Raw genomic sequence first — 70,215 nt, 5'->3', positions numbered from 1 at the left:
ATAATTTTAGAGCAAAGTACTGAGACTCATTGCATACATTCCATGTCTTCTCAGGCCATGACTACATTTTGGTTTGACATCCATTTGTTGCCTATTCCATCACTATTGATTAGGGACCTGCTACTACTTTTTCACAACAACCTTACCAAGGAAAATATTGCAATAGTAACAGTGCTAGGCTTTGTTCTTTCCTTCTCCTCTTCCTGCAGAACTGAATCATCTGTACTTGTCGTGGTTTAAGCCCAGCCAGGAACGAAGAACCACAGAGCTGCCAGCTCACTCCCCCCGTGATGGGATGGGGGAGAGGATCAGGGCAAGCTCTGATTTGTACGTACACTCCTGGTGACTCACTGTGTGTGCTTTTTTGACACCACGTCATGCCAGATTACCCAAGATAGCTTCATCTGATGGTACCTGCACTTCATCTTAACTAAAAGACAGTATCATTTCCATGTTTGGGCTTTTGCCTTTTCGTCTCCAGCTCTCCCTACTACTTGTTCTTTGCCTTGGATAGTTATTGAATGACTAGCCTTTTAATAACCCTTGTAATATTGTATTATCTGATTAATTATTAACAAAAATGGAGGGAGAGAGGCTCAGATTTTTTGCAGGATATGCCTATAAAAATGATTGTGATGCTTCCACTAACGAAGAGTTCTCTACTGAGAAAATATTCCAAAATTTTCCCTGGAGATATAATATGTTCAAATTAACCAAACTTGTAGTTTCCCTCAGACTTATGAACTAGTGAACAGCTGTCTGAAGTGCTCACCTTCTTCACAAAGTTCTCTTTGGACTGAAGGACACCTACATCCTACTGGAGCACTTTTCCAGTCACCTCTGTCTCCCTAAGGTGCCACTTTCAAACTTTTCAGAGGTGAGCAGCCCCCATGAAGCAGAGTCCATAACTTGATGAGCATCACTTTGCACAGGAGTCCAGTGTGGACAGTAGCAGCTCTGACTTAAAACTACATCCTTAAGGGAAGGTCAAGTCCATTTTAATTTAATACTGAAGGGCTAAATCTCAGTCTGTCTTGAGATCTGCTGTGAAATTGAATTTGCCTGGGTACAGAAGGTGGGTTTCTCCATCTCATCTAAGTTTATGCAAAATCCACAGATCTCGGACTGTTTTTCCCTACCTTTGGCTATGGGATCTCATGGGCTATTGGCAGGCTCTTTCAGGAAGTTGAGCTATTCTTGGGATTTCCTCTTTCACTGCAGAGAAACTTCAGTTCTGGATCATTGCAACTGTTCAGTCCCCAAAGCAACTCACGTACAGAGTGTGCCAGACCTTTCAGATGATGGCTCTGGTGAAGGTGGGGAACTGCCATGCTACATTTACATATGAGAAGGAAGATGACTGGATGCTGTGAGGAGTGGATGCTTTCAGGGGATGGGTTGGTGGACAGATGCCTGGCAGTTGCTGCCAAGCACTAGTGGAATTTTTTTATTTTTTGAAGTTAGGAGATAATTGATTTGCAGTGTTTGGCTTCTCTAAGGCTCCCACCCGGAAAATTCCTTTGCTTTTACCCCGTTAGTCCAGGTGCTGGAAATAATACTACATTTTATTGTTCTTATGTATTTTATTCTCCATAGGAATACAACAAAGTCTCCATATTCTCTCTATTACTTCACTCATTGATAATGTCTGATAACAGATAATGTCATTGATAATCATCCACCGACCACTTGTGTCTGGACTTCAAGGATAACAAGAACATGAAGATGTGAGCGCCATCTCTACCTGCCATGGTCCCAGTCTGTCCCTTCATGTAGAAGTTTCTCTCTTCACAAAGCTATGCAGACTTCAGGTAACCCAACACAACCAAACTGGAAAATTGACAAGGGTCAACAAACCCAGCCAACCCAGAGGACAGGAATAGAGTAGACTTGGTCAAAGCAGGTGCCACCAAATCCAGCTGCACCAGCTCTGTGACAGAGATGAGTAAGAGTGTCTGTGCCTAGAGGGTGTTAATGGTCCTGAGCATCCTCAGGTGGGGCCTCACCACCCTCTCTGCCCATCAGCTCAGGAGACCCATTTAATCTCAACCTGGTCTCCTGTTTTTCCTAGAGCTATGCTGGAGGGATGCTGGTCTGGAGCTCAGCTATGTCTTTGCCTGCCCATGGTCCCTATCGATCTGGATGCAGACCTGCAAGTGGGCTTCCCTGCTTGACCATGGATATGTCCCATCTCTGTGGACCTCTCTGGTGCTCACCGAGCTGTGTTTGTCCCTGGCTGCTGTCATCAGGCCTTATTCTGACCAGTGTATTGATTTCCATCTTGACCCAGGGTCTTCCTCACCATCATGGTCTTCCCTGAACACCAGGGCTGTTAACTGAACCTGGCTGCAGTCTCTGATCCTGACCTGCTTGCCTCTCTCAGGATGGGTCCCTGCTGTCAGCATCACTGCACTTGGCTCCCTGTTCCTTAGGGAACAGCTGGCCCTTGCTGCTCTCTGACATCATCTTCCTCGAAACGTTCAGCTTCTCTCTGTGCATAGACTCCTCTTCCCTGCCAGGTGGATTGGTAGATCTTGCAGCAATTAAGATTTTCAGGTATGTTATATAAAATCCCAGTTTCTCTGAAGTTACTTTGGGCTTTGCCTTTAGCTCTAATGAAGGTGGGATTGCAGTCTCCAAATAACCTAACCCGAGTTTAATCCCAAAGTAGTAATCCCTGCTGTTTCACAGCAAGCCTCAGACAGGTAGAATTCAGTGCGGGGGTTGAGTGACTTGATGCAGGAGGCAGTGTTGAGCTGCTGAAAACAGGAGAACATAAAAGGGCTACTTTCCAGAGCCAGCTTGGAGTGGCAGGTTTCCAGACCACTTTGTATGCTGTATATTTGGAGTTTGGAGAAAGAAAAAAAGAATATTCTCTCTTTTTCAGAGCTTCCTGAGAACATGTAAAACATCACATGCATCATGTATTTCAGCTGAACATCATCAGCATCCACAGACTGTCACGGTCTTACGGTCTCCACTTAACCATAGCTTGTTTCATCCCAAAGCAACCAACCTGCTGAGGGATGTGCCCTGTTAGGGAAGTGCCTTTACTTAAGGTACTTAAGAAAGCACACATGAACTGTCCCACAACCTCTGCACCGAGTGTGGGACTTGGCTGCAAGCCTCAGCTGGTAGAGAAAGGACTTCACACTGCGTGGTACATATGGAGAGATTCAAGTATCACTGTTTTCTTCATTAGAATGATCTTAAGGATAAGATGAGGGTGAGGAAAAACAAAGAAATTTGGAAATGGGGAGTGGGCATGCCTTGTAGAGGGAAAGATAGAATGGGGGCTTGACAGTGCCAACAAATCAGGGAGAAGTTGGTGAGCATTTAGCAGGCAACAAAAGAGAGCTGCCCTCATGGCAGGGGTGAAGTGAGCTTTGTACACAATGTCTGAAAGACAGGAGTCATCCTGCTCCTCATCCTGGGCATTGGCTAAGCGTTCCCTCCTGTCCCACCACATCTCTATCCCCTCTGTCTATTCACTTGCACAACAAACTGTTGTCATTTTCTATAGCCAAGTCCTTTCTTTCTCCCATGGTGTCTGCCTTTCTTGCCTGTATCACTACTGCAGACTTATTACCATTTGTCTCTTCTGTCTATGTTCCTATTGCATCTGTCTGCTCCTCTGGGTCCCCAGCTGTCCTTATCTGATAGGAACCAGAGGAGAAGGTACTGAAATGCATCCTGTGCTCCTCAGCCTTCATCCCTTGCAAATTTAATGTCTGATTTCTCCTCTAACCAAGTCACTTCTATGCTGGGGCCAACTTGAGAGAACAAAGCCCACTCCAGAATGTTATTTAAAGCACCACTGGAAGACGCTGAGATATTCTACTGATGTGTGGTGCAAAGTCCCAGCCAGAGCAACTTGACTGCGGAGAAGAATTAAAATATTGTGCTCATAAGCCAGGAGACTAACTCCCCTTGCAGCTTCCTGAGAGGAGGGAGTGCATAACAGGGAGGAAGATGTAGTTATAAAATGAGATTCTCTGATCCTTAGGGGACTGTTAAAACCAGTCAATATTTATGAAGCTTTTAGTCTGACTCAGGCAATTTGTTCCCCCTTCTATGTGCTTGTCTTTGGGGCTCAGCTGTTGCTTGGCCTGTTACTGATATAAAATTAGATGCTGTGGTTCAACTGTATCCTTGTTTAGAGAAAGGAAAGGGAAAGGTCCAAGGCAATGTGTAGAGCAGCTCAGCTGCTGCCTCACTGCAAGCAAACAAGGGTCACACAGAGGGAAGCATCACCAGCTCACATTCGATGGGCATCGTACTAAAGAGAACCAGTTCCTTGAGGTTAAGGCTGTGGAGGATAAGAAGTGAAGCTGTGCTGCCTGCCTGGCTTTCACTTCCACTCCAGGGTTTGCCAGGAAACCATCCAGCTTCTCAGAGAGCAAACCAGCTCCAAAGTGTTGCCCTGGAGTGAGGCCCTGAAAGAGTAAATCAGGAATCTAAAGGTGTTTGATGTGGGAGGAGGCAGCCTATGGAGAAAATAGGGAGCAGAGGCGGTCATGCCACAATTCTCACTTCTGCCTCTTAATCCTGAGCTGAAGCACCTCCTCTAGACTCAGCCTCCCTACTGACTGGGGTGGCTTGGCTGAGGTTTCTGGTGAGGAGAGGAAGGCAATATAGAAACCTCTTCTGCTTTGAAATGTGCCATGACCTGCTGGTCTCAAAGGCACTTCCAGTGATGCTCCTGAATGGTAAATATTGGTGTGCTTGTGTAGGACTAATCTGACCTCCACTCCAGTATGGTGTCCTGAAGAGGCATGATCTGGAATGACCTGGTTATACCACCCGATTTACCCTGAGCTTGACCCCGCTCTGTTCTGACATGCCTTCTGCAAGCCCCGAGTTCACCCTGGATGATGAACGTATCTTGTGCATGTATTACTTTGGGTAAAGACAAGGCTGGGTAATTTCCTGCTAAAAATACCTGTAAGAGCATTTTTAAGGTTGTGGAGGTCAACTCTATCTGCTAACAGTGCCAACTTTCACTGTAATTCCCCTTTCCCTGTCTTTCTGCTCTCAGTTACCATCTGGTGTTCTGGTTTATTGAGAAATGTTGCCCGTTTTTTTGGAAAACTGTCACTGCAAGTCACCCAAGGGAGGGCTTGGAGCATACACAGATCTGTAGTGTTTTGGTGAAACTTGTGCAGATAACCATAAACTTTGCCTTTTTGAGAGCCTGTCTTCTTACTTAGCTTTCCATTTGCACCCTTATCTACTGAGACTCTGTGAGAGTTCTGCACATGCAAAAGGGTGTTTTGCTGAATGAACACCAATGTTTTATGGCTGTAGACTTGCACATACAAAGTGACTTGAAATGAGGGCTCCAACTGAGGCTGTAGGACATATCCATGCCTTACCACCCTGCATCTTGGGAAACAAAGCTGGGGCGAGTGATAACACAGGCATTTTTTATTTTTATTTTTTAGTATTTTTTAATCCAGAAAAGGAGGGGCAGGTGCAATTATATTAGGTGATTTTTTTTTTAGGTAGACCTAGACATTTTTCTGAGTGCAATATAGCAAAGTCATTGCTAGGCAAGAACTGCCCTGACTTCAGCCCCCACCAAATTCCCTCTTACAACATCAGTGTGTTGAGGTTTCATCCAGGTGGTAGTGGCTGTGAATATCTGAGAATGACTGAGGTGCTTCATCACTGGATGCCACATTTGTTATGCTTCTTATGCCTCGATTGTGAGGGCTTGCAGGCAGCTCCCTGCAGTGCACTAAGTGAATAACTTGTTATTTTGGTGGGTTTTGTTCTTCTGACCTAAGAGCAAGGAAAGATACATTTAGCTATTTTCTTCTTCCCTCATCTACTATGTAACACTTTAAATAATACTTTCCTCTAAGTGAGATTTTTAGAAGGCATATCTCACTTCAGATTGCACGTTTATTCTCCAACTTGACAGTCAACAAAACCCCTTGCTGTTGTGGCATGACTCATGATTTTCCTAGTGCTCCCCGTTATGTTACATGTAAGCGCAAGTTAAGTTTCCTCTGTGATCATTCTTGGCAATCACCCCATTCATGACCCCTGGTGAGCTTTATAATACCTTAATCCTTGCAGGCTTGTGCTCTCCTTGTTCTTCAGAGAGCCTGAATTCCCACAGGCACCATTCAGCTACCTACGGAAATTACACACCTGCTTCTTGGTGCTCTTTGCCAATGCTGTAATGTTTGCTTCCTCTCATCCACCCCTTCTGGCACAGGACTTCAAACCTCTCTTGAAGTGTCTTAGCTTAGAAATGCAGGGAGGTTGATGTCTGAAGTGTTATTTTTTCCCCCTGTCTGTTTTTTCCCCTGCATCACTACATCACCTGCTTCCCTCCCTGGGAGGCCCTGCAGCATCCTTGCCCTGGACTGGGAGGAGATCCTATTTGAGCCCCCAAACCTTGATTTTTATTTATCACAGGGGAAAAACAATGCACTCACATCCTTCAGGCTTCCTGCAGATTGAATGGAGTCCTACACTGGGTTTTATAGTTTTATACAGGAATTCTACTTTGGAGAGAAAAACAAGAGCCCATGTCCCCAGAAAGGTCAGTTCCCTGGCATCAGTCACCACTGACACACTGGTTTTGGACATGGGCTTGTGCAGCACCTGATTGCAGGAGAGTCCTAGAACCATTTTTCCCCATCCCTTTGCATTAGCCATTAACAGATGCACAAGTTCCTGCCTGCAGAATCATTATCCTCTGTGTCTATTCGGACAGCAGCCTCATCAATTGGAAGTGAGCTTTGCCGTCATTAAGGAAACTTTAAAAAAGACTGTTCAGTCAGAAGTGAACATCTTGATGAGGCTTAATTTATTTCACAGTTGTTGTTATCCTGTTGACCTAAAATGACAGCAGGAGACTTGGAGAGGTGCCCAGTTTATTTAAGAAGCAAGCACAAAACTGTCTCTCTCTGCCTGGAGAAAGATCTTAGCAGCATAAAGCAATTCTAGCTGCTAGTCCCAATGCTCTGCCTGGCAGCTCTTGCCCATCAAAATTCACTGTGGCTTTTCTGAGGGCCAGTCCAGATTGTGTTGTTTCTTTCCTGTTTTTAAGTGTTCCAGCCTCTCCTTTGTGCATCCTCTCATGAGTGTTCCCAGTGCTGTGAAAGCTGGGAAAGCGCTGTGTGGTGTACCAGCATAAAAATGCAGTTTACTCCAGTGTTTAGGGGCATATCAGATGCCTGGATGCAGGTAGGCAAAGTGCCCAGTCCTGGAGCTCCCCGGTGTTTAATACATGTGATGGCACAGCTCAGCTGCAGTGCCATGTTTGAGCCGCAGCTGTCTGGTGGAGCACACTCCTCACAGATGTGCCTGGTACATGTGGTCTGCCATGGAGAGGGGCAGCTGGAAAGCACAGAGCCAAACTGGACACACAGTGCAAGGACAAGGGTTCAGGGTTGCAGGCTGCAGCCAGAAGAAGCCCACCAAGATACAAGGAGAAAAATCACAATGGGAGATGGTGTGATCTTTAGCCTTGGAGATTTTCAAAACTCACCTGGGGAAGGCACTGAACAACGTCATCAGATTTTGAAGCCAGCCCTGCTTTGAGCAGGAGGTTGGACTAGTGCCCTGCAAAAATCTCTTCTGAATGAAATTACTCCATGAGAGAAGAGTTGAAGTTAGATCGAATTCTGTTTTTGTCATGGGAAACGATATGGACTTTTCTTCCAACAGAAGGTTCTATGAGAACAAGTACCTGCTTTTATAAAAGATTGAAGCGTCATTGACTTGTTATCTTCAGTAAAAGGAAGTGGTTAGTCTTCCCAGCTTTACTGGGATTCACTGCAACATGTACTACTTTTCAAGCTAGGTGCTGTACAGGAGAAGCTGATGACAGTATCTCAGAACAAACATCTTTTGTGCTTTTTTCCTAGAAGCTGCAGCTTGTAGACACAAGTGAGAGTTGGGAGGGTGATTTGAGATCAGCCACACTGGGGAGCCCTTTGGGGAAGGCTAAGATGTGACGCTGCTGCAGTGCTAGCATTACATCAGTAACTCATTCCCTGGTTCCTGTTTAATTCCTTCTCATCCTCAGTCCTGCTATGGTCATTTTTGGATCCTCTATAATCAAGTGATTCATGCCATCTTCCAATTTCAGAGACTTCATCTGAGTGCATCTCTCAAAAATCAAGCCAAGAGAGAAATCCGATGTCAGGAAGGCAAAGAAAATACTTTGGTGTTGTCATAGGTTTTGTTTCCGTATTTTCTTTTGGTCCTAGAAGAGCTCACCATCCACTGGCTATCATTGAGCTCCAGCAGATCTCGCAACACAAACAAATATAGCTACAGGAAGGCATGAAGAGCCCATAATTTGTGTATTAGAAACCTGAAATCAGGTTTCTAATCTGAAATCAGGAACTGCTCTGCTGTGGCTTTGGGTATTGGGCACCAGATCTCACTTTAGTGCAGTCAAGTTAAACACATCCAGGAAGACAGTGTGCTCGGAACAGCAGCCAAAGTCACATCAGTCCAACATGGAATCTCTTGAATGCAGTGCAGATTTATGACTAATTAATGTTGCTGGTTTTGGCCCTAGACAGACAACTTAATATGATACAAATTCATTACTGAAGACTAGAGCAAAGAGCTGTGTGTATGGACTAAAGTGCACAACCATTGGGATGGACAGCTTTAAAGCTTTGTTCATAAATGCAGGGTCATAAAGCGGCTCCGCTGCATTAAAGCTGCTGTGTAAATGTGAATGCTTCAGAATTTCAGCTTCTGCTGCTCTGACTTGAATACTTTACAATGAGAGAAGTACAGGAGAAAACCATACTCCGGGCTTGGAAAGCTGTGACCTGTGTCAGATCAGAACATTCAGTGCCACTTCTCCTGTATAGTCCTTGTTGCTTGGCCTTTTCTTTTGTCCTCACTTTTGTCCAATAAAAAAATCTTACTAAGTGATCAAAAAGCTTGATTAGTAAAAGGTGAAGGATGTCCAGAGTAATATACTGAGTTCAGAAAAACTCTAATTTAGGAGAAACTAGAAATTAATTTTAGACCCCTCATCAGCTCAGAGCTGGCTGAAACCATGAGGATTATTTGCAAGAAGTCCAGTTGTACTGCTTGTGTGGATGGCAGAGGGATTAGAGAGAAGAGCTGGGCAGAGCTGGGACTGTGACAGGAGATAATCTGTGTGAGCTGCCCCTTGGAGGGGCAAGACCCTGTGACTAATCCCCATCTGTATGATCATATGGAGAACCTGTGGAGTGGGGCTCAGCTGTGTGCTGCTCACCTCTCTGTAAGCAGGAGGCCCATCAGCTCTCAGCACGTGCCAGCACACAGGAGAGATGTACTAGGTGTGTGTATGTGAGAAGGGATCACAAATATACACAACTCCGTGGCTTTTTCTGCGTAGAAGGCTGAGAAGTTAAAGGGAAGGTGAAGGCAGTCAGATTGAAGACAGTCTATGCATACCCATATTGGGGTGGGTGAAGTATCATTCGAAAGGGGCAGAATTAAGGACAGACACTTCCTGAGTTTCAGGAAACAGGACTAGAAAATTCTGGAGTAGCACAAGGCTAACCCTCTGGAACCTATTTTATTTTGCTCATTTTCTTTAATGTCTTTACTCTTTAACAAAATTGAAGTATTATTCCCTTTAATGTTTTTTTTCTGACATCTGACATCCTATTCTGTCTCTCTCTCAGCTCCCATCCCAGTCACCCATGGTGCAGAGCTTCGCAGAGCCTGTTGGAGAGGGGGAGCAGGAAAGGGGCTCAGCCTCTGTATCCCCCTACTCACCCGTGGCACAGGAGCCATGGGCCATTGGAATAGACGCTGGAGGCAGTTCATTTTGAATGTGGCAATATTAACTTCACCTTCTGCTTGCGTAGTCCTCAGTAACATGCATTTATAATCAAACATAACAGCTGACATGAGTGACTGGTTGTGCTGAGCACAGCCCAGAGAAGCTCAGACATCCCTAAATCCCAAATCCCCTCCGTCTTATCTTTTCCCCTTTGCCCACGGGACATCATGTCGTGCTGTTTCTTTGCTGCCAGCAAACCAAGGTGGGCAGCAGCTGTGAGTCCTCCGTCTCCGCTGAGAGCTGGCCCCTACCCGTGTGTGGCAGAGCACTGCTGGGCTTCGAAGGCCTCTCGCAGGGCTCCGGGACCAGGAATCTCTCGCCGGCACTGCCCTCCTCGAGCGGTGCCCGTTCCAACAGAGTCACCGCCCCCGTCCCTGAGGGACAAGGTGCAGGGGCCGTGACACCGCTGAGCTGTGGCTCTGAGGCTCCACCGAGACGCTTCTGCTTTTCCCAGGCCGGCGGAACAGCGCGAGCACGGGGGTGGGATGGTTTGGGGATGAAGGGGCAGAGGCAGCCGGACCCGGTACGGGAGAGCGCCGGGGACCGGAGCTGTCCGAGCGGTCTGACAGCCGCGCCGGCGGTAGGAGAGGATCTCCGGCCATCGCCTCAAAGCAGCCAAACCGCCCCCACAAACAATAAAACAGTAAAAAAAAAAGAAACAACCTCAAAAACCCAAACGTATAAATAAGTGCCCTCGGAGGCTGCCCGTCCCGCTGAGCTGCTGCCCGAGCCCCGCCAGGGAAGGGGAGGGGGAAGCAGCCCGGGACGCCCCCGTCCGCCTCCCCGGAAGGGGGGCGAGGGGCGGCGAGGCGGCCCCGCTCCGCCCCGCCCGGCGCTTTCTGTCCGCTCTCCCGCGCCGTACGGCCCGGCCGCGCCGGCTCCATCCGCTCCCAACTTTGTGGTGCGGGGCGCGGGCGGCACCGCCGCGCTGCCCTCAGCGGGGCCGCCCTCAGCGGGGCGCGGGCCCGGCCATGGCCGGCATCGGCATCGACCACTCCAAGCTGCCCGGAGTCAAGGAAGGTGCGGCTCACCCCGGCGCGGGGCGGAGGGGGCGCTGGACGGGACGGGGTGGTGTAGGGGAAATGGGAGCGAGGCAGGGGAGAAACTGTTGGTTTGGGGTGGGTTTTTAAACATTATTATTTTACAGTTTTCAGGCGCCGCGGCGGTTCGCGGCTCTGGCGTGGAGCCGGGTCAGCGGGAGGGGACGGGGCGCTCCGTGCTCCCGCCGCGGCACCGGGGTTCCCGGGGCTGGCGGTGTCCCGGTGCGGGGTGTCCGGCGGCCGTGCGGGTGGCGAGAGGGGACGAGAGGTGGAGGCCGGCGGCGAAGCGGCAGCGGTCGCTGGACAGAGCCGTGGCCGCCCTGCTGGCCCCGCTCCCGGCTCCCCTCCCCGAGCGAGCGGCGGGGGGCGGGCTGGCAGCGCCGCTTCTCCCCGGGAGAAGGCGAGGAGCGGCGCTGGGGGAGGGCGCAGCCCTTTGTCTGCGCCGGGGCCGAGGCCGCCGCCGGCGCCTCCGCCGCGCTCCCCCCGCCGCGCCCGGGCAGCCGGGCTGGGGGCGCCGGCCGGGGCTGCGCTCCCACGGGGGATGAGGCAGCCGGAGCCTCCTGTGGGGGATGGACGAACAGGGCGGGCTGTCTGTCTGTCCCTCACAGCTACGGCTCGGCCGCGTTCGGAGGCTCCGCTCGGGGCATTAGAAAAACGGAAGCAGAACTGTGAATAGCCACAGATTTGGCGATTTGAGGGGGACTGGTGATGTTGAGGCCCCGGCTATAAACACTTAAGCCTGCCGGTTTTTATGAAGACTGGCCTGCACTGAGCTTGGGAGCGCCAAGCAGCCGCTCCCGCCCTGCAGACCCCCCTGTGCCCCCCTCGCTTTCGGGGGTCCCGCTGGCTTGGCCTGTGCTCAGAGCACGGATTCACCTTCTGTTGGGCCGGGCTGGCCTCGGCTTCCCTGTTAGCGCAGTGTCTGCCTCACACGTGTGCCTTTGAGCTCAGTTAAATGTGCCCTGGAGCTGCTTTGGGTTTAGAAAGCTTTGTAGGAGATAGTTTGTTCTTTCTGACAGTGATTTGTGATATAAACCAGTAGAAGCTCTGTCATAATCAAGTTAGTTTAGATTTACTCTCTAGTAATAGAGAGTACTGTTTTCCTGCCTAAAAGAAACCAAACTTCCTTGAACTTGTTTCCCTTGCCACTGGTCACTTTTTTTCCCAAATTTCAATTCTTACAAAATAGCTGTTGTGAATTTGATGATTTAGCCGGCCAAGAGTAGAAAACATATGTCTGTGCAGGCAGCTGGGGGTTCCTTTTGACCTCCTGTCATCCTTTAATGCTTCACTTTGTGCTACTGGAACAAAAGCTGAAGCTGACATTTTAGGGGTTAATGTTCGTCCTATTAAGTCATTAGCAAAACTGTTACTGGCCATTTTAGTGTGGTCAAGATCTCATCCTTAGAGTCTGTCTTCACATGGTTACTCAAGAAAATGAATCCAATTAACCTTTCCAGTGGGTTGATTAAAGTGAATTAAATCCCTGTGTAGATGCTCATATTCAGAATTTAAGTAGCCTGGATTTGATTTGCCTTTATTAATTTTTGAATTGCACTAACTGGACTGAGCTGAGGTAGTTTACATGCTGAATGAAAGTACATTTACAGCGTTGCACTGTAACTCAACCAGTCCATGGGAAATTTGCACCTACAGTATAGTGTGGATTAAGCTGCAAGAGTGTCCTGTTACTATGATCTGTTGTTACTTGATAGCAATGGGATTAAAGGAGTGTCCCAGAGCAACGTGCAAAGTAGATGAGGTTTGAGCCATGTTCTGCAAAGCCTCAGGCATGTGTCACGCTTTTAGTTTAATGGCATCACTTGTTTTTGTTTTGGGAAGTGTTGAAGCTGAGCTATGCTTTGGATTAGGTCTTTTCGTGCTCTGTGTCAATGCCAGCCAAGGAAAGAAATGCATCGCCTGCCATACCGAGGGAAATATTTGTTGTTCCTGATAGAGAAATCACTGTTGATCCTTCTGGAAAAAGCATTCCCTTTCTTTGTCTGGGGTAAAGGTCGGCTTAGTCATTCATTAACAATGAAGAACATCGTTTTGGTTTGAGTACTTTGTTCTTCACCAGCTCTACTTAGGGAGAGGAGGTGTTGTGTCCGGGTTCTCCCGTCTGCAGGTAGCCAGGACTGCTGAGAGACAGTGTCATCCTCCTCTGGAGTGATCTCAGAAGCTCTTCTAAAAGTGGGATCGATTCAGTCCAACGATGGCAGTGAAAATCTGTTAACAGTAGCTAGGTGCTGCAGGAAGTCTTGCTTCTTGTGTTTACTTTCCTTTTTTATCTCTAAAAGCATTTATATCAGCTGAAGGCCTGATATGGATGGCATTTTGCTGGTGAAAACCACTTCAGCTGGTCCAGTTTATTTTGTGGACAGGGGTTTACTGGTGTAAAATATACCCTCAAAACACCCTTTTCCTAGTATAAACTAGACCTTGCTGCTGCAGCCTGGTGTTACAGACCCATTTTTCCATGAGTAGTAGAGTGGATCTGACCTCTGTGGTCAGTAAACCTCTTGTAAGTTATTTGTTGAAGGTTTTGGTGTTAGTTGCAGTCTGTGGCCTGTGCTTCTCTGCCTGCATTTCTGTTCATCTCCCAAGTGTCTATGACATATCTGTTTTTCACAAAGCAGCCTTTGCTGTTTGCTCTTTTGACCTGCCTCAGGAGATTGCTCAGCTTTGTGTGTGTAGATCTTTTTTTACTACAGGTCTCATTTGTGAGCCTTTTGGTGATAAAAACATCCTAGAAACATTATTTTAATTAGCTACTTATAAAGCAAATAAAACTGTCTTGGGCTCTGCTTGATCTCTGACTGCCTCTCATCTCTTGTGACCTGATGCATTACTAGGAGCTATGTTTGGGAAGGGCTCCACCCTTCTTGGCTGCCTGCTGTAAGTGAGCCCTTGGACTTGAGAGGCATTCCTGGCCCCATGCAGGCAGGCAGAGCTGCACAGGAGGTGTTTCTGGGGAGGTGTTTTGGAGCTGTGCAGACTTCACCCCTCTCTGGAGGATGTACCTGTGGTCCTGTCTGCTGTTGCCTTTCCAAGGGTCTTTGTGAAGGGAATACCTGTCTGCTCAGGCTGAGGCTCAGTCCCTCATCCATTGCAGTCTCCAAGAGCCATTGGCAGCAGCAGAAAAACCCCAGGTTTGGGCATTCTCCCAGGGGCTCATATTCATGCCAGTTTGAATCCTCTGTGAGGAGAGAAAAGGGAGAGGTGGGGCAGGCCGAGAGCCTAAACTCTGCCCCAGCAACGTGCAGCTCTGGAGAACTGTGGAAATTTGCAGTGGGTAAAGTGTTTTTATTGAATTTTATTTTTAGTAGTACTGTAAAGAAATACAAGGGTGGTATGTCTGGGCTGGTGATAGAACTGACCCTTCCATGCTGCTGTCTGAAGCTGCAGCCTTGACAAAGGCTGATTGTGGCACCTGTGCTTGGAGTGACACAACAATGTTCACACTGTGGTTTCTACTCTTTGTTGAGCACCTGATTTGACTTTTGGGAGCTCCTGAGCTGTACATGCAAATGCTGCTGGTGGTAGTCTGCTGCCTGAGAGGCCGGTATCCCAAACATGGTAATAAAAGATACAGCTCTGACTGTGACCTTGGGGAAACAGGAAGAGCTTGAATATTTTCTGTCTTGGCAAGGCGTTCTCTGGGGCAGGCAGTCTGGCTGGCTCTCTTTTGCCTTAGCATAAACTGAATAAAAGTTTGCTGTTAGCATCAGTCTTCCTCTTCCTCCCAGCTACAGACCTTTCTGCTGACCTCTGCAGCTTAACGTGACCTGTGCTGAGACTCCTGCAATAAAAACCTTCTAGTTACTGACCCTCCAAGTGACTGGGGAGGGGGATCAGCTCTGAGGTGCAATGTGTCAGGCTCTCATGGAACAGACTGAGGTTATTGGCTTATATTGAGGCCTTTGGTGCCTGTCTGTGCTCAGCAGCATGACAGTGGACAAGAGAAATCTGATGTCTGTCAAAGGTGGAAGAGGATCGAGGAAGTGTGAGTGGCTGGCGCAGTGTCTGATGAGGAAAGATTCTGCTTAGGGGTTTTTCAGGGGAATGGTTTTGAGGGATGAGCTGTCAGCTGCATTCATCTGAAGGAGGCATTGGCCTTTAACTGGATTAGTATAATCAGGGCAACAATTTTGAGAGCAGCTGAGGGTCAACTGGGTCATTGTGAAGCCACCTGCCCCATGCCCTTTGGCTCCAGCTGGGATTTTTCCTTGCAGTGTCATGATTTTCTGCTTTGTGACTTCCTTTTTTAAGGGCTCTGAAAAATTCAGGCAAGATGGATGGCTTGAGGGGAGGTGGAGAGTGATGGGACATAGACACAGGTCACTGGTTCACATCCAGCTCTCCTGGGTAATAGGAGATCTGTTTTCTCAGCGTGCATGAATTCAGTAGCTGAGGCTGTGGTACTCATTTCACTTCTGGTTAAAGCTGGGTGAAAGTTTTATTATGCATTCAGTGGTTCTGGGTCTGCAGTGCTTGGCAGAGATGGGCAGGATTAGCATATTTCATGCTCTTGGTTCTGAAAGGCAACTGAGCAAGCAGGTCTGCCTCTTCCCATCCCTAAATCCTTACCACTTGTCCTCTGCAAGCTGCTGTGGAGGTGGAACTGAGGCAAAAAGATTGCTCCAAAAGCACTCTTTGGCAGAGAGAAGCTCCAAGACTCCTGTTGATGCTTTTTGCAGAGATGTTTCCTTAGCTCCTGACAGGTTTTTGGACGGGGATAAGAGGGGACACAGCCTATTTTTGCACCAGTTCCTGGGGGTACAGGGATGCAGTGGGGGGTTTTATCCCATTTATGATACAACTAGGACATCGTGACATCGTCCGCCACCCATTGCTGGTCTCTGAGTAATGATTACAGGTGAGCGGGTGTGTTTACGATCACCACGGGCCTCTGCTTAATCTTTCATTTCCTGTGGCCATGGAAAATGTCAGAGGGTGCCAGGCAGGAGTTGGAGATGGCTGCTGCAAGGAGCAGGAAAGGCCAGTTCTGCTCTCTCTGGCAGAAGAAAAACCCCTCTTGGAAAAACAATGGAATATGCCTTGGAGCTGTGTGAAACTTCTGTTTTGCTGGAGTAAGCTTTCTTTTTCTTGCTCAGAGTCATCCAGTTCACATGAATGTGCTGATTTATAGGACAAAGCGACGGATTCCCTGCCTGCTTCCTTCTCCCCTTTCCAGAGTGTCCCCAGCTGGTTGGCTTCTTGCTCCTTCACTGCTGGTTTGAAGGCTGAAGGACTGAGGGAAGGAGGTTGGTCTGTTGGTGAAACTGCCTTAAAACTTGAGAAGCTTTAGGTCCATTTCTGGCGTGGCAGTCGCTGCTGGCTTGACCTTCAGCTGTTCTCCAAGAAGGTGATAATGACAGCTGCTGTTCTGCTGCTGGTTGGTTGCATTGCAGGGAGCAAAAGGCAAGTTTGGTGGACATTCCCACCAGGAAAGCTGCTGTGTCCGTGGAGGCTGACATGTGTCAGTGATGCTCTCTGTTCACCTTACAGCGCTGGCTTTTCCACAGAACATGTATAGGACTTTGGGAAGGTCCCTTGACACTTCATTTATACTTCTTTTTTAAGAAGTAGAAATTGGAGCCTTCCTGCTGTTTTCTTTCTCAGTACTTGAAAAGATATCACACAGCTTGCTCAGTGAGTGTTGTGTGGCCTTGACACTGCACGGCTGCTGGGAGAGACTTTTAGCAGGGCTGGAAAGAGAACAGGAGAGTGCAGCATCAGGTTGTCTGTGTAAGGGGTGCAAGGCAGTGCTGTTGTGAACCTTGCATTGAGCAAAGGGGATCAGTTAGGCCTGGGCCCTCATAAAATTTACCATGTAACCCCAGGCACCCTGTGAATTAAGCTTGCCAGAAGTGTTACTCTCCTTGGAGAGCAAGGTGTAGGTGAAAGCCTGCTCAGAGCCTAGCACAGCCCATCTGCACCTGCCCAATTATTTTGTGTCAGGCTCCAGAAACTCAACTGATGATTATTTTAATTGCATGCCAACCCATGATGCCACTGCCACAATGCTCTGTCGGCCAAACTAAAATAGTGAGATCTTTTTGTCTTCAGCCTGGGTTGGTAGAGGTTTGGTCTGCGTGCTCTTGGTAGCTCTGCCCTGCAGTAGGTGCTCTTCAGGACAGAAAGTCAAAGTGGGTTTGTAGGTGACTCACTTTTTTTCACTTCTCTTTTCAAAGGAGGTGTAACAAGCCATGTGTGGTAAAACTGAGTTTCCTTTGTGCATTTTTGTTCATTCTTTCCTGAACCCTTTTGCTGAACCAGAATTTGGTAGCTAGAGGAGTCAGCTCTAAGGGGAAATGTTATGTGGGCTCGGTATGTGGTGTTCAGTAAGTGATGACAAAGGGGAAAAGGACATAAGTGAGGAAATATTTGAAAACACTGAGACACAGACATACCATAAGGATACTGACAGGAGTGACATGAGAAGTAACGGGGCAAAGGGAGGAGGGAAGTTTATGCAAACAGGAATATTTCCTGGCAGTGAGAAGGCAGGGGTTTTAATTCCTTTCTGCGTTATATGTGTAGCATTGGCTCTTTACATCCAGACAAAACAAGAGGCTGTAGTCTGCTCTGGCTGGAAATGCTCCTCGCAGAGGGACTGTTGCCACTGATTTGGCACATGGGTTAGGGTAATGCTGGTCTGGCTTAGGGCATCCTGCCCTGGTGTGGATGGAAAGCTTCTCCACCTCTGCATAGCACAATGACTTTGCACTGCAAAAGCAGCTTATCATATCTATCTGTTCTGGATATGGCAAGAATTACTTGTAGCATTCTGGTGCAAAGAAATGGCCTCTCCCTGTGTTCTGGTGTTAGTTTTATTATTGGGGTGCTGGCTGGTGGGCTGGGAAGGATTTATGTCCTAAATTCACCAGCACCTCCTGGAGCCTTTGGCAGTGCTGCTGGGGGCTGGAGTGAGGTGGTAGAGCACAGCATGGAGAAGGCCTGGGAATTTTCCAAGCCACCAGGGTGTTGGCTGTTTTCATGGCAGGCAGAGCGCTCTGCCATTCACAGGGCTGTGCTCTCCTGCAGGCCATCTGGTTGGCGCCAGGTTTCCGAAGGAAGTTGATGCTGGGAAGAGGCTGGGTTCTCCTGACCTTAACTGCAGAACTGGAAGGACTGGGTCCTTGGCTGGGGCTGCACAGCCCTGCCTGGATTCTGCACATCCCTGATAAAAGGAAAAAGCAGGTTTGTCTCCAGCTCAGTTACCTGGTATTCCAGGCAGTTGCTGTTGGCATTGCCCACAGCATCAGCTCTGGCTGTGTATCAGGTGAACTTACTTGGTCCTGATTAAAGTGTTCTTTTTTTACTTTTTCTCTTTTAAAGAAGCTGTGAATATGCAATATCACCTGAAGGTGATAGTTTCCAAAACAAAGAACTTTACTTTTACTGACCTGGAGCTCATTTTACGCTCTTGGAGAGGAGAAAAGGCTGCCATCCTGCTTCTTCCTCATGCTTTGCAATGCCTGTGAACTGTGGGCTCAGATGCCACAAAACAGTTTGCTTCAGGATGATGCAGGGAGCTCTGCCTCATTGTCCATCTGGCCTCAGAAGCCAGGGACTTCTTCTTGCCCTTGTATGCCAGTGTTTTAAATCTGCACTTATGGCAGTGTGCCAGCACAAGGCCGTGACAGGAAAGGGAACATGTATTGTTAGTGCTGCAACTTTACTGATTTGTGACTTGTAGATGGATGTGGAGTTTTGACTGATCTGGTGCCAGCTTTGGTACTTTGTGTTCCCCAGAGCTGACTAATAAACCTGGAGAACTTAAACACAGGAAGCAAGGGGGGAGAGGGGAGACTACCCGTGAGGAGCTGGTGGAGCCATGAAAAAGGGTTTTGAAATAAATCAACAACCTCACTTGGTTAGGTGAAGGAAGGTTGTTCTTGCAGAGCAGCTTTACAGCAGCTGAACGGGTGGCAGACAGGAGTCTTTCCTTGCATCCTAGCAGCCACCTTTCTAGGGAAAAGAAGCTGATGGGAATCTGTGCAAGAATTGGAGCTGATTGCAGGATCAGTTCAGATACCTTCAGCTTCGAATGCAGCAGCTGACAGGGTTTCCATCAAGGCTGGGAGGCTGCCCAGAGGCCCATCCTGCTGGAGCTTTGCTTTTCTTGGTATCTGATCTGGAGGAATAAAACCTGGCTGGTTTGAATGTGCACTGATACTGTGGTGTGTCCTTTCAGCTGCAGCTCTGGTTTAGCTACAAGCCATGGAGCAGTCTCAGGGTTGGCTCTAGTCACCCAAAGGCTGAAGAGAAAGTGGCATCTCTGGTGAGAGTCTTTGTTCTGCTTGTTTTCTCCAGAGGTTCTTGTTTCTCTGTATGACTGCAGGTCACTGTCGTGTAAAAACTGCACTGTGGGGTTTAGAGAGGAACTTGAACCTTTTTTTGGCACTCAGCACCTTCTGTGTGGGTGTGAGGTTTCCAGCAGTCAGCCTTTTGTAAGCAGTCACCAAACTGAGTCAGGGCATGAAGTTGTACCAGAGGGGCATTGAAACCTCCCTTTTTGCATCCTGTGTCCCTTGTGTTTTGCTATGTTATCTCTTGGGATTAAGCTGGAGGAGAAGCCTGGGAGAGCTGACACTTTGCGTTATCTCTGCTCTCCGCTGCCTGCCTGCCTCTTTGGAGCTGCCCTGTGAGGTTATTCACCACAGCCTGAGGGCTGAGAAATGCTGGTGAAATACCTGCAATCCAGGGTACCATGGCTCCCGAAGGCCACCCTGAACCACAAAGTGGGCCTGCCGACTCTCTGCAGAGAAACTGCTGAACTGAACTAGGGGTTAGCTGTGCATTCATCAGAGAGCAGAAGTTTTGCATATCTGGGAAACCTAGTGTGTGTATTTACCAGAGAACAGAAATTTTGCTTGTCTGGGAAACTCAGTGTGTCCTTCTGAAAATTTTGTGTAGTGTAAAATTGGCTAAAATGCTGAAATAAAAGCTGAATTAATCAGATAAAACAACAGACTACAGTGATCACCATTGGAGATTGGTGTGGGGTAAGGAAGTGTACATGCAGTGCAAATCTCTTGAGATGCAAGCTCCATGCCCCAGCAGTTTTCTGAGTGGGTGGCTGTTTTGAGTTGCACATGAAAAAAGACTGTTTCTTTTTCCCCCTGCTTACACCAACTTAAATGAGTGGTGTTGGGTTTAAAGCTAGAGCTGCCATGACATTCCGTCTGCAAAAGAAACCAAAAAGCCTTCCAGAAAAGGAATATCTTGGGATCCATGGGACACAGCTGAAGGTGTGTCTTACAGCTACAGTGGTGCTCATGGGGCCTCTATGGGCCCGGGATTTTGACCTCTCCTGGTGAAGGCAACTCCTGCCCTGTGATGTGTGTGGTAGTTTGCCTTTGGGCAAAGTGAGGGTAAAGCACAGCTGTTGGAGTCAAGTGTTGTTTGTTTTGCTGTGGTCCATGGCTGGGAGGTAGTGGTTAAAACTGACTTTTAGGAAAACTTCTGCCTTCCTTTATTGTTGGTTGTTCCTTTTGCACAGTATTAGCTGAGTCAACTGAAGCTGTGTCAAGTGCTGGAGAGGATGAACTACACAAGCAGCTTTTGTTCTCACAGATGATTGAGATTATCTTCCATACGCACACCCGGTTACATCTCAGATGTTGTGAGTGAAGTGTTTGGCTGCCTGAGGTCTACTATTTGACTGTGGTGTCAAACCAGCCAAGCCATACCCTGGCAAGTATATCTACCTGGAAGTTTTTGTACTTGTCCACCTGGATGTTAACTGGTAGATTCACAATGCAATGGTTGAGCTCACTGGTGATCTTTTGGGTGTAGGCAGTCCTGGACAGGTAGATGGACATTGGGGCAATCAAGAAATTTCTACAGAGTTGAGTGTTCTGAGCCTGGCAGGTAATGACTTGCAGACATTAACACATATCGTCTTATCTATCTGCTCTCTGCTTTAAAGCGTTAATATATTGTGTATGTTGAGCCCTTGCAATAGAAAGCAGCAGCTGTGACAGCAATGTTGGCTGTAGGACTTGGGGGTATTGGACAGTTCTTGTGACTCAGGGTATTCTGTGTGGGGACCCAACTGGACATGGCTGAAAAGGGTGATTTTTTCAAAGCATGGGTGTCATTACTTCTTAAGGCTCAATGCCATTTTTAGGTACTTCTGAAAGTCTTGGCACAGAGTGGCTGGAAAGCTGCCCAGTGGAAAAGGACCTGGGGGTGCTGGTCGGCAGCTGGCTGAGTATGAGCCAGTGTGTGCCCAGGTGGCCAAGAAGGCCAGTGCCATCCTGGCCTGGATCAGCAGTAGTGTGGCCAGTGACTGTCACCCTGTACTGGGCACTGGTGTGGCCACATCTTGAATCCTGTGCTCAGTTCTGGGCCCCTCACTACAAGACAGACACTGAGGTGCTGGAGTGAGTCCAGAGAAGGGCAGTGGAGCTGGGGAAGGGTGTGGAGCATAAGTCCTATGAGGAGCTAGGGATGTTTAGCCTGGAGAAAAGGAGGCTCAAGTGAGACTTTATTGCTCTCTACAAGTCCCTGACAGGAGGCTACAGCCAGGTGGCCATTGGTCTCTTCTTCCAAGTACCAAGTGATGGGACAAGAGGAATTGGCCTAAGTTTTGTCAGGGGAGGTTTATATTGGATGTTACAAAAAACATCTTTAGCATAAGGATGACCAGTGGTTGGAAGAGGAAAGTATTTGGGTCACTGTTCTAGGAGGTATTAGAAAGATGTGTACATGGGATATGCTTTAGTGGTGGGCTTGGCAGTGCCAGGCCAGTGGTTGTACTTACGACTTAATGTTTTTCTCAACCTAAGTTATTCTGTGGTTCTGTGATTGAAATGCTCCAACTCAGCATTTTCTTCTGGAAGTCAAAGAGATGGTCTTTAACATTCTCGACCTATGGGTTGTATTTTAAGCTTTGGGAATAAGGAGAGTTGCTCTTATTTAGAAATATTGCAGATGAAACTAGGAAGGTTGGAATTATCCAGTGATGAAGAACATGGCAGCCTTCTGTATAAAAGCAGAAGGATAAATCTTAACAAATTTTGTGGCTGGGGCTTGCTCAAAGGATAACCTTTTTGAGGTGCCTTGTGCTATTTTTTCACTATCTTGAGTATCTCCAGCTTCCTGTTTACACTGCAAGCACATCACCTTCTGCTTTGAGGTGTTCAGCAGATGCTCTCTCAGCTTTAGGACTGGTCTGTGGTACAGTGTGCAGGCTTCTTTACAGAAGTGAGATTGCCAAACTAGTAGCCTTTGGAGAAGGCACTTTGTGAGTGTTGATGATTTCTATTCCAAGGCAGGTTAAAAAATACAATCAAGTTCTGGGGATTTGATTCCAAAATACATACAGTCTTCCTTTTTAAAGCATAGTTAGGCAGGTGAGAGCTTAATGTGGGAGAATGGTGCAGACAGAGCACAAAAATCTCATGGCTTTGACCTCAAGGCATTTTGCTTAGAGCAGAGAGGGTAACCTCCTTCTCAAATCCCAAGACGTTCTTAGCTTCCAGGCCAAGACTGCTAGTAAAAAAACCATGGTGGTTTGGTGATTTAGTTATTTACTTATTTATAATTATTATTATTTTGCATGTTTGCACCTTTGAGAATTAGGCTGAGACCCCTCAGTTTGCTTCCCCATGGAGTCACCCAGTCTCCTTGTGCTGCCTCATAGCTCCCAGCTATGTGTGATGCTCTGGTGCTGTGGCTGAGAAGCAGAAATTGTTCCCTTTCTCAGGCTGCCCAGACCTGCCCTCTGTCTGGGATCCACCTTCTCCTTGCATGATTTTCTGATGTCCTCGGCATGATGGGGCCTGGTGAGCAAGGTCCTAGAATGTCATCTGTATAACTGCAGCAGCCAGACATGTTCTAGCCAGCCTCTGTCAGCACCCACGTATGGTAGCAGGAGCTCAGGTATCTCCTGGTGCAATGGGAGAGGCAGGGCAGAAACGGGAATTGCTGAGGCTGAGCCATGTATCTCACAGAGCAGCTTTGCAGGGGCTGGGAAGGAAACATCCCAGTTGCCTGTTTTATCTGGAAGCTGCCCTCAGGGTATCCTCTCACCTTCAGCTGGATGGCTGCTTGGTCAGGTTGGCTTTGTTTCAAGGAAATAATTTTCGGATTTTGGAGCTCTACCTGGGTTGGAGTGGCCTGACCAGTCCCTGCTAGTAAGAGTATCTAAGAGATCCCAACTTGCTTTATAATCTGCAGGAATTTTCATAACTCAGCATCCTCCTGAGACTGCTGGCTTGTAAAAGGTTGCATTTGCTGATTGCCACTTAATTTATCAGCTCTGTATGCCCTAAAAAAATGATTTTTAGCTGATGATACTGCTTTTTCATGTTACTTGTGTCTTTCCTCTCCCTCCTGTCCTTCAGATTAGAATTCAAGAACTGCAGATGCTCTAAACTAAGCATGACTCACACCTAGTTTATTTTGTGAATTACCCAGCACACAATGCTGACAGGAAGATGCTGGGAGTGGAGGGGGTGGGGAGCAAGAGATGGTTTTTAAGACCCGAAAGGAAATGCTTGGAACACGCCTCTGTGGTCCCTGGGTCATTGAACTGGCCCATGTCCTGGACACGTTATATGGGCCACGTGGACCAAGGGGGCCCTTGGGACCTGCAGTGAATGTCAAAACATGATCTAAGACTTCAGGCAGAAGTGAGGGGGATGTTTTGCTGTGAACCTTGCTTGAAAAGCCAGTGGGGGCTGACCTTGTGAGACAGTGCATATTCCACACCACCCATTCCTGGGTGTTACCTACCTCTGTCACACATCTGAGTATCACTAACAACATCTAAGGCTGCCTTTGCTCCTCTGTTGTGGTTACATCAGTGTGTTTGAAGCAGTTTGAGGTGTTAGAAATGCTGACCTGTGGAGCTGAGGTAATGCTGGAGAAAGTTAGTGAGATGGGTGGCAGAATATAAAATGGAAGAGGTTATTTAATGAAATTTTGCTGAGCTGTTGTACCTCGGGACTTTCTTATCTCAGTCATAAAGCAGCCATGCTTCCAAGAGCCTCAGGTGCACCAATGCACAGAAAGGCATATTTCCAGTGAGAACTACCAGAGGAGAAGACCTGTGCTTGGAGATTACAGAAAGGCTCTTGAGGATTCCTCAAAACAAGTGAGCTCCCTCTTCCATGAATGAATTTTGGATCCCACCACTGTTAAAGATGATGCTCCTGCCCTCATCCGCCCCAGCTGGCGCCTCTGCTGGCTATAGAAGCCACTGGGATTCCTGGGCAGGCACTTATTTTATTGACAGCTGTGCCAGAGTGTATTCCAAGTCTGCTCCCTGCTGTGCCAAGGCAGATTGGCTTAATAAGACTATGGTAAACCTGTCGTGACTGTTTCATGATTCACTGGATTTGCCAATTGTAGCTGCTCTGATTGTACCCCTGCTGCTTGTTTGACTGCCTGGTGGCTCCCAGCCAGGACCCAGGGATGGGAAGTCAAGTTAATTTGCAACAGTGAAGGTAATGTTAATCTTACCTTTCATTTTTTAGGTATACAGTTAGGGAGCAAGGAAATGGATTTCTTTCCCCTTAAATGTGAAGCCTCTCAGAGAGTAGAAATTGAGTCTGTTGTCGTTGAGGCCATCCTATTTCTCAGCACAAACCCAGAGTATATAATACCTAGTAATGATTGTGCTGTACCCTGCTGAGACTGGGCAGGGAAGGAGAAGTAGTGCTGATGAAACTTCATTTCAGACCATGTCTGGCTGGTCCACATCTCCAGTTATTTCATGGTTGCCTCATTGTTGGGTGTGAGTCTTCAAGGATTGGTTTCCTTGGCCTCACTTGCAGCTGCTGTCATGCTTGGCTCGGTGCCGTGGGTATTGGGTCTAGTTGTGAAGGAATGCTCTGCACTGCCTTCAGCCCCAAATCTGCTAGGAAGGTGCAGGTGTCCCCATCCTTTGCCACCTGGCTGTCTGACAGTGCTTCATTGTGTTCGTAATGGGATGTTCTCATCTTCCTTAGCACGTTGTTCTCAGGCTGATGGGACTTGAGAATAATGTGCTCAGATGAGTTGGAGGCAGCTAGCCCAGCCAAGTTTCTGACAGTGACGAAAGGTCTTCTTGTGCTGCCTGCCCTGCCAGCAGCCACAGCAGCACAAAGAGAGGGCTGTGTGCTTGAGCTGTCTGTTTGGGTTTGTAACTGGAGTGTGTGTGCAGCCAAATGGCTTCTTCAGCAATGCTCAAATAATTCCAAATGTGTGAACAAACCCAAGGCTTGCTGCTGCCCTACCAGTCTGCTCCAGTCATGCTGTGTTCTCTGTGAGATGGGAGCACCAGGGAACCCAGACACTGAGGAGCTTCCAGTGTGCGTATCACTGGTAACTGTCCAGCTTCCCTCTCTCTGTACCTGGATCTTGGTGAGTTAATATCTGGTTTAAGACCCAGCCCCTTTTTTCATGTCTAAGCCCTGCAACCTGGTGGCTCATGGCAGTGTCCCCACTTGCTTTGTCACTGATGTGTGGAGGTGGCACAGGCAGCGGCAGGGCACAGCGTCAGGTCGGGGTGCTGTGTGGCCATGTTAGGGTTGGCACTGGACCTAGGTGGCTTTGGGTCAGGAGCTGGGAATTGCGCCGAGGAAGGTGGTACCCTCGCCTATATGTGCTTCCTGGACCAGGCACTGAGCTTCAAAACAACCTAAACAGGAACCTTTGTCCCTGCTTTATGTCTGTGATGTCCAGCAGCTTTCAGCTGTAGCCTGTAAGAACTGAGAATCTGAGGAGTTTGGTTTGCTTGTTTGTTTGTAGACCCATGGACTACTTCAGCACTTCTCTGGAAGAGCAGCTAGAAGAAGCAGGCCTGTCTATGCAACACAAGTGTATGTGGACTTTGCCTTTTTGAGTCCATGCTTTCTTTACAAAGTCTTCAGTGGCCCTTCAATCCAAAAGGATTAAACAATCATTGCTGCATTGTAGGAATAAAGCTCAGTGATAGAGATGAGACTTTCCTGGGGTTGGTGCAAGACTGTCAAAAGACAAGGAGCAGTGTCCTGCCATGCCCTCCTACTTTCTTGCCCATGTGCCAAGCGTGTTTCTGTAACATGTATTTTTCCAAACAGAGGAGTGTGTCTGGGTGTGGGTAGAATGGAGTAAAAAAAACAAAGCTGAAGTCCTCCTGTGCACGTGTGCCTCTCTGGGGAGGATGGAGCAAAGGTCTGCCAGCACCATCAGCACCATGACTGACTGACAAGATAGTGCTCTTGAATACCACAGGGATCAGAGCAGTGTATGAGCCTGTGCAGAATCGGTTTGGGAAGGGCTTGGATTTACTTGTATAAGCATTTCTTGTAGCAGTGGTCTTTATGCAGAAAAACTGTGTAGCTCTGAAACGTTCATCCTTGCTCCTGTGCTGCCTGCCTTGTCTTGCTAGTACAGCTGTTCAGGCAGCTGTGCTGTGGACTTGTTCAGAGACCTACTGCAGTTAAAAATAACACTTTCCTCCCATTCTCTTTTTTTTTTTTTTTTAAACAGTCAAGAGCAAGTGTTGCTTCTTGAATACGTGGCAGTAATAACTGCCCTAGATTTGGGCAGACTGGCTCTGTGCTGAGGTATCTTTGATTAGCTCTTAACTCATGGTAGAGTTCAAACCTGTGAGTTGGATGTGCCCTTCCAGCAGGCCAGCTGATACTTCTTGTGAATAGAAGATGGTTGTTCCACAATCGTTCTAGGAAACTGAAGCAGTATTAAGGATCGCAGAATTAGTCTCTGTGGGCAAGATTCCCTTGCCCTATCCTGTAAAAAGCATGTGTTGGTGACCACCAAGCACCCTGGGTTTGTCACCTGTGAATAGCACTGCTGGCTGTGACTCAGCTGTGGCTTTTCAAGATCTGTGGCTCAAGGCAACGTTTCTTTCTTTGTACAGAAATGGCCACTGGAAGCGGTTCAATGCTATTTAGTTTCATATTATCTTTCCTTTTTTAAAAGAAGTTGCAATGAAAAAAAGTAACAACAAAACCCTAATTACACCATCCAGATCTGTACATGCTTAAAGTGAGCCACTATGGGATCGTATAACTGCGACCTTTGTCCTCATCTCCACCGTGCTGTGTGTCACTGTCCTTCCCTGAAGTGTTGCTCTGGCTGTTAGGAGCTTTTGTCATCTTAAAACACCCTTCAATGCAGAAAGACTCAACCAGAAATTCCACTGAATGTGGTAAAGCATTATCTGATCTCTTAGTACAGACAACTAGAAACTCTTCCAGATATTTTGTGAGGATACCTGGGTGTGGAGTAATGTCTTGATGCTTCTCTCGTGGAGCATGTGCATCTGTGAGGAAAGGGAGGGCTTGTGGGATCGCGGCTCAGGAAAAGGCAGTTCCTTTCTCATTTCCTTTGTGGTGATGGAAATGTTTTATCTTTTCTGACTCTGAACCCTTTCACAAACAGAATCCTCGTAAATTCCCCTTGTACTTTTGATGCATTCTGGGGGTTTTGGAGTTATTTCCAGTTTATCTTTTAGGCTGCCTGTGCATTGCTAAAGAGAATCCTTGGTCTTCCCCAGAGGTCTTGCCAGTGGAGCACAGCAGGAGGGATTTGTACTTCCCTCTGCGGCTTCAGGAGCACCTTGTAGTTCTCTGCTTTGTGACGTGTGTTTCAAGTGGGAGATGTTCCCCTCTATGGGTCCCTTTAGCTTCTTAACTTGTCACATTGAGGGAAAAATGAGTGACAGACCTCTCTAGTGTAAATTTTTTGTTGCCGCTGCCTTAAACTCCCCTTGAAGCAGGCAGAACCCCAGGTCTGGCAGATGTGTGAAAAGGGGCTCCATCTGCAGTCTGGGGGCACAGGTTACTGTCTTTGGTTTACAGAGATGCTGATGTGAACCTGCAAGCAAAAGGCTGAGCCTGATGCTGTGTCCCTGTCCCAGTATGTATGTGGCTTGGGTTTTGTTTCCCTACTGCCTATCATAACAAATTAAAAATACACACTGGTGTTTTTCTTCAGTGTAGGTAGAGCATTCCTTTGAAAGTTCAAGTGGGAAAGTGATAGGCATTGGCAAAAATCTGCTGCTTTCAAACTGATGCCAAAGGGGTTCGTCGGTTTCCCCTTTCACTCTTCTCAAGGTCATTTTCAGCATCTTTTGAAGAAGCTGTACTTATCCCTGCCTGTAGTGCTATGGTTGATCCCATATCTGGGTTGTAGGTGCAAATCCAGCATCTGTACTTCAAACAGTCCGTGAAGCTTACAAGAAACAACTGAAAATGATGCCTGAGCTGGTAGAAATACCTTGCGGTGAGAGCCATGGAGCTCAGTCTGCTCAGCTCTGGAGAGGTGCCAGTGTGCACGTACCCTTTGTGCCATGAAAATACTATTCTCAGACTCTTTAACCCGGCACAGAAAGTCACAGTAAACAAAAATGCTTGCCCTTGGTTTTAGCTGAGTGCAGTCAGTGTGGGCATTGGTATGAATATATATTCTATTTGAATGGAATGCAGAGGTTTGTACAGAAGGTCTGATCCAGTGGTAGCATGGGCAGTTCTGTTCTTGAAGTGGAGGTCCAGGAGAGAGTGGAGAAGGCATTTTATGCCAACAAGGACAAAGAAAGAAACACACACAAGAATACACATGATGGCAGGAGTGGGGAAAAACACAAGTCCAGACCTTGGCTGGTAGACAGTGTGTCAAAAGTCCATGTATCTGTATGCTCCCCTGACTCCCATAGCTCTTGTGATGCTTTTTTGTTTGATTTTGGTTTTTTCTGATGCTAATTCTCTTTACTTTGTTTCCCTGTTCAGTATGTCGAGACTTCGCTATTCTGGAAGATCATACCTTGGCCCATAATTTGCAGGAACAAGAGAGTAAGTAGCAATGATCTTTAGTGCAAACTGAAGCAAGCTTGTCCCAACAGATATCTGCCTTTATTTGATTTTGCTAAGAAAAATGCTTCCTGCTTTTATTTAATTTTTTTGTTTTAATGTAATACAGTTTATTATTGCTGTCTTCACTGTCTTGTAACACTACACTTTGCTCTGCTCCAGCTCACGTTGTACCCTAGAGATAGTTGCATTTCATATTTCAATTTTGTGCTCTCCTTAAGAGTTGAGTTTGTTTATGCCATTTATGATATAATTGCATGTAGGAATGCACTTGGGTTTTGTTGCTGTGCAAGGTTTTTAGAAATGACTAGCAATTTTGGAAGCTTCAAGTTTTATAGTCTGACCTGAAGTACAACCAGAAGAGGTCTGTTTGTTTACTTGTTTCAGAATTGCCAGTGTCTGCCTTTTGAAAGAAGCCTTCATTTTCAGACATTTTGAGGTAGGGCAGCTGTACACTAGAAGGGCTTATAAAGGAGAAAAAAGGTACAGCCAGGATCTTCAAAGTGACTGGTGCTTTTTTTCTTTTCTTTTTTTTTTTTAATTTTTTTTTAATGTGCTTATCTATTACTTTGGGTATGTTTACATTGCAGCTTCAGGTGTGGTGGCCTCTCTAATCAGCTTCTCACCGATTTGGTGTCTGCCAGTACCAGGTGCTTAATGCCATGCCAGCTGCTCCACCAAGGGTGCAGCTGCTTGTGCCCTTGGTGCTGGAACCTGAGACCACTGAGTTAAAGATGGCTCTGGGCTGTAGCTCACCTAGCCATTTTTTCTGACAGGCAGTATCCATGTATGGTAAAGGACTCACTGGAGCACTAAGTTGCTCTGTTGCTAAATGTAAAGGTAGTGAGATTTTTGGAACTGATTCTGCTGAGAGTGAGAGGAGTTTTGTTCTGTAGAGGTTCTTGAGAACAAATAAGGGAAGTATCCATAAGGAGTGGTTTAGGTTTAGTTCATCCTCACTGGCCTCTGGTGGTCTCTCCCAGACCCACTTTATTCATCTAGGGTAATTTTCCATGGTCAGCAAATGAAATTCAAAGCCTAAAATTTAGGCTCTGTACCCTATAAACCTGGATGTGTTAAGATATGCAGAACTTGTTTTGGTAACAGACACGTATACAGCCCCCTCAGTGCTGAAAAGAGGCAATCTCAAGCTGCTAGCATAATTTCAGTTCAGGACTTTCCCACCTTTAGATAGATTGCTTGGTGTTTCCCTGCCAAGATCTGTCTTCCTTTCTGGGCTGGAATCTCCCTCCCACTTGGTTTGTCTTTTTCACACAGTGAAGTTCTGCAGCCTGATTTGAGGGTTCTTGTCTGTGTTTATTTCCAGTTGAGCATCACTTGGCCACAAACGTTCAGCGTAATCGTCTGGTGCAACATGACTTGCAGATGGCCAAGCAACTGCAGGAAGAGGAGGATAAGAAAGCCCGTGCTCAAATCCAGAAACACCAAAAAGACTTGTGAGTTTGTGCTGGAGCTCTTGGAATGGGAGTGCTAGTCCCATTAGGTCAGAGCTGCTTTAAGTTGACAGTGTGTGGGGTTCATCAGCCTTTTGCTTTTATTTCTTTTTTATTTTGGCTGTCCATTGCTGAAAAAGTATTGACACCAGGCTCTGGCACAGAGGAATGAGAACAAGGTGGGAGCAGGTGACTCTGGAGCCCATCTTGCCTTTAGATACTGTTGCCTGTCCATGAGAAGGAGCCTTCCCATTGTACTGCTTGTTGTCAAAATGGAGTGATTTGGCCACTTGTGTTGACCTTGTCCCTGGCTGAAGTTTGAGGGCGAAGGAACTGTGCCACAGAAATACCCAGTGCTACAGGGGATTCTCTCTCGTGTGGAAATTGCAGATAGTGGTGTGTTTGCCCTGTGCCTAAAGAATGCTTTTGAGGAGCTGGGTGTGATGCTTTTTGGTGTTCTGCTGCGCTGACCACTGAAAGCCTCTGCTTGTGCTTGCAGCTATTCAGTGTGAAATGACCTGGGAAGGGGAATTGCTGCCCCAGGGTGGCTTAATGGGGATGGGTGTTGGGGGACAGGCCTTCTCTCGCAGTCACTGACTTCTGCAGCAACTGGGAGGGTTTTTAATGAGTGATCCAGTTTGCTCTGCAAGTTTGCTCAGTCCCCACACACCACATCTTAACCCTGTGGTCTGTGGTTTGGCTCTCTGTGTGCCACGGCTCTCAGCTGTGGAGCTGGTGTAGAAGTGAAACATGGCAGCACAGGGCAAAACAAACTGTGCTTTCCAATCCAGAGTGGACTTGCAGAGCATGAGATGTAGCAGGTGGTTTGTATGACAGGGCTCAGCCAGCTCCCACTCGTGAGAGGTGGTGGCTGGATGGGGGTCCCTGCAAATACAGGGTCTGCAAAGCAGGATGCATCTCCCAGCAGCTGTGCTACCTCCTGGCTTTTGTTGGGCTCTGGGATGCCACCCACCAGGTGCAGTTGTGGTGGATCACAGAGCCTGGGTGGCTCATCTGACAGCGATGGAGCAGAAGAGCTCTGTGTTGCAGATGTGGGAGATACAGGACTGGCTTCAAAGCAGCGGCTCATGAAAGCTTTGAAGCTGTGACAGATCAGCCACTCTTTTCAATGTTCCCAGCACACTGGGACAGACCTTATGTACATATGTATCTCTCAAGTCTCTGCTTTTTTTCAATAGTATTGTCTTTATTACCAATTAGAGATGGGAGTGGGTAAATGACAACATAAAAATTGATTTTGTATGGCATACATGATTTCTCTTTGTTACTTGCTGGGAGCTGCAAACAATTTTCTTGTAGGACTCTGTAAAATGGGATTTACGAACTTTGTGAGCCAAAGCACAGGCAGAACTGCTGATGTAAAACGTTGTGTCAGCAGCAGTTTGGCTTCTGAGAGCAGGAGCTCTTCTGCAAGAATAGTAAAAAGAAGTTGGAGGCATCCTTTTGTAATTGGATCGTTTTCTTCCATAATTCTTTGTGTATTCCCATTGTCTCTTCCTTGTCCAAGAGTAGCATGTTCTGGCAACAAAATAATCCCTGCTGTTGTTGCTTTCTGTGTCATCTAGGACAATTTGACACTGCAAGGTGATGGGAGGAGTAAAAGGGCAGAACTAAGGGGTCTTGAGAAACAGGAAACATAAAAAAGCTCTTCAAATTTATTGGCTTTTTTCTCTCTTTCAAATCCTAAATTCTCTCAGAAAGACTTTGTGAAGATAAATGAGAGAATAGAAACATTTCTTTTTAAGAATTCAGGGAAGCATCAAACCTTATTTTCATGCTTCTTTAAAGCATCTCTTGCATCTAGCTGAGAAGCCTGCACACTGCTAACCATAGTAGCAAGATTACTAAAATAAAATAGTGTGAAAATATGTTCTTTCCCTGTTTTGCTCCCAGTGTTGTGATGGTTCTATTGCACTGATGTGAACAGTTCCTTTGAATAGTTCATTTAAACATTCCCTTTTTTTTCCTCATCTGGCAACAACTAGTAGCTACAGTCACTGTGAATGGGAGGGAGCTTTCTGATCACACAGACTTTTGGTTTTTTTCTCTTTTTTTATAAACTGATGTAGAGTTTTCCCAACACTCTTAACACTCCTCCTGGCTGCCCAGGAGTGACGGACGTGAGTGGAATGTTTAGGAATGGTGATGTTTATGTTGCTCTGACTGATTTCTGGGATCTGATGGGCACTTGAACTCACACTAAAGAAACTGAAGGACAAGGAAGAGCTGTCAAAGCTCTTGAACCTATTTTCTTATGCTCACACAAGTTAATACATTAGTTTGTGTTGACTAACTAATCAAGTCTCAGTATTTAATTACTGCTGGGCAATAAACCAAATCTAATCCTCTGTGGCTGTTCAGTTCTTAGGAATTGATGTGGTGTATTCCAAGATGTGTCATAAGAAAGAAGAAAATGCTTCTGCTTTCGCATTGCTTCTGGTGTTCCTTGCTGCTAAAGGAGAGGCAATGACCTTGTTGCCTTAGCTGTGAAAGATGATTAGTTGTTTTTCTGTCCTGTTTGTCTGCAATAGGATGTATTTTAAGCATTTAGCAAGTCAGTTTGTGCTGATGAACTTGGCACCTTAGCTCTGCTCACAGTGCCAGAGGAACTGGAGACGTGCAATGCCTTGATGCGTCTGACCTTTCTGACTTGTTTTCTACCTGGTTTCATGTCCTCAGAGCCTGGCGTTGTGAAGGATCCACTACCAGGCTCACTGACAGCCTGCTCCCTAGGATTGGCTTATTCAGCTATTGTTTTGCTGGGAGCTGTGGTTCTCTGCTGGTGCCAGGTTTGCCAAGGCCCTTTTAAAAAGCAGGTTCAAGAACTAGATGTGCTGCTGTGTGAACTCCTGTGGCTTTGAACAGATCTCTCCCCAGCATCAAATGAAACACACACCAGCACATGCAAAAATTGCCAGGTTTTATTACCTGGATGAAAGAATCTGATGTCATAAGATGTTTGACCTATTGATAACTCCAGCCTGATTGCAGGTCTGCTTCCAAGGAGCCGTTGACAGAAATAATCTTCTTTTCCTTCCTGCTGTGTGTGCCTTTTTGTCACCTGTGACAAATGAGTTGTTTCTTGGTGACATTTGTCCTGTAAACCCTCTTGTTGCAATGTCCTTCTTTTCCACCCTTACGACCTTTTCTGCTTCTCTCACTCTTCTTCACTTTCTGTAAAGGAAGGCTCCGTTGTGCCACTGGCTGCTCCAGCCATGCCACATTTCTTGGTTTTGCAACAAAAAGTGCTTGTCTGCAATTAAAAGTGTTTTAACTTCCCCTTCTCATGTCCTAGAGTCTCTCCCAGTCCTTTGCCTCCAGATTCACTACGTCATTTATGCCCAGATTCTTGCTCAAACCTAGAACTAGTTGCTCCAGCCCACACAGCACAGCTTTAGTTACTTGCTTTTTTTCCATAACATGCTCTTGGTACTCTTCTCATCACCTACCTGATCATCATCAGTGTATTCTTCAAAAGACTGTATTCTAATAAAGCAGGCTCTGCTTGTTGCTGCTCCCAGCTGTACTCCTCCTATGCTTTGCCTTTCAGTAGTTGCAATTGCAGGGATTGACTTTTCTGACCTGTTCAGAGCTGCTCTTTAGCTCAATCTCAACAGTGCTGAAAGAGAGAGCTTTTAGTCTTTCTTCTCAAATTCCGCAACCTTTTCTGAATTGCCCTGAGTAATCCTCAGCCATTGTTCCAGCCTGTTTGCTGGACATTGGAGCGTGCTGCTGAGTGTGGCACTGTTCTTGCAGATGCTTTCCAGCCTTTTTGGTCTGTCTGCACAGCCAAACCTCTCGTGTCTCAATTGCTCCGATCTCTCCCTGTCCCCAGTTAATGCAATCTTGTGGCACTGTGGCAGTGGCTCCTTCCCTCTTGCTTTGATACATGTTGCTCCCTTGCCTCTTGGCACTGGTCCTGCTTTTGTGTCTTGTTCCAGCTCAGTGGCATTTCTCATTCATTACTGAGCTGCCACCTCCAGCCTCCACTTGCCCTATGTATCATATTCCTGCACTTTCTTCTCCTTGGCGTACACGTGAAAACCACTTCTCAGAAGTGCCTGCATTAACCATACCCCCCTGAACCCCTCCTTTGATACCACATGTACAAAAACTCAGCAGAATTAGATTGTTTGCAGACGCCTGAGCACTACCTTGGCCTGCCCTATTTTGTGGTACTTATGCCGTTTCTTAGCAATCTTCCCATGAATCTCTTTTACTTTGTACTCTGTGGATGTTTTGGGGAAGTATTTTCTAAATTTGGCCACCCGTAAGTACAGGGAGTTCTGGTCCCTGGTGAGGATTCATAGCTCTGCACTAACACTGAGCAATAATTCTTTTGTGTAAATCGGGTGGATTTTTTTTTTAGCTCTTTTGTCCCTTTCTCCAGGCTGACTGATGCCTGTGACTTCAGCTGCCTATAATCCCTGTCTCCTTGCCTTCTAGGGAACGACAGGACTGCGAGATTGCTCAGGAAATCCAAGTGAAGCTCGCGTTTGAAGCGGAGGAGCGCCGCAGGCAAGAGGAAAAAGACGAGGTAACCTTTAAAGCTGCAGGGATGGCAGGGCTATTTGTAGCAGCCCTTTCAGGGCAGACATTTCTTGGCCAGTAGCCATAGGAATTGGCTTGCATGGTGGCAGTCCTTGTCCTGACAGACCTCTGTATGCACAGAGATTTTGGGGAGTCCTGTTACAGGAATAAGATACAGTCATAGTCCTCACATTCAAGGGTCATAAGAGTTGTTGATGCCAGTGGCCTTGCTAATGAAGAAGGCAAGTAATAGGTAAGTCTTGCTGAGGTGTTTATTGCCCTGGTATAGGAAGTTGTAATTGTTTATACACTCAGACCTGCTGGCTTTCTCAAATGCAAGAAGACAGGTTCTGCTCTTGGGAGAATCCTGGGCTGTCATTTCTTGGTCTTTGATGCAAAGGTTTCAGCAAGACTTGCAGCCCAGCCATCTGTTTCTGGTTTCTCTGTTTTTCAATTTAGTCTTTCACAGCCTGAACACTGTTACAGTTTCTTGCTAGCAGATTCCTTTTGTGACTTCAGAATGTTGCTCTACTGCTGTTGCTTGAGAGTGGGTGGTGTGGTTTGTTCATAGTGTACAAAGGATTTGGCTTGTTGGTCACCTTGGTGGGTCAGCCTGTCACATTGAGTTTTCAAGGAACCCACAGAGTAGAGGAACACCTGTGTGAGCCTGGAGTGTGTCCCAATTTCAGATGGTATCCTGAGAAGCCTGAGTTGTCTCAAGATTTTCAAGAGGCACCTTGGTGCAATGGTGGCATTTTCTGTATAGGAAGAGCTTGAACACAAGGGTGTATTTCCTGGAAGAGCCAGAAATAAGAATCTGCCCTTACCTGACAGATCCATCAGGTTTTTTTGCAAGACTTCATTTTCTTCTTCTACCATTAATTCCAAGAAAGTACTGAAAGGCTGCCCAGACAGATGGGAAGGGCTTGTCTTCCAAGAAGAGCTTGTGGTAACAGGGTGGGAGGAACACTTTGGCTACAGGATTTGTGTTAAAGAGGTAACAATCTGTCTTATTTTTATCAGGAAGGTGAAGGAGATGCAGAACTAATGTTGACTTGGGGAATTGTGCCTTTCCTTCCTGCTTTACATAGAGAACTGCAGGGATATCCTTGGTCTGACAACAGGTTCTTGCAGCTTGTCAAACCAGCCTGCTGACCATCCTGTGCAATTGGGAGCAGGCTTCAGCTGACTGTGGCTTAAAGCAAGGAGAAATCATAAATATTCTTTTTCTTCCTGCTGGTACGTGGGAAGTTCCCAAGTGTGGCTGAAATGTAGCTGAGGACTGAGGCATATCCTTTCTGGAGTGCAGGGTTTTTAAATGAAGCACTAAGCCTGTCTGCCCTGCCTGCTTATGAATCCTGTTTGTAAGAAGTGGTTTGTGTGGATTTGCAGGTCCCGAGCTGTCTCAGTCCTGGAGATAATGTGCTTAACTCATATATTTATAGACTTTAGTGTACTTGCTAGAAAGGTTAACCTTGTCAGGGGAAGGAGTTTGTGGAGGGTTTTTTGGTTTTGTTTTGTTGTTGTTTTGATTTGGGGTGCTTTTGTTTTTTTTTTTTTTCTTTTTTGGAAAGAGGCTGTGGCATCCCCAGATTTTCCACAAAGCTGGTTTCAGAGCAGATCTTACCTGAATCCTGAAATAATAATTTGTATTTGAGTAGTCATCCAGTGTCCTCCAGTGCTGGCTCGGCTCTGAGGGGTGTTGACTCTTAGTTTGCATTTCAGCCATGCCTTTCCTGCCTGCAATGTCCGCTTTACATGCATGGCTCTGTAAAGGTCCTGAGGATTAGGAAGGCTTAAATGAATAGCATCCAAAGGGGCAGCATGCCCTCCTGGTATCTCCCAGCTTTGCTTCCTAGCTCCAGACTGGCTCCACTGACTCACAAGCTGCTGGGCCTCAGAGGAGCAAACCCCAGGGAGCTGTTTGTGGTTCCTAGGCCTTGTTGATCCATTAGTCATCTCGAAGGAAAACCAATTAGGAAAATGGAGTGCTCTTCTCTTTGGCATATCTAGCAAAACTGTGACAGAAGACAAACGGCTGCAGTCCCCACTGTGCTCCTGCCTTGTGCCTAGTTTGCTCTTCCTAATGTCCTTTCGATTTTCTTTTCCTTCAAGTCTCTGTCTGTCAAACTGATGCATTTCCCTGCCTGGCATCCTGTAGTCCCTGAAAATTACAGCCAGTGTGAAGTGAGTTCATGATTTGCTCTGGGAACTCCTTCCAGTCAGAACTGCGTCTAGCCGGACAGTCTTTGCCTCTGCGTTTTTCTTCCCCTGGCAGAGTTCAGGGGGGAGATCCAGCCCACTCCTGTGAGTGGGTGTGCACTTCTGTGACTTCCAAATCCTTGTTGATAGCCTGAGGTTGCACACGCAGTCCCTTTTGCCCTGCTTTGGCCATTAGGGCTTAGCAGCCTTGTGTGCAGGAGAAGCAGGAAGTTGTGAGTTTGCTATGGGGTTGGAATCTCAGCACTGGGCCTGGGTGAGGTTGAATGCTGGTTGCTGACATGGTCCCCTGTGTCATCCATTAATTTGAAAGCCTCATCTGGCCCAGGGGTTGAATTTGAGTAACTGTTGTTGCTGTGTCTGAAAAATTAAACTTTTTTTTTAATAAGGATTTTAATAATTGAATAAAGATTTGAATAAAAGAATCTGGAGATACTTTTTAGTGGTGATTTAATGTCTGTTTTCTTCCATCTCTGCAGGATATTGCCCGTCTCCTACAACAGAAAGAACTGCAGGAAGAAAAAAAGCGCAAGAAGCACTACCCAGAGTCCCAGGGACACACAGGCTATGAAGAGAGCTATTATGCAGAAAATGGAGGTATGTTTCTGCAAGATAAAAGGCCAAGATCATGGCAGTATAGGTGAACCTGGTGGTCTGATAACTGTTTAGGAAACTCCCTTTATCCTACAGTTCTGCATTTAGCACTGTAATGTTACATCAGTTTCCAGGGTCAGAATCAGATTACTTTATAATCAGGAGTATTTAGTTAAAAAACAAAAAAAGCAGAAAAGACAATTTAATAATTTTTATTGTCCTTGAATGTGGCCTAAAGGACAGGGATAGGGAATGTGGTGTGTGTATGTGCAAGTACAGCCACACATGTTTTAAAAGTGCTTGTGGAAAAAGACAGTGGCTGATAAGGCAGTTACTGCTGTGTGACAGCAAGGGTGTGTGGGAGAAATGCCTGTGCAATTCCCTGCTTGCATTCGAAGAGAAACCGTTCCATGTGCTCATTTGTGATGCTGGCACGGCTACATGAAGGAATAAATGCTGGTTCATGGAGCTGGGTTTCAAAAATAGCTCCTTGCAGGTATGTACCCAAGCTGTAAAATTAGCACAGCTGCCTTGAATGACTTACTGAAGAACAAGGTCATCTCCACAGAGTGTCTCTGCTGTGATTATCATCTGGGACAGTGCGGAAATTATTTGATCCACAGCGCTCTTCTGCTTCCTTTTGGTCAGCTTTTGTGATTGAATACAGGCCTTCTTAAACTGGGAGGAGAGAATCAGGGTGTGTTTAATTATGGAGCAATCTGGGGATGGCTTTGCTGTGCACTGGTGGTGGTTTCTGTGTTCTTTCTTCAAAAATGTGGTGGGGAAGATGGGTTGCTTTTGATTAACAGATTGTGAAAATGAAGATCAAACCTCATTTCTCATTTTAACATCAATGCCATTGGCAGTTTTAAAGTCTTTCATTTGAACTTACACAAAGCATTTTAGTTTCAGTTTGGAAGAAGTTCAAAGATAGCCAAGAAAGTACAAAGCACAAAGTTCGAAAGTGCAAAACAGTAACCAAGTGGAAACTTCATGACCCCAAGTCCTGCTACATGTACAAAGCTGGGAAAAATTGCTCTTGGAGTGTTATGGCTAACCCAGACTTCAGGTTTTCAGGATTAAATGGGAGAAGTCTCTGAAAAAATACAACATAGGTAACAGTGTGCATTCAGAGATGGTAGGACAGGATGAATTTTTATAAGAAATCAGCTGACAAAGCCTGTGACTTCCTGAAGTAAGACTGGTGTGGATTTGGAGAGCAGGGTATCTTGTGGGTTTAAGTTTTCTTCCTGCAATAATCCATAATTTTGAAGGTGAGGTTGGAGGTGTTTGCCTGACCACTCATAGTAGTGCTGCTAATGATCTGCACTCCTTAAAAGCCATAAAGGACTGGAGTGAATTTTGATGCCTGGATCATCTAGCTCATTGGTCTGGAACCTCTTAATTACTTGGGCACCATTCAATTAGGCTTCAGCAGCCTTGGTTTGTATTGTCATTAGATGTGAACTGAAACAAATAAAAACCCCTGGCTTTCTTTAGGTTTCTTTTGTTTTCGTAGGGAGTGGGGTCTGTTTTTTGGGGGTTTTTTTGTTTGGTTTTTTTTTTTGGTGGTTTGTTTTTTTTTTGTGTATGTGTGGTTTTTTGTTCGTTTTTTTATTTTATTGTTTGAGACTGAAGTAAAATTTATCCACATCCAGGAGGAATGTGAATTAGGCCTATTGCTCCAAAGCAATCTGAGCTCTTTAAAAGTGGAAAAATAAACACAAAAAGGACAGAGTTCCTCCAGGAAGTGTCTGTGCCATGAAAAACATTTTCATATTTGCTCAGTCACTTGCTGCTTCAGAGAGTAACACCAGGTTTTAAAGGCTGTTTACATGGCCCCTGTGGAAGGTGCCACAGGAACCAGCACCTGCTGATGAATTAATCACCCTGAGACACCTCAAAAGCAAATCTTCTTCTTGGGTTGTCTGGCATGGTTGTGTTACCTGCAGCAATCCTTTCCCAGCACAGCCATGCTTTGCTCTTTTATGTTCTCCTGCTCTCTGCTGTTGTATTTATTGAGCTTTCCTTAATGACAAAATTGAATAAATTTTTAGACCCTTTTGAGTATTGTTCAAAAACTGACTCTTGCTTTCAGCCTCTGGTCTCTGTTGTTCAGTAAGTCACTTAGATTGTTTGACTGTATATTTGTTTTCTGTAAATCATATGAATGATCTAAAACTAAACAGAAAAAACCCGACCAGTTAAAGAGTAACCACAGCAGTTCCTGTTACAGTTCTTGGACTTTTAAAAATACACCTATTCTGGATAAAAGTCACACAGACTTGTTTACAAGGTGGATTTTCTGTAAGCTCTATTTTTGCTGGCTCTGAAAAACTTTTTTCTGAATAGAATGACTCGAAGGGAACGTTCAGTTTTGGTGTGAGGTTTGTTTTTCTCCCTCTGAAATCTAGATGGATTGTAAGTGAGACAGAGCTATTTATTAAAACAGAATGTAGTTCATGTACAGTGAAATCTATTTTAAATATTTTGAGATACTATAAAACAAACTCTGGACAGCTGAGGAGAGGAAAGTCTGCTGCTGCTAGGTTTTTTGGCGGGGGGTTGTGTGTGTAGTTCTGTTTCAAATCAATCTCTGCTTCAAGGCATTTTTTTTCATTTTGAAAAGCTGCTGTGGAGAGATAACAGTTCACTCAGTGCAATGATTTTTCCTAGCAAATAGGTTAGTTGAAAAAATAAATCAATTAGTAGATTGTATGCAGGCAGACTGCTGCATCCTCCTACCTGTTTCAGGTTTATTACTGAAACTAAAAGCAGAGAAAATTTCTACCTGCTTTCTGGAAAGCATGGAGGAAACAACCCTGCCAAAATGCCAAGTAAGCAGCTTCTTTAGCCACAATGCTGAGGTCAGGAGCCTGGGTTTTATGAGGTCCTATTCTGCCCTAAGATTTCCATCTTTGCATTCAGAGCTGAAATTTCTCTTTAGACAATGAGTAAGTGCAGGCCCTGAAACTGATGGGTCTCCAAAAGATATGTGACAGTCTGGAGTAGAAGATATGTGGATGCTGCAGCTATCCTGTTCTTGCTTTTACAGAAAAAAAAAAAAATCCTATCCTACCGACTTACTTCTTTTTGGCTTTATGTGGGTCTTTCCCCCAGTTAGGTGAGACTGTTTTTTCTGATGAAAAACCTTGTGCCTGAAGCCAGGGTCCAACCTCATCTCTTTGCTTGGCCCCTCCTGTTCTTATGCCCCCATTGTCTCCCAACCTTTCCTGCATCTTGTCCCCTTTTTTGCAAACCTTTTCCAGATGGTTTCAGGATCCTGCAGCAGTGATGTGTCATCAGGAGATGAGCTGCTCTCTTGGCTGTTTTTCAGCCCCAGTGGCATTATTAAAAGTCACTTGTCTCCGTATTGACTTGTCTTTGTCTAGGAAGTGCTCAGACACTTTTGGGTTGGAGCTATGCTTTCTGCTTCAGCCTTGTTGCCTCCTGTGCAGTGCTGCTAGCCAGGCTGCCATTTCACTGTGTCCCTTCTTGTATCCTGAAAGCCTTATCTGTCCCTGTTATTATTCTTGCTTTCATCATGCTTTGCCTGCATTTTCAGCACCTTTTATCAAGCTCTCATCTGCCTGCTCTGAGTCTGGCCTCTAACCCCCATTAACCCTTGCACCACTAACCCCCTCCTTGTTTGTCCCCCCATTGCTCAGAGCACCCCTGGGGTGACCCCAGAGAGCAGATTTCTGAACCTCCCAGAGCACACGGTCATGGCAGGTGCAGGCACCAGCAGAGAGAGCACCGAGGACCCCCCTCACCTTTGCCCAGTGGTGCCCCCAAACATGGGCACTCCACCTCAGAGGGCCGTCTGAGGTCTCCTCAACTGAGAGAGGCCAGCAATGGCCATCAGCAGGAGCGGAAGACAACCAGCCAGGGAAGGTCCAGGAGACATGCCAGCCTTGACCTGGAAAGAGAGATTGAGCACTGTGCCTATGATGACAGCAATAGCTGGGAGCTGCGGGAGAGGAGGACAGCTGGCAGGGAGAAGGAGAGGAGACCTCTGAGTCTTGACCTGGAGTCAGAGCATGGACTCGCAGAGGAAGCACGGCACAGCAGAAAGCCACCAAGGCAAGACAGAGAAAAGCACCTTCCCCTTCTCGAGATGGAACTGGAGGCGGAGCAGGAGACCTGGCATCGGGGTGGCAGGCAGCACCCTGAGAAACAGAAATCTCGCCATCAGGGCCATTCGTCACACAAGATGGCACGTGACGAGAAGCTCTATGATGCTGAATCTAGAGATGACCGTAGGAGGGGTGAGACAAGAGCCTACAAAAGGGCAGGACACAGGAGACACTCCCCCTCCCCTCATGCTGTGAGCCAGGGGAAGGTTGGAGACTGCCAGCGGGATTCAGGTAACCAAGTGATGGGGAAGGTGTGCGTGTGTGTGGGGATGGACCTTTGCGTGCCCCATACTGGTGTCTGAGATAATGTTTGGCCTCCTTTGGAAGATGCTTCTCTCCAGTATCTACCTGCAATGTGTACACAGGGAATCTTGCCCATGTTTCTCCCTGATTTAGCAGGATTCTTCATATCCATTAATGTTCTTGTTCTGTTTATGTCCTGATGTTCCAAGGCATTGGAAAAGATGATTAAGAAGGTATTGTTGGAAATGGTGCCCTTGGTATCCTGTGTTTTAAGAAAACAAATATTCCCCCCCCCTCCCCCCCAAAAATACCCCACACCACCCCCAAAGAAAGACCCCCAAAAAAGCCCAGCCAACAACCAATACCCAGCTTTTGTTTTCTTGATACGTTTTATGCGGTGGTCTCCTTGCACAGGACAAAAAAAAAGTAACAAACCCCTGAACGTTAGGATTATGGTTGTATTTAGTGGAGTTGAGATGCAGGACTGTAAGCGTGAGGACACTTTGCTTAAGCACTAAAAAACACAGCAATTTTCATTCACTTCTTATTGAAAACCCTGCTGGCAACTTAATTAATTCACTTTGGGCAAAGTTCACTAGTGGCACTGAGCATCCAGCTGGGTTCTATTTGTAAAATGGGGTTCTTATCAAATTCTATACAAGTGGAATTTTCTGGGAAATGTGTACCTGTGCAGTTCTTGCTCAACAGCACTTGGGGGTTGGGGCCTTTAAAGATCCAGATCCATCCTTCTACTTCTAGAGCCACAGTGGAAGTAGGGGTGACTTAGTGAAGTAGAGACTTGGATCTATGTCTGTCAAAGCATGGGGCAGCTTATGCTTTAAGCCATCTAACTGATCTTCACATGGGTAAGGTGAGGATGATAATGTGTGTCTGTCTCTGGAGATACTGGGACAATTATCCTTCTTCTTTATGGTAAGAACTCTTTCCTTAGAGAATTGTAAGGTGTTAATCAGGTTTAGCTTTAAAATAACGAAACTATACTCAAAGCAGGAACTGAACATCATATGAATTTCAAAAATGCCTCCTTCTCTTCTCATTGAATTGTAAGATTCATGGGTCATCCCAAGGAGGAAATTGTCTGAAAACTCACATGAACTCATCGCAGGTAACCCTTGCAGCCCATGCTGCTCCAGCAGTGTGTTCAGACTCTGCAGTGCTCCTATCAAATGTTGGGCTGCTCTCTGCTGCCCAGTTTTGCCAGTGTATCTGTATCAATGCAGAGAGTGACAAATTAAAATTCCTTTGCTAGCATTGCTGTCACCAAAGACTGCTTCAAGGGACATGGTCTGTTCTGCCATGGAGTTGCATTTGTTATCTAAGACACAGTGTGTCGGATATTGCTGTGTATGCTGCACCTCAGCTAAAGGTGCCCTCAAACCAGCAGTGTGGCAGGTACACTGTGGTGATCTCTGGTTCTCTTCAGTGGGGGGTTTGCTGGTGGCTGAGGAGATGGTAGTGATCTCCTTACCAAAGCATTTGCAGGATGTTTGAGTTGATTGTTTTCTCTCAATTCCGTAGGCGCTAATTTGAGGGGGGTGAAACAAGCCATGTATGATGGACCCCGGATGGAACAGGAGTTGTCTGATGCAGAGATTGCTCGGAAGCTGCAGGAGGAGGAGCTCCTGGTAAGTAGAGAGGATGCATTGGTCAACTTGAAGAAACTAAGGCAGCCAGCAATCACAACTTTAATTAGTAAATCTTTGGTATATGAGAGTGACTATAAGACTTAAGGTCTTGCTCCTGTGCATTCTGCTAATTACCTTTCTCTTCTGTACACATGAATATGGAGTGACAGATGCCTTCCAGCTAGTAAAGCCCCATTTTTTTGAAATAAATACCCCAAAATTAAAGTACTGAAACAGAGTGATACTAAATGAATGTTTCCAGGCAGGTAAAGATGGCCTGTAGTCAGTGTGATCAGTTCACAAGTGGACAGGCCAGTGCTCATCTTTGAGAGAGAGGGCAGCAGAGTGGGAAATGCATTGTGGTGTGGCTTGGCAGATACATGGAGGGCAAAATTCAGATGAAAAGCTGAAATGGCATTTTGGTGTTGGGTTGTAAGGTAAATAGTGAGGTAGCTAAAAATATTTGGATAGGATGGTAGTATGTTTGTATGGGCACCTACTTGCCCTGCCCAGTAGGTTAATAATTATGAATGATTCAGAGATATTACTCTTTTATCTCTTTTTTTTTTTCCTCCCGCCTTTTTTTTTCCCCCCACAGGCTAATGAGGCAGATCAGAAGGCAGCTCAAGTAGCACAGGATGAGGTAAGCAACAAGCTAAATACTTGTGGAATTCCTTTACTTGAAGAAGCTGCTAAACACCCCTTGTCCCCTCTGACCCTCTAGTTGTTAATTGCTTTCCTTGTAGGGGAAGCTTGGGGCTCCAGTGAGATTTTCTTCCAGATGGGTTTAATGTATATGCTCAGGCTGCCCAAGCAGGGAGGACTGCCTGTTGCAACCATGACAAAGAAAAGAAGTTCATGGTTCTGTAAGAGTATTTCTTGTAACTGAGCCCCATGGGAGACTATCCAAGATGCTGTGAGATGAGCCACCAACCCCTTTAAGGGAAATGGACAGAGGGCAGAAAGGCTCTGCAAATGCAGTTCTGGAAAATCAGGGAGCTACTGGGCATTCTGCATGTCACCAGTCTTAATTTTTCCCTGTCCCTTGATTTCTGATCACAGATGGATGAAATCCTGGATTTGCACCCTTTCCATTCAGCAGCTGTCCATGGGAAAGGGTTTGAGTAACTCAAATCCACTAGAGCAGTAAAATTGTCTGACAGAGTCTGTGTTTCCCTTCTAGGAAATTGCTCGGCTCTTGATGGCTGAGGAGAAAAAGGCTTTAAGAAAAGGGAAAGAAAGAGAAAAGTCTTCCTTTGAAAAGAGGAGGCATGATCAAGATTGGAAGGTATGCCAAGCTTCAGGAGGCACCACAGATAAGGTGCTGTAACATTATTCCTATTTCCACAGGGAGGTGAGTGTGTGTGGTGAGAGCAAAAGGTGGTGATGCATCTAAAAGGTCTTGCTGTCTGTTATTCAGGTGCTTTCCAAGCCTTTTGGACCCATCTCCTTGGTTAGATGCTTTTGGCTTCAGCCTCAAGCAAGGTAGTCCTTGGGCTCTGGCCTTGGAGGGTGGCACTGGCTGTCACAGCACCTTGTGGCCTCCCTGAAGCACTGTCAGTCCCTGGTGCAGGACCTTCCCTCTGCTGAAATCCTGACTGCAGCAATAAAAGCAGTAATTGGTTCTGTTTGTGTAAGGGCAATGCAGCGGCTTCAGTTGTCACTCTGCCTCATAACTGGCTGTGTAATGAAAGTTCCGAGTCTATTGTGCCTGAGTTTTTGTAGGAGTAGTATCAGAGAGGCTTGGCTGGCCAGCATGGAAAGGGAGAGCAAACAGATTTTATGGTCAGCACTGCTAAGGTGCTAAGGGAATGTGGTGTTAATCTTGGAGGCAGCTCTGGTGTTTTTAGCCTCCTTGCTGAGTTTCAGTGGTTGCAGGAGCACAGCTGCCTGCCCCTGGTCCTTCCTGCTCAGCCCAGCCACGTGCACAGTCATTACACACAGACTGTGTTCAACCCCAGCTTCGGAACAGTCCCTTAGTGCTGTCACATATTCAGCGCAAGAAATTGAGTTTGGCTCAGCAAGGCTGCGTTTTGTTTACTGGAAACGAGTCCTGATGCTGCCATTTGCATGTCTGGCTGTAGTTAACTGTGTGTGTAAACCAAGCATGAAAGGACTGTGTGGAGTTGTGGCAGTCCTGGTGTACTGGCTGCTGTTTTGCAAGGCACACAGACAAGCTGATTTCCTTTCTTCCCATCAGCCTGATGCAGGCGAGTCCACGCGCTCAAGGTCAAGAGAGGGGCCTGAAACTCAGCGACACAGAAGTGACAGGTCTTCAAGGTGAGCTTGAACTGGCTGGCAAGAATGGGGAATGCAGCTGGGAAGCTGCTGAGAAGCTGGGTCTTAGGGAGGCATTGTGGGATGACCAGCCTGACCCACGCACAAGGGACTCGGTGGAGAGGAGAGTGATGGAGGGCACAGAGCTCATGAGGGGTTTGGTGACGTGAGTCACTCACTGTGCTCGTGGCACTTGTCCATATTGGTCTCCATGCCCAGTGCTGACAGAGATTGATGAGCTTGTCCAGTGACATTTGTTAAATGGCAGAGAAACATTGAGGCGGTTAAACAGCTTTTGGGGATGTGAAACAAAATGTCATCTCTGGGCAGGAAGGAGTAATCACCATGCATTTGCACAGCTGCTCCCTTGGTCCTTGCTCCCAGTTAAGCCCTGTACGCAGCTCCCACTGCTGCATGTGAACACCCCCCTGCAAGCAAGAGCGTTGTGCTTTGCAAGGGTGCCTCATCCCAAACTGGGAACATGCTGTAGCCCACTGCTGCTTCTGAATCACTTGGTACTCTGGCTCAACGCCCTTCATGAGGGATTAAACCCTGGAAGTGACCCCAGTGGCTGTGATTTCCATTCCAGAAAGGAACCTAGAAATTCTTGTTGAATTTACAAAAGAAACAACAAATAAGGTGTGCAGGTGGAGACAGATCGTATTAAAATACTCTGGGGGTAAAACTGCGCAGGCACTAACCACTTTAAAATGTTGCCCTTTTGAGTGAGGTTTGCAGCAAACTTCATAATGGAAATTCTTTATTTCCTGACAACTTAAACAACTATTGAATGAAAGAGGTCCATGAGAAGCAGTAAATACTCTGCTTTTCTCACTGCAGAAGCAGTAATAGGCTGTGCTCAGAGGAGCTGTTCTGCAGGCAGAAGGTCTGGGCCAGGCAAGGTTTGCATCAAACTGACAGTAACAGACCAGACAGCTGAGATGTTGTTCTTACTACGCTGTTGTGCCTTTGAGTTATTTCCCAAAATTCCTTTTACACCGTGCTTGGCAGGTCACAGCCTCTCCTCGATGACTTTGAGCACTCTCGGTATTACACGAGCCAGCCCAGCCCCTTGCGCCAGATCCCCAAACCTGAGCACTCTCCTAAAGGTAGGATCAACCCCAGGGCTGCCCAGCACTTGGGTTATTGTCAGCTGTTTTCCTCATACAAGCAGCCTGCAGGGGACAGAGTGTTTGAAAGTGATGCAGATAGAGAAGGGGAATGGGAGTTAATGCCCCAGCAGGCAGGTGATGCTGGGCAGTGTTTGGGTTGCACTTGCTGAGCACGTTGCAGGCTGAGAGACTGAGAAACTGAATTGGTTTGCCTGGAACTTGTCAAAGTGCTGTCTGCATGTCCTCCATGATCTCTGAATGATGAATGACTGTAAATCCAGGTAGCAAATGATGGAGAAATGACATGAAGACAACATTATGATGGATTTTAGGTGACTCAGTAGTATCAAACAATCCAATACAAGACAGAACTTCACAGTATCACCTGTCTGGTAAGCAGATGGGATGATCAGACAGAAACTTGTCCTGAGAGCAGGCTAGTTTTGTTCCTGTAGCATCTCAGCACTGCTTTGTTGGTTTGTTTCCTGAAATCACTTGGCACAGAGCAGTGTGGGTAGGGTCACCCCTGCAGTTGTTTTAAATCTGAATGCCCATTGTCTGAATTAACCTACAGAGCCTCTGGGGAAGGAAAGGGGCGGTCTGAGTTTAACTCAGTCTCAGATTTCTTCCAGTTCCACTATTGAGACTTAAATGTGGACACTTTCCTTTCCAAAATTTAAAGTTTGGTAAACTGATGTTCTGTCTTCATCAAGCAAGCTGGAAAGTTGATGGCACTTTATAGGGTCTGTTTGCTTTAGTGAGACTGTGCAATGGGCACATTTCATACCCTAGAAGAAATGCACATGTCTGCCTGTCATGTGGATCAGTCCTTCCTCTTGCTTGAGTCGTGTAACATACAGTTCCAATTTTGGCCTTTGACTTTACTGGTACCCTAGAAGTCAGACAGACAGACAAGAGGGCAGAACAGGTAAAATATGACTGCAGGTAGTAATTTTTTCACCAGGATCTAGCCTCACAGATTGTTTCCTTTCTGTTCTGTTTTCCAGGTTCCCGTAGGAAGCAGTAAACTCTGCTAGCCTTTGCTTTGGTACTGACTCTTCTGTAGCAAACATTACTGGAATTGCCAGGCAACTTCCTCAATACCTGACCTGATGGGAGGCCCACCCTCCACTCCCAGGATCATCTCTATAACTGTCATCATATTAAGGAAAATAGTTTGTTTCAATTTCTTACTCATCTGTGATGACTTGAGCAGTGCAGTGTAATCTAGCTGCCACTGAGCTGTTCAAATCAACCAGCTGGCTCAACAGCTCCCTCATACATTCTTTTGAAGCTTTCTTTTTATTTTTAAGCTTTGGCTGGAGCTTTGACAAATAGGATAAATTAAGATGCATGTACAGTGGAGGAAAATTGAAGAAATGAGTTGGATTATGGCAAGGCAGCAGAACATCAGAAGTACAAGTCCTTTCTGCATAAGGATAACTTAGCAAGGAGTTATAAGAGGAAATTTGTTTCTTCCTGTGTTGGATAGGACAGCTGAGCCAACCTGACAGTCATGTGAACTTGCAGGAAGGGGAGAGCATTGTCAAACATATACCAGCAAAAGCCAAACCCTGAGACTGGTGAGGAAGAAATTGCCTATGAAACAGAATTTTTTAACTGCTGTATTTCTTTCTAAGGTTTCCGACAACCTGAATAGAGTATGTATAGGCATTTAGCTCCAGAATATAGGATAGAACAGTTAAAAGGAAAGACAATTTCAACTGAAATTAGACCTTGTGTGCTTGACATTTAAGATTTGCCAGGGAGTTCAAGAAGCTGTGAGTTGTGGTTTGGGAAGACGCATAGAAACAGATCTATGTGTCTGAAGGGACCTCTGTGGTCACCTGCTTTGAGCTTCAGTGTGATAGAAGCCAAGGATTTTCACTGAAGCCAAGTAGGACCTCCTGTAACTCCTAGCTCAGTTGTTGATGCACTTGACTAGAGTAACTTGTTTCTGAACTTGGATATGTCTTGTAAACATGGGGCTGAAAGAGGGAGGGCCATGTGGGCATTGAGCATCAAATTCAAAATCTACAGTTACAGGCAACCTGAGCGAGACACAGAGTGCTGAACAGTCCACATGATGTCTGTGCTGACTGCTTTCCCTCTCCACTGCTCCATCCAGCACCCCAGGCAAGCTCCAGTCAGGAATAAAAAAATCATTGATCTCTAGGGCACAGCAGGGTCTGCAGGGTTATCATCTGTATATATTTTCCCATGCAGTGATTCCCTCCTGGCTTGTTTTCCCTGCACTCTTTGAAAATCATTTTTCTCTTGCACAAAAAAGTAGCCTTTTTCCCTTGGCCTCCTCTCATTTCAATTCTTTTGTCTTCTTAATTTTTTTTTGCCATTATGTTCAGGTATATTTTTAAACTATAATGCTGAACATCTGGACACTGGCTTTGAGTCTGTTCAGCCAGGGCAGGCTGTTATTCATGGGCCAGCCCCATTCATGGCAGTGAGCTTCCCTGCCTTGCTCCTGCAGCCCACCTTCCTTAGTGCCAGCACTGAGTCTGTCTCACCACGCTCTCTGTTGTCTCTGGCAGCTGCAGTTTTGCCTCTGGCTCTGCAGAGGAGGGGAAACAGCTGTGCCTGGGCATGGAAACATGCCCTCACCACTCATCTGCCTGGGAAAGGGGCCTTGGCAAGCTCTCTGGAGCTTTGTGGGGAGGGAGCACTCCTAGGAAATAGGAAGAGAGCATGGCTGTCTGCTGTTCCTCTAGTGCACAACTCAACCTCAAGGAAGCTGTAAGGTTTTAGCCTTGGCTGTTGTCCTTGGCCAGGATAGTTACTGGGCCAAATCACTGCGAAGACAGGGCAACTCCTTTTTTCACATAAGCTGCAGGGGCAAGTTTAATACCACATCACAAGCCCATGCCTTGCCTTGACCAACAACTCAAGAAACTTCCATATCCTACCCCTGCTGGCCTGTTGGCAGCAGTTCAGTACCTGTGAAGAACCACATAACCCCTGATGGATCTCTGCTCCAGGCATACACTAACCAAAAACCTTGCCATGTAGGACTTTGTGTATGGGCAGAATCCTGCTACCTGCATACCCTTGCTTCCAGACTGTGAGCTTACCTGCCCGCATGGGCCCCTAAGTGACTTGCAAGGTCTTGCTTGCTGCTGCTTCTCAGGAAATATCCCAGTCAGCAGCTACATTTTACTGTCCTTGTCTTGTTCGCTCTTCTCATTCTATCTCTGTCATTCAGAAGTGTTCATGTTGTTTAAAAGGATCCAGAAAAATAACAACATAGATGCTATTTTTTTCGTTTTCTTTCTTATTTGATAACTTGGCCCAGTGTGGCAACCTCATCTACCAAGGTTTTATTTTTTAAGAATTTATTTTTGTATTTCATGTAACAGTCAAAATTTCTACTGCTGAAAATGCCATTTTTTTTTCTGTGGGCTTTTTCCTTCCATTGCCATCAGAGTAATTATCATGAAATGGATGCCTGGTGGGGTTTTAAGAATTAACACTTCCTAGAAACACTGTAGTCCAGGCATTGCTGCTTGTACCACCTGGTGCACTTGTGAAAACTGGATGGAGAAAAGTCCTGCCAAATCAGAAAGAGGTTGAGCTTTGTATTGGCTGTGCTTTTGGAAACCCAGTGACTCGGTAAAAGGCAAGGAGAAATAACCAATTCGGAACTGAGCCCTCCATGGGCCTCTGTATCTGGCTGTGATGGACGTTCTTGCATTGCAGTTGGCTGGTGTAACTTTTGTCTTAACCTAATCAGAGGAGTTATGAGAAGCCTGAGCCCTCTGACATTTGAAGAACCTATTAATTCAGGAGGGATACTTGGGAGTATCCAAGTTGTTGGTGTCAATGGTACTGAGTAGAAATGTGAGAGAACTCTGGTTGATTTAGTCTGGAAGCTGGGTAGAGTCTGAAGAACACCTCAGTGCCTCCTCTGTGGAGCTGTAGGATCTCCTTAGTGGCCTCCTCTGGCCAGTGAGGCTCTCCAGCAATGGCACCAAGAGACAAGAGCCCAAAAGAAGGATCCCAGGAGCAGTTGCTGCTTCCTTGGAAGCCTTTGCGGGGTGCTGAATGCTTTAAGGACTGTTTTGCTCTGTATCCTCTCTTAGTCCCTATCTTTTTTTCTTTCTCCTGACCTTTATTAATTTGCTGTCCCTTTAAAGTGTTTCTCCTGTTTTATTACTCCATAGTACATGTGAAAGGTTCCTAAGGTGTTCCTAAGGTTTTGCTAGAAGGGGGAGAGAAATGCTAGGAATGGCAGCTGAGGAAAGCAGGGTAGTAAATGGGATAAGAACGGAGCAATTGTTCATCTGATAAAGATTGGAGTCCTCATGCAGCCATACAGGTTAGAGACCTCCTGAGACAAAGGTTTCAACTGGACTTGCATATTTAGTGACCACTTTTGGAAAGAGATTCCATGGTCCCACTGAAGCCAACAAGAGTTAAGATCATGGATGAACTCCCTTGGGGCTCAGCAGTCACAGTTCTGCTGAGAGTCAAGAAGATGCAGCTTGTGTAGGCGAGATGCAAAATCAGCACCTTGTACATGTGTCCCTGGAAAGGGGCACAATGAAGCTGATCTTTTTAAAAGAAACACTCAGAGCAATATTTCTTTCCTAGAACAGAAAAATGTTTAAGTATATTGGGTTTTTTTACTTGTTTACTCTTGCCAAGTTTCAGTAGCTTTGCCTTTGGGTCTGCTCTGGATTTAGTAGCAGGTTGGAGCCCCTGCTGGGACCCCTGCTCAGGGCGTTCAGGTCCTGCATCCCTTTCTGACTGTGCATTAACAAGGCATCTGGCACCACGTGGAAAACACACTTCCTTGAAATCCTGGCACTTCCTAACCTTCCTAGTAGGCACATCTCAGCAGCAAGAGCTCTCACCGCCTCCTCACCTCCGTCCAAAGCACAATGGTTGCAGAAGAGAGGTCAGGTGACCTGGAGGGATCGTGCCTTACACGCAGGGATACTCGATGTCTTCAGCAGGCTGACCTGAGTCACCTTGCTATGAAACACTGTCTTAATGTGGACTGTACAGCTTCCTGCAGCAAGAAGCAGTTGTCATCACAGGGATAGATCGAACTGGTTGATTTCATCTTTTTTTAAAGAACTTCATGGGTTTGAACTTGGTGGGGTGAGGAAATATTAGCTGTTAAGGGATAGATGAATTCTCATCATTGAATTTCTCCTCTTGGGGAAGAAGGATACAAGTTACAGATGCTGCAGTCTGCTTCTCTCTACAAAAGGGATCTTGTTATGTACAGTATTTTTATATCTCTGCATTCCCACCTATCAGGATTTGAATCAGGATTGATAACATTCTCTACATATGGAAAAAAATTGATAGTTATTTTTACAGTGCTAGACCTCTGTGTGTTCATTTTGTGCCAAATTACAGCCACTGTTACATTCTAGTGTTTTCATTCAGTTTATTGCTGTTCATCAATGTGTATATTATATATTTTTATTATCAAGGTTTTTATTTTAATTCATATTATCCTGTATGCAAACTAACTGTGGATTGCTAATTTATATATATATGAAGGGGAGCACTTGGAGACAGTGTGAGGATTCCCCTATTTAGTTTACACTCTTGTAATTGAGCACAGCCAGTCCATGAAACTTGTTGCTTCCTTCACAGAGCAATCTCCTATGTGTCTGTCCCCCTGAGCAGGTGGCTCCTGCTGTCCCTCCTGGCAGCTCTGACACTGCAGGACTGGGTGAGATGCAATAGGAACTGGAGCACAACTCCCAGCGTGGCCTGACAGGTGACTGAGCTCAGTGCTGTCCTGTGCCTGGCAGTGGTACCAGGGCAGGTGCTGCAGCAGGAATGCCCAGCAGGATGGTGGAGTCTTTGAGGTTTGATCTTTATCTGTCCCCAGTCCATGGACAGTTGGTTTTGCCACACTGTCCCAAGGTGTTCAGGGCTTAGTTTTGCAGTTGCTTTGGGAGGTGGGTGTGGGACATAGTCCCTTACATGGAGCACACCATGGGCAGCTTGTCGTCTTTTTATTGCAGAGGACAGACATAAACCTGCAGAGATCCCAGTTTGCTGCACTCCAGCACATTTGTGGCTGTGCAGCACTGCTGGGGAGGTACTGGCTGTGCTGCACACAGGTGCCACTTGTACTGCCCTGCCCTGCCCAGGACAGGCTCTGGGACATGGGTTTTGTGCCCAGGAGCTGCCCAAGCCTCAGCTTCTGGGCTGGACATAATATCAGGCACCTCCTCCCCATCAGTAGCACAGGACAAAGCTTAGCTGTGCAGCTAGGGCAGTGGCACACACAAATGAGTATTTTCTACTTCATGGTAAACAAGTTCCACTGTATCAGTGTTCACTCTAAGTAGACTCCATGGTCTGTCTCCAGCTGCATCTGTGCACTGCAATATAGTTCATTGCCTCAGATAAATAACTGCAGTTGTCTCATTCAGCTCTTCAGGGTAAACTTTTAGCCTGTTGAATCTAAATATTAGCCATGTGATGAGGTGGATTAGTCAGAAGGCTTAAATTCCTCAGAGCTGCAAGTGTATCCTGCATTGTAACAGCTAATCCTTAAATATGAATTGCACACTGACAATAATCTGTCTATGCAAGCCTATTCTTGGTTTTATTTCGACTGTTCACTATAATTTTACCAGGTTTGGCATAGAACTTCTGAATGACATTTAACCAAAGTATCATGTCTGTGTGTGTGTATAGCATGTTTTGCTTCATACTCCTGAATTGTCATCGAATGTAAAGGGAACATTGCCTTGCCCCATATTGTTCAATAAACCGCTGTATTTTGTTACCCACCACGTCCTTCTGTCCCTCTGTGTGCTTTTCTGGAAACCTAAGTAGGTTACACAAAAGCAGGGGAAAATAAGACTTTGTTCCACCCTTTGTTCCTGAAGCTTAACTGCTTCTACCAACAATTACGTTCTTCCACTGTAAGAGATGTAGCAAACAAACAAATTTCTATTTAATCTGATTATTTTGTGGACAGACAGATGGAAAACAAGGCTATGTAATATCTTGGAAAAGATCTGGACTGTTTCATTTCCTGAGACTGTGATACTGAAAAATAAAGCAGTATAATTATTTGCAAGGATAGGATGCTCTTTCTTATTTCATTAACGTAACTTTTAAGTTTGCAAAAAGCCTGCTTGAAGATTCCCTCAAACAACACATACCTACAGTGGTGTGGGACAGAATGCAAGAAGGCAAAAGGGCAAATGCCCTGGGACTGACTGCCATTTTTAAAGGCATCAGCTGACGATGCAGCCACATGCAGCTCAAACATGAGCAGACCTGAACCCATTGTCATGTCACAAATTGAATTTGTGACTGAGCATGCTAAAATAAAGAGGAGGTTACAAAATATAAATTCTGGATGTCACATCCAGACTGTAAAGCTTTCTTAAATGCTTATTTACTCATTTCTCTCTGCTTGCCAAATCTAAGCATTGCACAGGGGAGCAGAGAGCCCTTTGGTTCCCCAGCACAGGGTGCACCAGGTTTTCCCTCCATGGGCCAGGGGCTTGGGCTGCCCAAGTGAGTGCTCTGACTCCAAGAGAGTTCATGTTTGGGCTGGATGAGGGTCCGTGTCACACCACTGCCCCAGTGCTTCCAAGTGCCTTGATGTCGTCTTTACCTCCCACCAGCTGCATCTCAGAGTCCCTTGGGTATTAGCAGTGAGTGGAAGTAGGAGTCAGCAAAACAGACGTGACTGGCAGGGGAAGAGTCTGGTTGTATAAACAGGGCTCTTGGGACTGCCAAGAGCTCTGCCAACTTACAACCTATTGCAGCCTCTTGTCTGGAGTGACTGGGTCGGTCTGTTTTCTCTGAAAGGCTTCTTTCATGCAAGCCCTGGCACTTGTTGAAGCATTAGGCTGTGGTGGGAGTGGGGCCAGCTGGAGCCCTGAGAAACATCTTCCACCTGATGCAGTGATGTGCCCACAAAACTGGATGTGGGGACCACAAAAAGAACACTGAAGAGCCCCTGGGGAATTTTTTCTGTACCAGAAAACTTTGGTTTCTGAGTTTCCAAGTTGCATGCAGCTCTCAGACTGTGGGTTTGCCATTGTGGGTGGATCGATTGTGCCACTGGTGGTGGATCGAGGTTTCCCATGTATCCTCCATCTGTGAAAAAAGTTAAGCCAGTAGAGATTGCTAAAAGTCACCATTGCTGGGTATCCAGCAGCCTGCCTGCCCCTTTGGCTGCTTCATCCTCCCCTGCAAGGGGGGAGTTGCAGGTGGCAGCCGCACTCTCCTGCTTGTGGGCATGTCCAGATCCTCATCTCCCACCCAGGTCCATATTGGTAGGGGTTCCCTACCTGGAACTGATGCTCCTTTTGTTCAGAAGGCAAATCATGGCTGCAGAGACCCACAACCTAAACCAGGTGAGGTATGTGAGGTACAAATGACTTGCTATAGTACACACGATAGGTACGTACCATTCCCAATTCATTTTCCAGAGATCTGGTGGGTTACAACATGGCTGCAAGTGTAGGACATCCCCTCTGCCATGTGAAACCCTGCTTTATTCTTGGAACTATTCCTTCTCAATTTCAATATTAAGCAACGCTAGCCCTTGTATCCTAATTCTTTGCACCATTCTGCTAGCAAACAAGTGACAGCTCCTGGCACCAGATATCTCAGGTCTGAGGTACACGTGTCGATCACCCTGATTTCTTCTTTCAGAGACACTGATCCTTGAACAGTGCCCTGAGTCGATCCTGAATCACTCTGGCCAGAATTCCTGACACAGGTAATGGCAAAAATTAGATTTACTAAATGAGACTTGGGATCAGGCTGCAAACCAAGTTTAAAACAAGCGCAGAACTTGAGTCTGGCAGCTGGGTATTTGTTGAATGTCTCTGCTTCCCTGACCCCAGAGAGCCCCAGACAAGCACCCAAGCAGCTCTGCCAAAGCCTGCTCCAGTTTCATGTTGTTGCTGGTGAACAGCAGCTCTGAGGACTGACAGCAGTTTTCACGGTCTCCTTTCCCCTGGCACTGCTTTTGCTTAGTAACAGTTCCCATCCTGCCCTTTTCCCCAACAGACATCCCAACTCCACCTCGGTGACTCACCTCGTGGTCTTTTGAGGCCAGGCTGCAAACACAGGCACAGCGAGCCCCTGGCTGCTGCTGAGGGCTCGAATCATGCTACACGATTTCTCCTTATGTGTAAACAGCATAATGCCACGTCACAGACAAGTTTTTCCTGGCTATTTTAGATTTGGATGGTTTCTCATTTTACTGAAAACATGATTGGCGTATGCAGGGTTTAATCGTGAGCCGGAGGAACCCATGTGTGTCTCACTAGTGGGGCAGAAGTGCACCAGCATCCCCTTCCCTGGGCTGAGCTTGGAGCTGGGGCAGGTTCTGACCCAAGAGTGCTCTCCACTGCTGCCTTCCTCCCCTCTTCACCCTCCCCACGTGCAGGCAGTGTCTGGAGAGCAATGACACAGCCATGCATGTGCATGACACCAGAGGGTGCTTGGGGAGTGTGAGCTTTGTCCCAGCAAAACTGAAAAAGAGCTGTAACAGGTGCTGGTGCAGCAGTAGAAGGTTTACCAAGGGGAGGTGGAGTTTGGGGAGAGGATGAGATGCCCACATACTCAAGGTTTATTCCCTCCACTGGCACTGGCCACCAGCTGGCACACAGCACATTATCCCAAAAAGTTCTGCTCAGCCTGCCAAAGGACACATAAACCCCATTCAAGCACCTCACTTGTGTATTTTTATTTACTTGTTAATTGCTCACAACTGATGAAACACTGAAGGCCAGCTTGAAAGTCCCTGTTAATGTTGAGGAGCATCCCTCCCATCAAGCGTGCAAACAGGTCTGGAGGGAGGGATTGCTTGCAGTCCTCTCTCCAAAGGCAAAGGAAGGCACCAAGAACAAGGGGTTCTCAGTGAATTTAGTAGGCTGCTAGCAAACCTAGACACACTGTCCTACTGGAAAAGTCCTCAGCTTCAGGCAATGAGTCCTGTGCATAGACAGGACTGTCAGTGTTGCCACAGGGAGCCTGGGAGAGTCGGTGCAGAGCACCCCACAGGACGAGAGGGATGCATTGCTGCCACACCTGAGGCAGAGAGGACCCACAGCTGCTCCAGTGTGGCCATGGCCCCAGATCTGACAGCAGCTGTGTCCTGTTAACATCCCTAGGGGATAACAGGGACCAGGAGCAGCAGTACAGGCCTCTTCGGGGGGCAGATCTCTGCTAACAGCAACAGAGTGGCCTAACAGCAACAGAAAACCAGGTTCTCCCGGCACTTGCTCCACCGGGAAGCTAAGTCAGCTCTCCTGATGTTAGGAGTTAAACCAGCTGTGCAAAGGTGCACATTAACACCAGCTTGTCTCGTCCATAAGGGTGCTGAAACAGCCAGGCAAAGCTGACCCCTCCTGGCCCTGCTGTTTTTTGCTTTTAGCTGTGAAAAGACCAGAGCTCTCGTGGGCCCAGGCTGAGAGGGGCGGCTCCTGTTGGAAGTAGGTAAGCCAAGAAGGGGTGGTTTTCTTTTCTGTGGGACACACTGGTAGCTGATCTTGGGAAGTCAGGATGTGCTGCCTGGCAGGACCCCAGCTGTAATTTAGAAGTCACTTTCTGCTCAGCTGAAAACTTTCTTTTCTCTAAATATTTTCCTGATTTCATGAACTTCAGCTGTGCAAATAGAGCACATGTTTCCTGGGAGAGAATGAGAGAAAGTCCCCAGGACCAAGTGAAAATGTCACCATATGGGCAGCCAAACCCTGTGACCCAGTCCAGTCCACCTGAATTTTGAGCAGAAAACACTCAAAATGAGCTACTAAACCTAAAAATCAGAGCACTGGCAGTTCTTGCAGAAATAAAACAACAGAAGAATTGAGTACCTATGGCCATCATTTTCGTGGGTTACTGGAATATTCATGAGAGCAGTACAAACCCAGGCAAGAAGCTGGAGGCCTCATTCCTTAAATTCCTTAAATTGTATTCCTTGGTACCACACAGCCCAGACCGAAGTTAGTGCTGATCACCTGTGACCCCGAGGTGTGCAGAGCATCTCTCTGTGCAGGTTTTGAGTCAGTCCCAAAGTGGGAGCTATGTGAGCAGAGCTCAGGGCTGGAGCATTCCAACCCAGCCTGGCAGCAAGGCAAACATCAAAATACTGTGTGGCTCTGAAGTGCCTTTGCCTTCAGATAAAACTCCACCAGAGCTCACACTGATACCTCTGCACTCCCAACTCCCATGGTAATGGTTTGATACCTCTACCCCACACTTACTGGGTGTATTAATCTTCTTTGTGTTTCTCACATGAGTGAACTTTACTCAGCTGTAGTGCCATCCATGGTGTGCAATCCAGTCCTTCCTGGTGAGAATTCTTTTTTCTCCCAAATATCCTTACCAAGGGGTGGGAAGGAGTCAGGAAGGCGGAAAAATGCTTTATTCTTCATTTAAGTGATTATTTTTGCCCGCGTGCCCGGGCGGGCGCTGTGCCCGGGCCCGGGATGCTCCAGCCGCACATTCTATCCCAGGGCTCTCTCTAGTGGCCAGAAAGGAAAGGCTGAACAGCCGCTGAACAGCGGCACCCAGGGACACGCACCTGCACCCAGGGGCTGCGATTTAGGGTGCTGACACCCCCTCGTCACACAGCAGAGAAGCTGCAGGCTCCCCTGCTCAGGCCATAGGAGCACAGGGAAATGAAGCCCACGGCCCTACCTTTGGGGCGTGCAGAGAGAGGAGTAAACCCGAGACACGCGGATTGATGGTGCTTTAGTCCTGCAAAGTCCTCAGGGGAAAAAATGTGCAACGGGGCTGTGTTGGATGAAGGCGTTTGAAACCCTCCAGGATTTGAACACCGCTGGGCTGAGCATCCCTTTACACAGCTGGATGGGGCAATTACTCCCTACAGAGCTGTGTCAGGTTGATCACAGCCAAAGCTCAGTTGGAGAGCTGCCACTCTGCCTTGATCCTTTCAGCACACTGCAGCTGGGAACTGACCCCAGAGAGGATTCCTGCTCTAGGCTGACCAGCAGTCTTTGGAGTCCTATATACCTTAATATTTATATATATATATATATATATATATATATATATATCATTTGGCAGCATAGGTGGTAGTAGCCATTGGCACCTAAACTATTGAGAGCTTGAAGGGTAGTATTTGGGAAATTTTCTTATTTACACATTTGCACAGCTTCTGTTTATTTCATTATAGAAACTGTAGCAAAAATGTAGATTTTAATAATGTTGAATATGTGGCAAAGCCAAACACCCAAAAACCTGAAAAAAATAGCAGAATTGAAATAATAGAAGCCCCTTTGCCAGTACACAGTGTAATCCAGGGAAGCTCAGGGGCAGTACTTTTCCCTGGGCTCTTGCCTCAGGCCCAAGCTCACTGTGTCAATATAGATGCTGTGACCTCAGACTTGGGGTGGCAGCCACAGGAATGCTGTTCACTACCAATACAACACATCAGCTACTAGGAGATTGGAGAGAGAAAATAAAAGAGGAAAATTTGACAAGTTTTAAAGCATTACATAAAGTCAAAACTCCCCAAAGAACAGGGAGTTCTGCTTGACAAATAACAACCACTCACACTCAGCTCCAGTCAGGAGCCAGAGTCTCCATCACCTTCTCCTATAAGTTCTTAATGCCTTGAAGCAAGTGACTCCTCCCTTTTACCACCAGCCCTTCCCAGCTTGCTCTCCTGGGAATAGGCCTTTTCAGACTCTTTTCCCCATCCTTCTGATGGATTTAACCTTTTCTCTCCTTTTGCTGTGAAGTGTTTTGGTTTACTCTTTGGAGGATTAAAAATTGACTCTTACATGCTAAAATTAATTCCCTAGCTTACCTTCCCCATATTTGTTGTAACTTTTGGTGTGAAATACTTCAGCCTGTGTTCAAAGGCAGTAAATTGTTTTCTTGGGCTTGCAATGCTTTCTGTTTTGAAGAATATTGTCATACTGTGGTGTGAATCCCAGAGAAACCTGTGGCTGCTGCTTTGAAGCTTGCAGTGACTTTTGGATGTGTTGCACCTGTGTAAGGCTGTACTGGATGCTCATGTGTCAAGCAACCTGTCTGAAAACTTGGCCTGGCAGCCTCCCCTCCAAAGGGGACGGGAGTGGGTGGCTTCTGCAGTGCAGGAGAGTCTGGATGGGGTATGGGCTGGTACAGAGCTGCTGTAGTAACCTCCTAATAAGTATTTTAAATGTCTTACTGAGCTACCATAACCTGTGGAAGAGAGATATTCTGTATCAAAACTACCACTTAGTGCCATGAACAGCAGGAAAAAGCACTGAAGGAAACCTTTTTCCTGCTAACCCATTCCCTTTTTGCTGAGCACGAAGGCAGGAAAAGCACCACTGCTGTGCAGAACACTGGGAAATTCCCTTCAGGAGTTATCCCCATCCCACTGTATTGATGCTGTACAAACCTGAAACAGAAAAGCAATCCTTACCCCAAATTGCTTAAGGTGCACATGTAAGGGAGAGGCAATCTATCTATAGAATAGCATCCCAATAACCCCAGATTTTTCTTCTGTTCTGATCTCGTTTGTTGTCTTTAATGGCTCTTTAGGAGCACAGCTGTATCTATTTGCCATGATCCCGTGGACTTAGGCACATCACTATTCCTGCATTTAGTCCTTCTTTCAGGTTTTTGTGTGTCAGTCTTTATCCTTTACAGCTTAATTGGGTTCTGTGTTACTGAAAGCTGCTTACTACTTAAAGAGCATTGGAGAGTGGCATTGAAATATTTATGTCCAGTGCATTACTTCATTAAGGAAATGATCTAAAATGAATGGAGATGGAATCATGCCCAAAATGCCTATAAAACTGGATGCTGACTGATTACTTAATGGTTCTCCTGATACGTGATGCATAAGAGGTCTCTGTTGCCTTTAATTTTTCATGGCCTGAGCTTAGTCTTGCAGCAACCCCAGACTGCTGGTTAATGGCATTTCCTTGTAACTAAGCATATTGCTCCCTTTTTTTCCCTTTGACATACATGGTGCTTGAGAATGTATTTGGGGTCACTAAAGGGATTACTCTTAATTACAGTGTTGTCCTGGCCTTCTGTGGGGTAGGAGTCCTCTGAACCTTCACTTGCACAGAGGAAAATGTCCAGGATTTAACAGAAATTATTTTTTTATAACAGAAATGTCAGCTCTGTTTCCTTTTTGGCCTGTCCCTTAATCTGCCTCATGCACTAGGGAAATCCAATCCTTGCAAAGTTAATTTTATTAATTGATGCTTATTGGATTATCTTTCAAATCAAATGAGCTTCAGCTGGGTGAGCTGGAAATAAGGAACACGCAGGGACTTAAAGGCAATTCAATTCATTAGTAACCCTCTACTAGTAAAAAGTAGCTCCTAAAGAGCCCAGTTTCCTGGAACAATGGGAATTCCTCTACAGGGAGGACAGCTGTAGCAGAAAATGGGAGTGCTGGGGCCATCTCCCAGTTCAGTAGAAGTGCAGTGTTGGCAGGGTTGAGGGTACCAGTGAGAGGTGCCTGGTGCCAAGCAAGGTATATGAAACACATTGCCAGCACCAGGCCTCTCCTGGAGAAATCTGGGATTTCAGAAGCATGACTTAGAAGATCAGTACATTGACACACTTTGGACTATTCACCAGGAAATGTGTGTGGGATGTGCCTGGCTCAGGCTGACATCAGCTCCCATGGCCTGAGGAGATCTAGACACCCTCCAGGCAGCACCCTCTGCATGAGCTCAGCAGTGTTCTGCATCCAAAAAGTAGGTGCTTGGCAAGCTGAAAGCCTGGGGTTTATTCTGGCTGCTCACTGAGATGCAAAGCCATGTCTCCACTGAGCCAGGAGGGTGTGCTGGCTACACAGCTTTGCTCCGATAACACTCTGCTTCCAGGCCCTGCTGCTCAAGCTGTGCTGCTCTCTGATGAGCTGAGCTCCCTGACTAAGGGAAGTGGTGCAAGAGGGAGCCTTAGTGTCCCTCAGAAAGAGGGGAGCCCTGGATCAGCCCTGCTTCTGCAGTGATTCAGGCATTTGACAATGTCACTGGATGAAATGCTGAAATATCCGTGCTGCGGGGAGCAAAGCTCGGCACTTGCAGGATGCATAGTCCTGGGGCAGCCTCACCTTCAACACATGCATGGAGTTGATGTTTATGTGGATTCCAAGGATCTTCTGGGAGCTATGTCACTCTGGATTATGGCAAGCAAGCCTGAGGGCCAAATGCAGCAGCCAGACAGCAAACAACTGTGTGGATAAATAATCAGGGGAAGGTGTAGGGAAATCAGGATTACTGTGGAGTGGGGCATGGGGGAAAAGCAAATGCAAGGAAGGAAAAATAGCATTTTTACTGTGTTTGTTCTAGAAGAAACTGGGGGTTTGCTTTGCCTTCCTGGGGAAAAGGGAATATCTTACTTAAAATACTCCCTGTCTCACAATGCAAGGAAAATGCAAAGCAAATCTTCAGACTCCTGACAGCTTGAGGTTTTTAACATAGTAAATAAAACAACATGTTTTCTCAAAGTCAAAAAATGGACCTGTGGTTTGTGACAAAAGTTATTGATTAGAAGTGTTCTCTTGGGCAGTGAATTTGGAGGCTGCCTCATCAGACAGTTATTACCAGCCCAGCACCACCATTCCTGAGACAATTGAAATTTAGCCTCCTGACAAAAAATTGATTTCAAAGATTAATTGTCCCCTGTAGCACAGTTTTAGACTGATCTGAAATACAGAGAGGACAATTGTCCTTTGGGTTTAATAGAGCTGTCTGTTTGATATCCACAGAGCTGGAGCAGCTCTGTGCATTTCTGTCCTGACTTACAGACAATAGGGGGCCGTTTCAGAGAGCTGCCACTGCCAGAAGAGGGAACACCCATGGGTGATGTCTATCCCAGCTGCACTCCTGGAACCTGTGCTGGACTGAGGGTAATGGCAAACATGCTTTGTCTTTTAAAAGTGGAATTTCCTTGTGCAGCTCTGACTGCAGCAATGTCAGTTCTTACAGACTGCACAGCTTTTAAACCTGAATTGGAAAGACAAATCCAGCTGGAAAAAGTTTATCTGGATTTTATTTTCAAATGTGTATGAAAGGGTACTGCTGGGAGCCCTGGGGAGCTCTGGTCTCCCCAGAGAGGACATCTGAAGTGCAGTAAAACAAGCTTTGCTCTGTCAAACACAGTTATTGTATAGCTACTGTGGAGGTGTAGGTTTGAGCTGGAAAAACTCTCCTGTGTGGAAATTCTTTTGGGATATACCTTTGTCCTTGCCTGGCTTCCTGTGGTTTGAGCTGAGACTCTGTCAGTGCTCCTCTACCCTTTGAACCTACAACAGGTGATCCTTAGTGAAACTGGGCAGAGGCATCTTAGGTATTGCTGTGGGTGCTCAACGAGAGAATCCACACTGGTGCTTGTGAAGGAAAATAGGTTTGGCATGTTCTGCTGCTCAGGAATATTTGATTCTCCCCAGAGCCAGGCAGCTGAGTTTGAGTTGGGTATTAAACCTCCACAGGCAACAGTGGGAGAAGGAAAGGTGAAGGTGTGTCTTAGAGGGAAATTTGTCATGATTTAATGTTTCAGGACTGCAAGGGCTGCTGGTTCAAATGAGTGGCTGAACCTCAGTCTGAAACACTGGTCTCTTGGCAGGTTTGATCCAGGTTTTCTGTAAAAATCCCATCACACCTGCTTTCCTTTTACACTAGCAAGCTTACAGCAGCAGGGAGACTGAGAGCTGACCTAGCCATGTCCTTGGGGGGTCCTGGTGCATGGTTTCTTCTCTGCTCTGTGGCTGGGGAAAGACTCCCTCATGGCTTCAGCCTGGCCTCTCTATTCAAGTGTCCATGGTCCCAGGACTCTTCTTGTTCCTTCTAAGAAATTCAAAACTTGCAGTTACTTGTTCCAAGCATGAGGGACTGATTGTGTATCTAATTAAGATGAATCCTTGGGAAGCTGAAGACCTGGAGGCATGAGCATGCTCTCAGCTCTTGTGCAGACTGTGATGGGAATTGCTTGGGAGTGGAGAAGCAAAAGTCTCTTCTGAAATAGCACTGCAGGGAGCAGAGACGTTTGGAACTGCCCACTGCCGTGGTGTTTAAGAGTTGAAGCACAGGAAACCTGCAAGGCTGGCTTGCAAAAGCTGTGACTGTCCTTCACCTCTTACACCTGCACACAACACCTGTCCCATAACTCCTCACGCTCTTAGCTTCTGGTGTGAGAGAACCCCCCTCTCAATCAACTGATTTAATCCAAGATGTAGTAATTATCAGCTGGGGATGGTATCTACCAGCACCTCTGAGGTTCCTGGAGTTGCTGCCCAGGTCTCCAGCCACAGTCCTCATTTTCAGAGGGGAAGGTGTAGAAAGGAGCAAGTGATCTGAGTTTTGGTCTAGGATTAGCTTTGAAATCTTGTTTTTCCAGCTCTCTGAGAGAAAGACATCTCCCCTCTATTCTGTTCTGCTTTGTGTTGCTGATAACATCACAGCAGGGATTCAGGGGAAAAAACCAACTAAAACCAAACTAATAATAATGAAAGCTAGTTTACTTTATACAGGGAGGAGGAGAGAGGGCAGACTCCAGGAAATAAACTTGCACAACCTGTTTCCTGTGATGTCTCTCTTGCCTGAGCACCGGCCCCAAGGGTCTCCTTTAGCAGATTGCTGTGTGGAGGGGCTTTGTCACACACCCTGCAGGGGCAGCGTCTGTGTGGACTGGTGGGTGTACCTTCAGTCTTCAGGGATCATCTGGTTTCTTTTCTGTTTGTATTTCTTTTTGGCTTGTTTTTACTGGGCTATATTATAATCAAAAGAAGAAAGGAATAATAAAATTAAATAACGTTGAGTAAAAAATGGAGAAAATAATCCTTGCTGGGTTGTGAATTACCCAGCTTTGCTTGAGCTCAGATGTTCCACTCTCCTCCCAAACCTTCCTCAGTGAGTCTGCAGGCTGCTCTGTATGTGCAACGGGATTCTTCGGCCACTTGATGTCTCTGTGGGTTGTGGAGAGTGGTGGGTAAATAGATGGAGGTCACACTGGAGCTGGATGGAAGCAGCAGTGGTGATGGGGTTGGTCCTCAGAGATGAACCTTTGATAGAGCTCTGTGCCATTCTCCTTCCCTGATTGTTCCTGTTAATGAGCTCCGGATTTTCAAGCCAATTGGAAGAACAGGAAGATTTGGTTAGCCAGTTTCCACTGGGAGCTGATGAGGCTCTGCACCCATCAGTGCTGTATGTCTGGAACCTGCCACAGAAATCTGGGACAGGGGTCTTGGCCAGCCCCATCCCTGTCTGCTTAACCCTGAGAAACGCAGTGGCAGAAGGGGGCCAAGATGCCAGACTGTGGCAGTGTCTCCTTACAGGAGAAGATGAGGCTTAGCAAATATGAGGCCAAAATCCTTACCATTGTCTGCTGGGGTCTTGCACGAGAGAATTGCTGTGTTCTGCCACAAACACGAAACCCAGCTCTGTGTGGGGTGGGTCATAAGGAGACCTGGGATGTTCCTGTGGCTTTGCAGGTGTGCCAGTCTGCCCTCTGGGACTGATCACCCTGTAACACTGGCACAGACTGAGAATTCACGTGGGACAGAAATGCTCCTCCCAGTCTGACACCATCATGGTCCTAAAAATAACTTTTGCCACGAGTCTTTTGTTTATGCATTATTAAAACCTAGATGAGCGTTTGCTGGAGCCAGACTGTGATATCTCTGTGCCTTTGGCTGTGGAGACATGGTTGGGACTGAGATTGCTCTGGGCACTGTATAGATAAACTGAATGTGATTACAGCCATGGTTTCACACGGAAATGCCTCAGGAAAAGAATTTTCCCATATTCACTTCTGCCTATGGTGATAAATTTAACTGTGATAGTAGCTGGAGGATCCAGCTCTCCTGTGTTAAATGCTGTTAAATGTGTGCACAGCTGGCTCTCCTTTCAAATCCTTCTAGTCCAAAGGAATTTGAAGCTTCTTGTCTGCAAAGCCAGATCTGCCTAGATACAGGCTTTTCCTCATGGTGATTCAGCAGGACTGTTGCTGTTCCCTAGGAATGTACAGAACCTTTCAGGCACAATTAAAAGAAGTCCAATGACCTTTTTTTCCAACACAATAAAAAGTTCTGCAGTGGTTTTCCTCAAAGAAGCAGTTTTAGCTCACTGTATGGGTTTTCAGTTTGGGCCATTTATAAAGCTTCTGCCTGCAGTGTATCCATCGCTTTTCCCAGAGCCACTTCAGAGAGAGGAGAGCTTTGTGTTGGAAAGATGGTGACTGGGAAAGTGCTCATCTCCAGCAAAATAGCTTCCCAAGCCATTTCCCAGCCTCAGGGCATTTGAGCAAAATTGCACACAGGGCTCACGCTACGATTTGCTGTTACTAGTGTGGGAAGATAAACTTGAAACATCTCAGTCTATCTGCTAAACTGCAATTTATGAGCTACAAATGGCTGAGTCTTAGAGGCGAATAACAGATTTGAACCAAAACTCTACTATTCTGTCCCCAGAGGCAGAGAGAGACCAGTCAAAAAGACTGCCTTGAGTGGAGTATATGGATTTATAGAGGTGACAAACCCTCTCAGGAGGTGTCAGCAGTGCCATGGGCTCTGTGCTGCAGATCAAAGCAGTTGGGGCTTAGAAGTGATGGGCTTAAAGTGAGCGGCAAAGGCTTGATGAGGAAATGGTCTGGGAAATAGCAAAGGCTTCTCTGTTCACATACTCTGTTCCTGTACAGTTCACATGAGAAAAAAGGGGGAATTTGTTTATTAAACAGCTTTCTGTGACTTATTAATTCCATTCATCTGAGGATAGAGCAGCTCCCTCCAGAGTGCTTGTCATTGGATGCCTGGAAATCCGTCAGGGTCTGTCCGTGAAATGATGTTCTGGTTGAAACTCTTTGTTCAGTCAGTGATTTATGCAATTGCTAGGAGACTGCTCAGATGGCTAAATGACTCCTATTAACATAACTTTAATTCTGTACTTTTAACAGAAATAATTTATGCTTCCTGTTTCTTCAGGACCCATTACTAGACTTCAAGCCCAACTTCTGGGGAGAGATCAAGGCTTTGTCTTTTCACCAGTGATTGCCTCAAGTTTTCTTTGAGGCTTGAAGCTGCTTAAATTTTCTCAGTAGCCAGACTAGGAATATGGAACAGGTCTTGGCAGGTATCAGTTCCTAAAGCCTCTTATCTTTTCCCAGGGAAGTGTTTGTCGGGACTTAGTTACACAGATAATTATGGTCAGGTTGGCTTCCCCAAGTGGGTGCTGCTGCTTGCAAACTTAATCAATGCTTCTAGCAAATGTTAGAGGTTTTGACTGCACTTGTCTACTGAAGAATAAAGAAATTCTACTGATGTTCGGTGCAACAGCTTCTCTGATAGCTGCTGTGGTCTCTCTCATTAAGCCTGGTAGCTGTGATTTCCTGCAATAGCTGCACCAGCTGGTGCCCTGCCATGTCTCCATTTTTTCCCAATTAGAAGCTGAGCCAGTTCCCCATGGTAGATTATGGTCTGCCTGTGGGATCTAGATAGGAAGAGAAAGTGCTCTGAGAATTTAGGACAGAAAGTACAGTAGAGGAGATAGAGCAAGAAGTGCCTATTAATTATAAAAGGTGGTACAAACTCCTCATCTACAAACCGTTTTGTTAACGGTGACCATTGTTAATACAAAACACTCAGCTAAATGTTGCACGAGCTGTGGAGCAACAGATGGGGGATCCAGTTCTTCCTTTGTGAGCACACAACTAACAGTATGGGGAAATTCCTGAAAAAGTGCTTCTTCCATAGTCTCAGAGGAGATAGTTTTATTTGAAAATAGGCACCATAGGTGGAAGAATCCAGTTGGAGCCCTTCCACTGGATTCCTTTATAATGCAAAAGGGGGAAAAGTCTATCTCCAGTTATGACAATATATTTTGCCAGCCTGCACTGATGGAGTGTTGCCAGGGAAACTCTCTAATCATCAAAGAACACGTTAGTGTTAATGTGATTTTTGTAGGTCTCCTAAGAGAACGGCTTATGTCCTTCCAGGAGAAAGGTACTGCTGAATAAATCATCCAGCATTCCTTACCAATGAGACCCTCCTAAGTCTACTGAACAAATGAGGATTATTGTCCTGAAAGGAGACATGCTTCTCCTCTGAGCAGCACACCAGGCATGCTGGCAGCAGCTGCCTGGAGCATGTGCTTACACGGACTTTTTTTTCTTGGGAGATGCTGCCCAGGGAGCTCCTCAGGTCAGCAGGGTGGCCGGTGGGACAGCAGAAACATCATGCAAGCAGGTCATTAGCCCTTTTGGGGGGATAATGAAGCCCAATGGCAGACAATTCTGGAAATGAAGCTGTTCTGTGCTGCTCTGTTCTCCAGGCATCCTTGCATCTGGCTATTGAGCTTTCTGCTTTCTCTGCCCCTGCCACCCAAGGGCTTTCCTCTTTCGGTACTACTGCAGAACAGTATCCGGACAAGCTGCAGAAGTTTCTCCTAACCTCTGGGGAGCTGTGCCTGGGCAGCAGCCACAATCTCTCCCGAAGACTGCAGTGAGCTGCCTTTCTCTGCAGCAGGCGCCTATGGAAGTGACGCTGCCATTTCCTGGAGTATATAACTAACCAAATATTTCCAGGGATATGTTGCTTTGGATCTGGGCTTTTGAGGTAGATCACAGCAGCCCAGAAACTGTTTAAATAGACTGTTCCACCTTGTCAGAGTTATAGCTGGGAGGTTTCCCCTGACTTCAGGGGTTAATAGTTACATGATTGGTTCAGGATTTTGGGCGCTGGTTATGGAGCTCACCTGTAGGGGACACAGAGTGCTACCTGAGCCCCACCATGGCAGGACTCCTCACAGATACTGCGCTGGTTTTCCCTCTTATTCAGTGCCTCACGTGAAGGTGGGGAGAAATTTGGACTCCTGCACATTCAGTCCTCGGGTCTGCTGAGGACACAGCCCAGCCCAGGTGTTGAGCAGCCTGTCACAGGTAGGCTCACTTGCTTCATCATATTTTATTAAGTTTTCAGGACATGAAGGAGGAAGCACATTCTTTGCCCTGTTTTGGTAGAAAGACTCACCTTGAGGTCAGGCAGACTGTTTATTCTATGTTTGCAGACAGCCAAATTAATTTCTAGGGCTATTTAGCAGGAGCATAAGGTTTACCAGTGTGTTGTCCTGGAAAGCTCTTCTAATGCACAACCTGCATCAATTATACTGCACTACATCAATTACTCTGTCTAAGGAAGTCTTCCCTGGGTGACTTATTTTGTTCTGCCCCTTCTCTCCAGCTTTGTATAAAATGAACTACCTTGGCAAAAGTCAAAGAAACACACTAAAATCTTCCTGGCTATCTGCCCACAAATATTCCCTGCTTATCCCTTGAGTGTTGGGGAGGGCTGTGAAAGCACATGAGGCAGTTTTGGCTGTGTCTGGCTCAAGGGTCCATCATTCCCCTGAGATGGTGCCTGCAGAGCAGACTCTCAGCCCTGGGGCTATGTGGATTTGGATGGGTTTGGGACTGTGGGGGCTGAGCTGTCACAGCACAGCCCAGGGAGCAGTGGAGGTAACTCTGACCAAGCTGCCTTCTCCCTGTCAGTGGCAGACTGCTAGAAAGCTCAAAGTGCTCTTTTCCTTCATTCATGCTGCCAGGCAGGTCTCCAAGCATACAGACAGTGCCCAGGAGTCAAAATCATTGAGAGAAGGAAGGAGGAGAGGGAAGATGTGTATAGGAGCTGCAGCCAGAAGGTTTAAGCATTGGTGATTTCTGCCCTGAGCCCAGAGAGGAGCTGGCAGCTCCAGTGCTGAGCTCAGGGATTTGCTGGGTGCCATGGAAATAGGTGGAAGCATTAGAAAACTTTGGCTTCTGCATTTAGCTGGAGACCACTGGGACTCAGCAAGCCAGCAGCAGGGACTCTTCAAACACTGCTCCTGCCCTTGGGCCATGCTGTCCCCTCTTGGTGCTTATCCAGTAACTCTGGATAACTTTGTCATGTTATGTGACACTGTCCCAGTGGAGACAGAACTGGATAATTTGGCCCCTTTTACTTTTAACAGAAAAGCAACAGCTGATTAACCAGATTTCAACTAATGTGTGGCTAGTTTCTCATTGCAGATAACACTGATGACAAACCATGCATGATTTAAGAGGTGTTCATTAAGGGTTAGATATAATGTTTTGCATCTCTTCATCTACTTACTCTCCTTCTTTCTTCCAAAGCACAGTTCACATTTAGGTCATTTCTTAAATTTTTTAGAGCTCTCTGCAAATATTAACTAATTAATCCTCTCAGCCCACTCTACATATGCTTTAATTAATGAGCACTCATTTACTTAACTCACACTGTCTCATTAAACATAAATTGAATATATGTTTGGGAACTTTAACTGGAAACAATAGTGGAGATTTATTCAAAG

General features: G+C 46.4%; 1 protein-coding gene across 2 annotated transcripts; it reads left to right on the top strand.

Moving 5' to 3' along the window:
• Positions 1-10,672: 10,672 nt before the first annotated feature.
• Positions 10,673-53,987, top strand: CCDC50 (coiled-coil domain containing 50). Of its 2 annotated transcripts, XM_032119038.1 has the most exons (12): positions 10,673-10,843; positions 28,599-28,661; positions 30,007-30,136; positions 34,601-34,691; positions 37,384-37,501; positions 41,167-41,865; positions 43,417-43,523; positions 44,122-44,166; positions 44,707-44,811; positions 45,724-45,803; positions 46,812-46,909; positions 47,920-53,987. In XM_032119038.1, exons 1-12 carry the CDS (start codon positions 10,795-10,797, stop codon positions 47,937-47,939), a joined length of 1,605 nt encoding a protein of 534 aa, XP_031974929.1. In that variant the 5' UTR covers positions 10,673-10,794; the 3' UTR covers positions 47,940-53,987. The 2 variants fall into 2 exon arrangements, with proteins under 2 accessions (XP_031974929.1, XP_031974930.1); XM_032119039.1 differs by lacking the exon at positions 41,167-41,865 and having other exon boundaries at positions 10,696-10,843; positions 47,920-53,984.
• The last annotated feature ends 16,228 nt before the right edge of the window (positions 53,988-70,215 follow it).

The sequence above is a fragment of the Corvus moneduloides genome, chromosome 10, assembly GCF_009650955.1.
Source record: "Corvus moneduloides isolate bCorMon1 chromosome 10, bCorMon1.pri, whole genome shotgun sequence".
NCBI classification, from domain to species: domain Eukaryota; kingdom Metazoa; phylum Chordata; class Aves; order Passeriformes; family Corvidae; genus Corvus; species Corvus moneduloides.
Note: the sequence above shows the minus strand (reverse complement) of the source record. Positions and strands in the feature narration are given on the sequence as shown.

Coding starts and splice junctions, on each gene's coding strand:
- CCDC50 (XM_032119038.1), top strand. CDS start 10,795: ATGGCCGGCATCGGCATCGACCACTCCAAGCTGCCCGGAGTCAAGGAA. Junction 44,167..44,706: donor CTCAAGTAGCACAGGATGAG/GTAAGCAACAAG, acceptor TTTCCCTTCTAG/GAAATTGCTCGGCTCTTGAT. Junction 44,812..45,723: donor GGCATGATCAAGATTGGAAG/GTATGCCAAGCT, acceptor TCTTCCCATCAG/CCTGATGCAGGCGAGTCCAC.